This window comes from Falco biarmicus, chromosome 7 (genome assembly GCF_023638135.1).
Source record: "Falco biarmicus isolate bFalBia1 chromosome 7, bFalBia1.pri, whole genome shotgun sequence".
Classification (NCBI taxonomy): domain Eukaryota; kingdom Metazoa; phylum Chordata; class Aves; order Falconiformes; family Falconidae; genus Falco; species Falco biarmicus.
The window spans coordinates 2,034,430-2,104,328 of NC_079294.1; the positions used below are offsets into that span (position 1 = coordinate 2,034,430).

Here is a 69,899-nt window from a genome sequence, read left to right on the forward strand (position 1 = left end):
CCCCAGTAACACCAAGTTGCTTCTGACTCAACACGGCCTCCTTCCAGCACCAGAGGGCCAAGGCTGAAAGGTCCCTTTGGGAGATCTTTATGCCCTGTAGGTTACACGCTATCTACTTTGAAGGGACAGGCTGAATTATTAGCAGGGCAGGAGCTGATACAAGCCCAGCAGCAGGAGCCCAGCTCTGCTGGAACCACGCTGAGATGCAGTTACCCGGGAAGGGCATCCTCCCGTGTCCTGAGAGGGGGATGGCTGGGTTTAACAACCTTAGCACTTCCTTAACACCCCCCAATTTAATCCTCAGGTGCTAACTGGCTTTTTTCTTTAGATTGCTCCAAGTTTAATGCGACTTATCAATTAGGCAACCATTTCCAGCTTGGCAGCAGGGTCTGGTTTGACTTGCCTCAGCTGTGGTGGCAGGTAACTACTCAGCTTCAGCTTTGCTCCTCTCCTTCCCAGTTTGGGCTAGGCTGGTCCCTGGGGTCCTCTCTGGCCTCATGAGCGGCATGGGAATGCCAGAGGGGCAGGAGCGGGCAGAGGCACTAGCACCACAAGCAGTGCTGGTCCCCCCGCAGCCTGTGCTTTGATGGGACTGCTGTTCTGCCAGCCTGCCGAGGGTCCTCTGCACCCAGGGGCTGTCCTGGGCCCACGCGGGCTGTTGGAACACCTTGGCTTTCCTTTACATCGTCGCCTCTCCTGGAGCCAAGATAAATCGCTCCGTAGTGGCCCCGGGACATCAAGCATTTACAAAAAAACCCACTCGAACTTTACAGTGTGACTCCAAGACTGTTCTTCCTCCCTGTACTGGAGGATGCTGGTCAGGACCCAGCTCCCAGTCTGTGTCTGCTCTCAGAAGAGGAATCAAAGGCCTGGCCCAGCCGACACCTGGGTCTCCTGGAAGCTGCTTACTCATGCCTCTGCGGAGTCCAGCCCTGGGCTCTCCGTTCCCACCGTATAAACGTAGCATTGTACTTGCAAAGACCTATTGCACAAGAGAGCAGGGTATGTTTCAACTTATCCCTGAGACAGGTTCCCTCTGCTGCAGCCCCACGTGATCCCAGTTCCCAGGGTGACACCATGCCCTTTCCAGCTCCCGGTCTGAGCTGCTCGGCATCCAAACTCGCTGGACTTGTTCTGGAAGAGCAGGAGGAGATGTGGGTCCCATCCTCCCCCTCCATCCCCTTATCCCCAGTGCTGCCCCTGGGGCAGTGTTGTGAACTGAAATACTCTGGTTTCTGCTGCTACGGAGGAACATCAGGTGCAGGGAAATCTGGCTCGGGGACAAGTTTCACCACGAGTCACTGAGCCAGGCTTTTCTTTCCCATGAGATAATCTTGGGCAGGGCAGACAATCTCTTAAAATTAAAATACAATGAAAATACACGGGCTTCCCAGGGTTTAAGGTAAATCTCTCTTTCCTTGTTTTCTCAGAAAGCGAGCCAGGTGCTGCCGACACCTTCCCCAGGCTCACAGCGCAGGGAGCCAGCTCTGGCCACCTGGCCAGGGGAATGGTGGCCACTGTCCCCCGGCCCCAGCTGGCCTCAGAAGCCCACCCGCTGGCCCTGCCTCTGCTGGCGGCTAGGGGGGAAGTGCTCAGTCTCCCATGGAGGAACCTCCACGGTCCTGCAGAGGGGAGGATGGATGGGGGAGCGCAGGTTAGCAAGTCAAGCACGGACAGCAAGGCCCCTTCCCGCAGCAGGCTGCTAGAGCTTGCTGGTGGGGACAGCGCTGGTGGTTTCCAAGCAGCCACCCACATGTGCACGCTTGTGCTGGTGGTGCCATCACTGCTGCCAGACTCAGGGGGGGCTCAGGGCATTCAAGTCATGGGCCTGCCCTTCCTCCACCATCCCCGTGTCTCGCCCTGCCACCAAGCTTAGCCCTCTGCTCCTCCAGGTGAGCACCTGGGTATGTAGCTCAGTGGCAACAGGAACGCAGGGAGAAGCCAGGGATCTAGCTGGGATGTGCTGGCGGTGAGTGTCGACACCCCAGCCCTGCAGACTGAGGTGCTTTCTCATCCAAAGGGGAAAGTCAGCATCACGTGCTGCAGCGGGACCCATCGTGGGAGGATTCGGTTCTACCAGCAGACGCTGCATCCCTGCAGGGCTAGACAGGAGAAAGGCTGGGAAAATGCTGCCCAAGCAGTGGGAACGGGTTTCGGGCAGCATTGCAGAGCCCTAGCTGCTGTCCTGCAGCAAGCCCTTTGGAGCCTGGGGAGCGGCGTGTGCCTGGGGATGGCTGGTGCCCGCTGCTGCCGGGGCCCGCGGGATGGCCGGGATGGCTCTGCGGTGCTGAGAGGCAGGAGCGCCCGGCTACGGGCAGAGCTTCAGAAACTGCACATTCATCTTCCCTGCCAGCAAGGCAGGCAGCGCCCGGGGCGCGCTGCTGACGCACAGCACACCTGAGATCATCTTCATGGGAATAGACCCGTGAGAGACAACGAGAGGAAGAGTCAGGGAAACTCTCCCAGCGCTTCAGTCGGTGTCAGCATTCACAGGGCAGATTTCACAAGATAAACAAAAGCCTTTAATAACCGCACTGGAGGGAGGCTTTGAAAACCCTGTGAAACCTCTGCCAGGGAGGAAGAGCGCTGGCTCCTCGCACAGCACCAACGCCCCCAGCCAGCCAGCGACCCGGCGGCCGCGGAGCAAAAAACCTTGCAAAAACCAAACCATAAAGATCCAAGTGTGGGTGCCCAAGCTGTACTCCCAGCTGTGGATAGTAATGGTGCTATATATAGCGCAGATGAATATTCATCCCTCTTGCTAAGGGGTTTTAATAACATGGAGCAGATGAAAGGTGTCAGCCACCCTGGAATATTATGTGGGCAGCAGGGTATAATCCGCAGGGAGGGTAGGAGAGGATGTCTAATGTTGTGATATCTGCTGTAGGATGATCGGGTTTATTTCTTGTAAGCCAGATAGATTTGTAGGCTAACAGGAGTTATTAGTGTCTAACAGTAAAGTCCTACATGTACGAGACTCCTGCGGAAGGATGCTAAGCCTGAACTAGGGGGACTCTTTGCTAACCGATACACCACCGCCGTACACTGGGAGGACCAGGGCGTCCTGCAGCCCCTGGCTGGCTGCCTTCCGCGTGCAGTAACAGCAGCATCCTACCTCTCCATGCAGTGCATTTCTTCACTTTCTCCAAACATCTCTTTTCAGATGACAAAGGCACCGCGCTAGGTGCTGGGAGAGAGGGTAAGTAAGTATAGTTCAGTTCACCAGAAATCTGCAAGTGCCACCCCATGCTTTAACATCATTTCCCTGTGTGGTTTTGGGTGAATGACTTTTCCATTTGCAAAAAGGGAGCTCCCTCCCCTCCATGGGCTGTGATATATGTTTATTAACAGGTATTCACAGGGTGTTGCAGGAGGGGAAGGGTTTTTGCCAGGAACATCACAGCACTTCTCCTCGTGGTCCTCAAAATGGGACAAAAGCCCCGAGATGTGTCCGAACATCCGTCTCCACTATTGCCTCCTGTGAGTTTCCAGAGAGATCTGGAAATCCAAACTCTGCGATTGTAGCTCCAGCTCTGGGGTTCAGGCAATTCAGGGAGAAATTCAGTGTTCGTTTAAAGCTTACTGATGGGTGAAGAAACAGCGTCCCACCCTGAGTCTATCATTTTGTAGGATGGGGACGGGAGCAAGAGGCGTTCCAACTGTTGAGACATCTCTGCCCAGTTCAGTGGAGACGAGCCAGCCAAGAGCAGCACACGTTTCCCAGAAGCCAGCTCTGGGTAGGTGGCTGATGGCCTCCCGCTGCTGCCTGCTGCCGGGCCCTGGCATGCCTGACCATTTCCCTCTCCCTCTTCCAAAGGTGGGACCGGAGCGGGGCCGCTGAGCACCCCGGGGGCTCGCCAAGAGGGAACGGCATGCTCCGGAGCCCAGCCTTCCCCCTGCCCCGTCCAGACAAACAGTCACCCAGTAAAGGAGTAGTTTTTCTTCCGCTAAATATCCATGCCGGCCTCACTGATGCTGCCCTTCCGTGCCTTACTGGCACCCGCTGGAAATCTGTGGCCTCGTCTGTGGTCTAAATAATTCGAGCCTCCCAGCAAGGAAGGATGAGGGGGCAGCACGAGCATTTAAACCTTGCAGATGGAACTCCACAGCAAGCACTGGTTGCTCTTCCCCAAACTCCTTGCTACACATCAAGGGCCATAAAAGAGTAGGAAGAGTCCGAGTCCTTTTCCCAACCCTCCATCCTAGAGCATGGCTTTATTGGTAATTAAAAACTACATCTCAGCTTAATTTTCTTCCCACACTTGGCTGTACTCTATCTTACCCCCATCTCAAAGAGGCATGTCAGTCCTTTCATATCCTCGCTGGAGTTCACAGAGGTTTGCCAGCATTAATCAGAGGCAATTACCTCTGTCTCTTTAGGCAGGGATATCAGACCTGAGCTTAGGGTGACTCATCCCAAGATCGCTTCCCCCTGCAAGGTTCTTCCAGACATCTCCTTTGTCTGGAGGCCTCAGCTGCCTTTGGTCATTCCACGCCTGGGAAACTCTCCTGGCAAGGAGCAAGCCCCAGCTTCTGCCCAGCCCCCTGTGGTCCACATCCCCGTCTTTTCACCCTCCCTGATGGAACTGATAAAGGGTTACAGGCTGGTGCTGGCCAGGAACCAGCTAAGCAACATTTTCCCATTTGGATAGATTAGCTTTTCCCAACGGATTTCTGCCTGGAAAGGTCCTGCCCTGGTGACCACCCACTGCAAGGCAGCCAGGGCTGCTGGACCACAGACCTGCTCTTGGCATCGGGTCTGGATGAACCCTGGAGAAACCCAGCCACACTGACTGCTCTGTCGGACCTCTCCAGGGTTCCCACCTTCCTGCTGAGCAGAAACAAGTCGCACCTCCAGCCCTTGCAGCAACAATGCCCTAAGAGCCCTGGCTGGAAGGGGAACGCTTTGGAGATCCCTTGGCTCTGTGGGAAGGGAGATCCTCAGAGGCAGACAGACTGTGCTGCTGCTTCCATTTAGGAGAGAAAGGAGTCACTCTTTCCTACAGGGAAAGCTTCCTGCCCTACAGAAAACCCAGGGTTCACTGTGGGTGGCAACAAAAATCTACGTTGGAATATTTGCCAGAAATATTCCAAAATACTAGAAATATATGCCCCAGAGAAGAAATGGAGTTTCAGCAAGCCATAGTGCTTGGAAAGAAAGTGAAATCTATTGATGTTACGCACAACGTGAAGTAGGTTGTTACCTTTAATATTACTCACTAATAAATATTTTTGCTACGGCGCTCAGGCTGCCCATACAAGACTCTGTGAGAGCCGGCTGCAGGCACCCTCCCCGCCGGAGCCCGCGTCAGCCTCCACAGACCCCGACCCTGCAAAGGTGGCCCTGGCCCACCAACCTGCATGTACCTCCAGCGCTCCAAACAAGTGTTGGCAGGAGTGGAAAAGAAATGCAGTGGTTTAAAAGGGCACAAACTCCAGCGCAACCCCTCTGGCTGGTCAGGGAGCAGAGCATCTCACATCACACCTGCCACGCTACGAAATGAGGCTGGAGAAGTACGAGTGATGGGGGCCTGCTGGGATAACTCCATGAGGATCACTCCCTTTCTATTTCTTCTCCTCTCCTCCAAGTCGCCCAGCAGCTAGGAGAGATTTCTGCTGTTCTGCAGTCATTGGGATGCACTGTCTGTACGCCGGCTCTGGGGTGCTGCTGTGCAAGCACACTGGGTTGGTGTTCTGGGGCCAGGAAGGAAAAATGAGCAAGAAGGGAAGCAACTGACTGCAAATAAACCATGTCTCCGTGAAGAGATGAAAGTCACCGAGGGATAATCTAGTTTTGTGCAGAAGGGCCAGAGCCCTCGACTACCCGGGGAGCTGGAAAGGGACGTGCCCTTTGCAAGGGCTGGGAGGCTCCTGGGGGGCTTCCCCCCCACCGTGGGGTGCTGCCCACACAGTCCTGCCTCATGGCTGCTGACTGAGCAGGGTATGGATGCTTTCCACAAAGCATTTCCCTGCACAATAAATGCCAGCCTGGGCGCAGGGAAGCTGCCCGGTCATAATGTGCGTGGCTGGTTGCAAAGCTGCACAAGCAGCAGGTGGTTCTGGGGGCAGCGAGGGCAGTGGGGGGAGCGCCCAGCAGGGCTCCCAGACCTTGCCGCACGCCGGCTCACTCTCAGAGGCTGAACTGCAGCTTGGCGAGCAGAGAGGGAAAACAGGCGTGAGGCAGAAATGCAAATATCTTCTGCCTGCTCCTTAACGACATGCACAGATGTGCTCGCTGCTAGCAGCGAGGGCAAAACTAATGAGCTGTCAGTGCCATCCCAGCCCTGCCGGCGACAGGGAACCCTTCTGATAACAGGGACAGATTTCCAGTGGGGAAAACAGCCCTTGTTTTGATTGGCACTTCCCTCTTTGCTAAAACCTTTTTTTCGTCTTCTTAGCTGGCTTGTACATCCCCGGCTCCTGTTCTTACAAGGTGGGCAGCAGCCTCCTTACTGGCGGGAGTTACCTCTGTGTTATGACAAGGACAGGGACATGAAAAGCAGGCTTGTCTGATGGGGCCAGCCTTTCCACCACAGCAAAACACTGCGGTGCGTAACAGGCTGCAACACTGTGTTGGTGCCCTGGGCTCCTTTGCATAAAAGCCTTTGAACCAGAGTCAGTAATTATGGGAGCTGCACCGCGCACAGCTCCTCAGCTGCTGCTGTGTTTATCGGTGGAGCATCAATCTGACTTGCTTCCAGGAGGTTTAGATGGCATGGGGTCGTGCTTGCATCAGCTAATAAACTCCGCAGGGCTGGGATGATCTCTTCCTTTTGTGTCTGAAGCAGACAGCATCAGTGGAGTCCCCATCCCTGATTCAGATAGCTGCTCCGTTCAGCAATGCCACCCTGTAAGGCCTTAAAGCCTGGGGACTGACGAGACTTGCAAAAGTGCAGGGTGCTTCCCGGCCGCCTCAGGAGGCTGAGAAGAGGGGGGCTTTTAATATAAATGAGCAAACAGACCTTGCTGTGCTAAAACACATTTTGTCATGAAAACACAAAGGTTTGCTTTCCTCTCACTCTGCCTGAGCTGCCGCTGAGTACTGCTGGCAAACAATGACCTAGAAAAAATCACCGGCTACGGCGGGATCCCCTTTGACGTTTGGCCTTTCCTGGGAGGAACAGGGATGCCTGGGCAGCAGGGCAGTGCCTCTGATCCGTCCGAGGGTGAATCAGCAAGTCTCAGCTTCATTAGACACCCTAAGGATTTCTGAAGTCTCTCTTACTTCGTGAGATTCATTTCTAATTCTACGGAGCTAGAAGATCCAGTGCTCTAACCGTCAGGCAGGTGAATTATTGTGGTTTGGAATGAACTGCCAGGAGGGGCTGAGACACAGCTACTGGCTAGCCTCCTCACGAGAGTCTCAGCTTGCTCATGCGAGGGGTAGAAAAGGAACATTTTAAGCAAAAGAACAGTTTTTGACACAAATGAAATGGGTGCAAACTGGGCAAAATTCAAGACAGGCTGGAAAGTTAGAAGATGCTTTTTTGGCCACAGAGCCTGGAGGTTCTGGGGAGGGTTTCAGCTGGCGCAGTGTGAGAACAAATCCTTCCCCTTAAACACCGAGCATGTCTTCTCTATGAAAACTACTAGATGACAAAGTGGTCTAAAACAGAAGGTAAGTAAGTGGACATGAATCAGGAGGCCCTTTCCAGCTCTGTGTTCACAAGCAGTTTCAGAGGACTGCCATACTTCACAATTATGATCGTGCTGGGGATGGCTCCCCAGCTTTGCCCAGCTCCACAGCACTCATCCCTCTAGAAATTTGGACCATACTATCTGCAACATGTATTACTCCACTCTAATTGCAGGAAAACAAGCAGAGACTTGGTGGGGAACCAAACACGTTTTGTCTCACTGTTTTTGGTGGCCCGTTTTAAGAAGCATCCGTGCACGGGGAGCCTGGCCTCCTGGCCATCGCTTTTGTCCTGGGACAGCTGGGCAGAGCACTGGTTTCCTTACATCTGGGCTGGGACAAGGACTCTGGCCTCATCAGCACCCGGCAGGTCCAGGCTCACAACACCCACCGTGGCCAGCGGGGTGGCAGAGCAGCACCACTGTGGCGGAGGCAGCGGTCTGGTCAGGAGGAGGTGGCTAGTCAAGCTCTGAACATAGCCAGAAGGAGTTGTCTTGTCCTCTGCTCTGAGGCGACAAAAGGCACCCTGGAGAGGCTGGTTCGGGTCAGCTTTGCTGAACGTTAAGCTGGGTGAGAAGACAGCCTGGTCACTTTTACCTCCACGCACTTGCTGGAGATACCCCACAGAGAGGAGCTGGGACGTGGGTCTCAGGTGGACGCACTGGGGTGAGCACCTCCTTATCTGGAATTTTTGCAGTAGGACACTCAGCTGAAGTCATCTTTCTTGGAATCACAGGCATGTTTTTTACAGCCAAGGCACATTTTCAGTCAGGGTTCCCATGGTGCTTTCTGCAAGGTTTGCACGTGTCCCACCCAGGTTGCTACTGGAGCGCTTTGCACCGTGCCAAAAATCTCCTCAGTGGTTCAAACTGGGAAAATTTGTTGCCGCCTCCTTTCCCAACACCATGATGGCTGGTGCAGAAAGCTTACAAGGTCCCAGGAACGTGCAGAAAGGTTGGGTGCTTCTCTAACTGGAGAAAGATGCTATCTCTATCTCCTGCCTGATGCCGTGATAGTGGGATCGTGCCACGTGGGCTGGCAGTTCCAGACATCTTGCAATGCATATCAGAAGTCGGGGGGGGGGGGGGGGGGGCAAGAAAGAAGGGTGTGCTGAGAGTCAAACAAAGGTAGAGTTTATGGGAAAGTAAAGGGGAGGGGGGCAAAGAAGAGCAATAGGTTGTTAGACTTTGAACAAGTGCGGACATGCCTCAGGTACCGGTTCTACCTGCCTTCTGCCTGACCACAGCCCAGTCTGCCCAGTGACTGCAGTGGGAACCGGGGCGCGGAGCGGCAGCAGGCGAGCGGGGTTTGTTTGCCGGCGGTGTGGCTGTGGAGGGGAGGTAGCGGGGCAGGCTGCGATGGCAGCCCTTGCTGAAGACACCCGAGGTGGCTCCAGAGAGGAACCACTTCTGCGTGTGTCTCCATTGCAGGGCTTGGGAAGCAGCTGGCTGCAGGACAGTGACAGGGGAGGGCTCGGGGGTCTCTGCAGCCCACCCCAGGCTGCATCTGGTTGCTGAAAAGGGCGGTGGAGGAGGCCCTGGTGACAGCACCAGGTATACTCACAAATGGTTGCGGCTTAGCATCATCCCCTTTTTACAGAAAAGAAATGCCTTCCCCTCTCCAGAACATCTGCCTTTTTCCTACCCGATAGAGTATAAGGATCCGGCCAAGCTCTGAGCTTGGTGAGAAGAGGCAACGCTCAATTAAAACACAAACACCTGGGCACAGGAGCCCGTCTACATTTTGGAACAGAAGCAGCGTTCTCCAAAGCCAATTAAACTGCTCTGGATTTCATTAGCTACGCATCAATGAGGCTATCCCCGGAGGAAAAGTCATTAGGCACTATGGAGCAGAAAGGGCGTTAGCTGACGGGGTCAGGTAAGACGGTTGTCTCCCAGGGCAGGACAAGCACCCTGTGCTCCCTGCCACCCTCATTTTCTCAAGGTCTGGAGACCACGGCTGCGCCTTTCTGCTGTCCCTGCTGAAGAGAGCAAGCAAAGGGGGGCTTCAGTGCCCGGCCTGCAGGGTGCCCAAGATCTGCAAGGACCTCAGCCACAAAACCCTTCTGGAGGAGCTTCACTGGGGTGCAGGGAGTGGAGCAGGGATGCAGGGCTTCATCCCCTCCAGCCTAGAAACCTGCCAAGCTCTTCAGAGCTACAGGAAAAAAAACACAACCAAAACCCAAACCCATGCTACCACCACTTTTTTCACCCAGAGGGAAATGATGACTGAGTGGCCTTTTGTACCCGCTTTACATATGGTGCAATGACGGCATGGATGGAACACCAGGGCTCAGGGCATCCCTTCCTGGCTCTGGGGGAGGCTTTTCTCCTGACCTGCTGGTGGCCACGTGCACAACCCTGCCAGGCAGTCCTCAGCCTCGTGTTTCGGGTGGCTTACGCTAAATAAATGGCTGCGTTTGCCTCAGACACAGGTTCTGCTGGAGCCTGTGCTCCCCGGGCGCTGCAGCCACTGCTCCCACTGCTGAAATCCCAGCCCGGCAGAGAAGCTTCTGCAGTTCTACATGCGGGTTTCACCACCGCCATTTCCCAGCTCTTTCCTCACGGTCTCCTCAGAACGGGCTGTCAGAAGAGTTTCCAGCCCACAGCCGGTTAATTGCGCACAATTAACATAAACCTGAACGTGGTGGGGAAAAAATGAAAGCTGGGAAAGCCCCCTTTTCCCAGCAGCTGGATGAGGCAATTTACAGAGAGCCTGGAGGCATGGGGAAGTAGGAGGCTTTCATGAGGTGGGAGGTCCATGTGAAAGGGCGGAGAAGGGCAGTGGGGCAGCGCTCACCCCACACCAGGCAGGACAGCAGGAGACCCCCTGCCCCAGGCACCAGCCCCACGTCAAACACGAAGGAGAAGGCTCTCTGAAAGCTCTCTGGGAGGGCTGGGAGGTCGTGGCAACTTTACTCCCGATGCAGAGATACACCAAGCAGGGATGTGACTTGCAGGACAACAAGCAGAAGCTGGACACGCATTTCTAGAGCCTCAGTCCAGTGCTGTAGAGCCAAGGCATAGGGGGCTAGAGGGGATGTCAGGGCTGCTAGGCATGGTTTGATGTTTCTGGGGTGGCTTCCCTCAGAGATGCTTTCCAAGACATGCTCCTCTGGGTTCTCCTGCCAGCTCCGGTGCTCAGCTGATGCCCTGGGGAGGTGGTTCAAGGAACTGCGCTAGCAGAAAACAGCCCCCTGCAGAGCACATAGCTCACTGCCAGGATGTTTCAGGGGGAACAATGCTAATGTGAAGGAAACAGCTGGAGCGTGGGATTACCCCTAGTTGCAGGGCAGGCCAAGTTGTGATGCTGAGCTGCTCCTTCAGGCTCAGTTCTCACCGTCAATGCTATGGGCTGCAGCTCACCCAGGGGTCCTGCCCTGGCTTGCGCCCTTGGCCAGCGGCTTCCACCAACACAGAGGAACAGCCCAGCGGAGAGCTCAGCCAGCCAAAAATCGGGATGTCCTTCCAGCCTGTCCCACCAGGTGGACCTGCCAGGCACATGGCACCAAGAGGACCAGCGCCCAGGTGATGGAGCCCGGCTCAACTCCAGTGCATGGAGACAAACACGCTCGGCAGTCTGTGAGAAGCTGCAATGGATTGTGAAACGTCAGCTGTGAGGTACAAGCATGTGAGATCTTAGATCAGTTCCTTGCATCCAGAGCCTTGTGGAGGAAGAGGAGGCCAGTGGTGAAAAAAATACTGATGAAAACAAATAGCTGTTTTCTTGGTACTTTGGCTTCCTCCTGGACCTCATCCAGTTGCCCCAGGGCTGGCCAGTGGTGGAGTTTCCTCAGCACACAAGCTTTTAGCATTCAGATGGCAGGGTCTGGTTACACTATTTCCAAGCAGAATGGAAACTTCTCAGCTTACTCATTTTCACGATGGCCAGGTATTTGCCATGGGTTTTACAGCCTTGTGTGCTTAAGACAGTAATGCAATGGGAATGCAACAGGAAAGGAGGAAGGTAAAGCCTTGCTGGCTGAGAATTGTGTATACAAGGTGATGGGAAGAATGATACTGGGCACACACACACATTGTGCCAGCTCTTCCCTTTATCTACGGGCTTGTGCTCTGAGCAGATTCTGTCTCTGACCAGTCCCTTAGCAGCTGAAGGGGGAGATAAGTAGAAGGACTGGAAATTGCATGGCTGAGCAGCAGAGAGGTGGTGGAAGGACCACCAGAAGACATGGCAGGCAAGAGGCAATTCCTGGGCAAAGCTGTTTCCCATTTAAAAAATTAGCCCAGGCTTTGGGGTAAAGGGCAAAAGACGTCCCCCTCTCCCAAAACATTAGGATGAGAGGGAAAGGAAGATTTGTTGACAGGGTGTAATTCTACAGCATAAGCAGGGATCGTTTCTAAATATGAGAGAGAACCAGTTCAAACTGGTTTAACAGAAACTTCATGCACCAAAAAACCTCTAGCAAGGACATTAGAATAAGAGCGTTGCATCCTCAGCAGCAGCAGCAGCTCCCAACTGCTCGGCTGTGGAGCCACATGGTCCATGCAGCTCCCCACAGCCCCCTGAGCCCCTCCCCTGTCCCTAAGTCTCCCCCGTGTCACAAATGCCCCTGCATCCTCTAACAGAGATTCGCAGCCGCCCCCAAGGCAAGAGAAAAGGGTTATGTAGCGAGGCTTGGGAGACACGGCTACCAGCTTCCGAACTTGATGACACTCTACAGAAGGACTGTTTCAGCCTGCTTTGGTTCTAATGAAGGCTCTACTGCCTGAAGCCCTCTCATTACGGGGGGGGGGGGGCGGGGGGAATCTCTTCTTTCTTTCACAGCATAGTGTGTGTGTTGGGGGCGGGGGGAGTAGAAATCAGCAAAAAGATTCTGGGTAACTGACCCAAACAGATAAAAAACAAGAGGCAGAAGCACTCACATGCATTTTTTTACAGCCTTACTGGCAAGTTTTTGCTGCTGGACTGGTGCAGGAGCTGGGGCTGGCTCTGTACCACACATACAAACCCAGGGGGAAGCAGATCCCGGGCATGGAGGGCACACGGGGGGCTTGGGAGACCTGAGGCCACTTCTCTGTTCCCCTGAAAGCTGTACCAGCTCTCCCCTGCCCTGCAGCAGGCTACGAGCCTACGAGGCCGGGGGCAGTAGGGTAACAAGGACCACAGCACTACCACGGATGGGAGGGACAGCAGCTCACATCTTCTGGAGCTCATAGCGGCCCAGAGCACCCCACATCTTAGCACTGAACTCCAGCAGCGCGCCCATGTCCGTGCGGGCTTGTCAGTACAGTGTCCAAGGCAGCACCGGTGGGATGTTAAGATGTTGCTGCCCCTTCTTGTGGACACCTCAGAGGAGCTGGCCCCGCACACCGGGCACTCCTGGCTGGACACTCACCCCATGATGGACAACACACGCAGCAGTGCAGCCGCAGCCGGCAGTGGGGCAGGCAGGAGGCAGGCAGCAGAGCGTGGTGCAGGGGGATGCAGCTCCGGAGGGAGGGCTCCCACCACGACGCCTACACGAGAGGGACACTACCGTTTAATTTAAAGAAGAGTTTCTGGCTGGGGGAGTCTCAGCAGCTCAAATTCCTGGGCCAGTCAATGCTTTGCTTCAACCGGTCACAAATATGTTTTAACAATCAGGAAGCAGCCGGCTTGTGGGTCAGGTGTGTCAGGGCAGAGAACAAAGACACAGACACTTTGTCTGCACCAAGACGGGTGGGAAAATTCCCCTTTTCTTGCTGGAGCAGCTGGCTGGCTCCAGCGGGGCTCCTGGCCTCTGCAACGCCCATCAGCTGCTCGCTCTCGTTTGGTGTACCCTCTCATGTAGGCTGGCTCTGGCCAGCTCAGCACAGGCGGTGATTAAACATTGGGTCTGGCCTCTGCAAACTCTCCTAGAGCTGTCACAGGAACCAATGGTGAGCTTCAAACCCTGTGACACAGCTGGAGATGAGGACATCTTGGGGAGGCAACCGTTGACGAAGGGTCATAGAAGCTCTGTCACGCCTCAGGTGGCACCTTGCCCAGGAAAGTCTCATTTCCCTGTGACACTGGCCAGCCAAGCTTCCTCGCAGAAAGGCTCCTCCATGCCCTTCCACATGTCACAGGAGAGATCGGACCTTCTGTAATTTCTGTAGCCAACTCTTTCTTGGTGTCTAGAAGCTACCACAGCAACATGCAGTTCTGTGCTTGATGACCAAGGGAAATAGTTCCAATTTCTCTCTCCATTTCTTCAAGGAGAAAAGAAAGAGTGTCTGGAAAGTTTTCCCAAGCTATTTTTCCCACACGGGCACTACTTCAGTGAGCAGTGTTTGCTTACCACACGCCGGACTAACCGTGGCGCTTCAGATCTGCATCTGCTCTGTTTAAGAGCTCCAAGCACACTGCTGTAGGAACAAGTCTGGTCATCTCTAATGCTTGCGTGAGGGGGGGGAAGTGACATTCAGGATTTCTTACATTATGCAGAGCTTGCAGACAACCCTGTTCCTTCCCTCTGCCAGCTTTAGAGCTCTCTTTTCAACCTGAACAAACCTTTTGACCTCAAAACCAAAATAATTTCCTCCTTCAGCAATAAATTAGGCCAGAGAGCTAAAGCCACGTATCAGAAACTATCACATCACTGTGGCTTTCATGCAGGGGACAATATTCTGCCCTGCCACTGTGGAGCCATCCCCTGTGCTGGGGTGGCTGCTGTGTTTTTTTGCAGGGCCACAGGGAAGCTGGAGACACCCAGTGTTTATCTGTGAGCTAACACCTCCCACATCCAGCTCGGCAGCCACAGAGAGTCCCCTCCGTGCAGATGTGGCACTTGGGGACACGGGTTAGGGGTGGGCTGGGAGTGCTGGGGTAACAGCTGGGCTTGATGGTCTCAAAGGGCTTTTCCAACCTCAATGATTCCACGGTTCGATGACTCAAAGTACCTTTCAATGGAGACAAGGCTCACAAGAAGCAATAACGGTGACTGAATGTGATCATAAAAGAACCGATAACAGTTGCTCAAAGCATATAAAATGTTCTACCACGTGTTAGCTAGCGTGCTAGCTTGTGGATTTACCACCAAGCACCCAGCTCTGTGCAGGCATGCAATAAACAAATATCTTGACTCTGTGCATGGATCTGCTCTTGCACAACAGGTGAAGAACCCAGATTTGGGGTAACATCACGGCCCTCTGGCTTCTGGGCTGGAGGAGAGAGCCCTTTGCAAGCTGCCAACTGAAGGGGAGGGGGATGTGTGCAGGCTCCACTGGGGCCGTGGCTAACACCAGGAGACACAAAGATGTGCTTTCAGGGAAAGAGACAGTAAAACACACAGCCTTCTCTCTTTGGAGACATCAAGAGAAGCAGCCTTGGTTTCGGACTGCATTCCCACACCGTGCCAGGCCCAGTGACCCCGTCTGCTGAGCAGAGCATGGCTCAGCAGAGAGCTGCTCCTGGGGCAGCTTCTCAAGGGACCTGGGGATAACGTAGGCAAAATGGAATGTATAAATATAACACAGCTGCAAATGGAAGGACAGGCGAGAGGGGTGGTAGCAACAGAGCAAACCCCCCAGTGCAGACCAGAGCGCAGGGCAGAGCCTTCTGCTGTGGAGCAGCACCTGGAGCCCCAGCACCGCCAGGTCAGTGAGGCAGGGACAGGTTTGCCTGGTTCCCATACATATACATTGCCCATCAGCCAAATTTGCATTTCGCTAACTCTACATTGTAGTGCCTGGGCCATGGCCAGCCTGGAGACACAGCTAGAGCAACTCCAGTTTGAAGAGCAGTGTCTGCTTTGGGTTTCAGACCCAAACCCCAAACCAGTCTGACCAGCTGGAACCCAGTTTCAGGTTACACCCTGCCTTGCTCTCTGAGCGACTTAGTGGGTAATGATCTCACTTCCCAGCACACCTTACGTGGCAGTTACCTCTCCAGGTATCCATGCATATTGCATCGCCCCCCACCCGCCCACCCCCAAGCCACGGGACCCCTGCTGCTGCTGCAGCAGCAGCCCCGCGCTCCCCCGTGTCCCACCGCAGGCTGGGCAGATGAAAGGCATGAGATAGCAGGCATGGGAGCGGTACCTGCCCCTCTGCGGGTCACTGCTTCTCAGACACCACTCCCAAGTCAGATAAGACAAACAAATCCTTTTTATTATCAGAGCGAGCGCACAAAAAAATAAATCAAGATGTTACCTTTGTTGTGTAGGCCATGATAGGCTGTGGGAAAAACAAAGAGATGGAGAGAAATGATACCAGGCAGATCATGAAAAGCCATGGAGGAATCTGACCAGCCCCAAGGAGACCGGGGCAGATGCCCCTGACCAGAAGTGTGCAGTCAGATTGCCAGCAGTCTGCGGGCAGCGGCTTCTTCCCTTCCAGCCCAGTTATCAGCCCCATGAGCTGCACTGGAGAGGAGCTGAGCCATGCCCTGAGCTGGGCATGGCTTCACCAGAGCCTTCCAGAGCTGCTCTGCCCTCGGCCCTGAAAGGGTCCAAGCATTCAAACTAAAGTCTGTACATAGATTTATGCTTCTTACACATGTGCGCTCACACACATGCAAACATGCAGGCACCAACGGCCTCCCCTTTCACAGCAGTTTTCCAAGAGCAGCAGGCACTGGGAGTTTGGGGGCTGGTGCCGACCCCACAGCTGACTAAGCCTACCAGGCACTTCAGAAATAGCTTTTCTGCCCCCGACACAAGTCCTCAGCTCCCAGACGTACAAGCCTGGACAGAAGAGATGCAGCAGCACAGATCTGGGGAGCACCTTGCTGCAAACAGCCTTATGGGGGAATACACAGGACCTCACCGAAGCGGGGATGTCACACGCTGCCATGGGGCCAGGGATGAGCTCTAGCCCTCCCAGGGCTGGGCTCACCTTGCAGCGGGCCAGCAGGAGCCAGGGAGCGCAGGGACATTGCCTGGTGGCCTCCAGCTCACCCCTGTGCTCTGGGAGGCACCAGGGCTCAGGTCAGGCTGCGTGCTCGGAGGGGAGCGCAGCAAAATCCAAGCTGCGGCAAAGGTCCAGCTGCGAGCGAGCTGGGTCCTTCCACCCCCCCATCGGCAGAAGAAGTAGGGACATTTCCTTTCCTTTCATCTGAGAATAAATAGGTATTTTCTCAGTGGGTGTGGGTTCAGACTGAACACTGGAAAAGCAACCAAGGCCACTCACCGAGAGAAAATGATAGACGTGTACTGTACATAGGAGGCTGTAACACGACAGCCAGGCAGAAAAAAAAAAAATCTAGGTGTGCTTTTCTGTTAAAAAGCAAAGCCTAGTGATTAAAGCAGGTATTTCGGCTTCCTTCCTAAATAGGAGCCACCGGAGAGTGTCACAGAGCCCTTGGAACAAGTCTGGACGGTGACTCACAAATCTCACAGCCCCCGAGAGGCTCGCCACAGGTGGGAGGACTGCTGGGAGGCAGGGCCACTTTGCAGAGGACTGGTGGGAAGGGAGGAAAATGGGAGGTTTGGTGGAAGAAAGTGGCACTCCGAATAAAAGATCGCTGGCTCTGGTGAGCTGGCACCATTCGCCAGCGTGGATGCTACTCAGGTCCAGTCCCAGGGTCCTTCAGCAAGTCGAGCGGATCTGTGCTCTGGGTTTGAGTAGGAAGGCAGATGTAATTCAGACTTTCACTGGATTGTTTGAGGTTAGGAAGGGACAGACATCAGGGCCCATCAACATGCTCCCAGATCCTCACTTCCCAGAGCAGCCATTTAGCCAAGACAATCACAAACACTTACGGTGCCAAATCATGGCTAGATCTTGGCCTGATGCTACAAATGTCTTCAAAGAGAAAGAGTCCTTCAGGCACAAGCCCGTCTCTCAAAAAGGAACTCCAGAAGTTTTGGGGAGTGCCCCAGTGCTGGGCTGCAGAGGGGGGCTGTGGGTCAGACGGGTTTGGTGGCACTGCTGTAGAACAGATGCTCGGTGTCCTCTGTGGTGGAGAGGGTCGAGTTGGTAGCGGTGGTTGGCTGCCGGCGGCGGCTGTTCTTTTTCCTGTTCTTCAGGAAGAAGTAGCCGATGATTGCCAGGACCACCATGATGCAGATCCCCAGCAGCACGGCGATCACCACCTCAAAGGCACCTGCGGGCACATGACACGCTAGAGGGGCTGCGCCGTGAGCTCTGGCGCAGCAGGAGCGCGCAGGAAGGTGCAGGCACAAAAGCCGCTGCTGGCAAAGGGAGAGGTGGGCACCAGCTGGCCTGGCAGCGGGGTGGGCGCTGCACGGCGGGCAAAGAAGAAAGAAGGCAACCGCATGGCCAAGGGCATGGCTGGGGTACGGCTGCCTGTCTCCCACATTCCGCCTGTCTCCCACATTCCGCCTGTCTCCCACATTCCGCCTGTCTCCCACATTCCGCCTGTCTCCCACATTCCAGCTCCATCATCTCCCAGATGCATCACGCCCTCTAAAGGCTGTTCCCCGACTGCGGCAGCTCCGACACCCCGCGAGTAACGCCAGGTCCGGCTGCCGATGCTGCACTTGCTCCATGTCAGCAGGGAGGCACCAAGGGGGGGCACAGAACCCAGCGCCTGGTCCAGATAACAGTGTTGGAGCAAGCGACAGTGGTTAGGCTGAGTTTGGGAGGAGGTTAGGCTGAGTTTGGGAGGAGGTTAGGCTGAGTTTGGGAGGAAAGAGCTCGCAGCAGCGCTGAGCACGCTTGGGCTCCTACAGCCGGCCAGCCTCCAGCATCGCCAGTGCAGAGTCAAGCGCGATGCATCGGGGAGCTGGCGTGCAGCTGAAGACTAAATCAGTCTCTAGGGTTGAAGACCAAAAGTGCAGAGTTTCAGAGTTCTCTGCTGAAGAAAGAGGACTTACAGCTCTGTGGTGAAAGGACACCGACCTTAACATGTGATACGGTTTTAAGAACTTGAATTCAATAGCTGTGCTTTTCTTTGCAGTCGTAGAGAGGATGTATAAGGTCACCAGATTTCCCCACCGTTTAGCACGCCACATTCTTCACATACCCACTCGGGCCTTCTTCCTTGCAGAAGTTAGCGGCCCTTATGGAACTTGGCCCTTAGGAAGATTTACTTGCCATTTTTGGATGTCAGACAGCGGAGCATTCATGCAAGTTGATGGAAGGTAAATCAGGAGACTCTGATACGAGCTCCTGAGTCTCAGACAAAGGAGACACTGGACACGGGTACACAATGCACAGGAGCATCTCTTGCCACAGCTAGCATCCCACAAAGCCCACATTGCTCCCTCAGCTTCGAAACAGGGGTGGGAAAGAAGGCTATTATTTGCAAGGAAAGGGAAAACATTTTCCAGGACAGGGTAAAAGCAACGAGCAAGTTCTGTAGGAAAAGCTGTTACTCACTTAAGATAGCACTTTGGGACTCAAATGATTCCCATCTCCGGCCAATGGCATCCGCTTCTGAATTGGGAATAGAGAGGGGAAAAACAATTTACAAAGAAGGGTGGGAACAGGGGGTAAGAGGAGTTTCTGAGGAGTGTATTTGCAGTGACCGAACACATACAGCACCCCCTCGACAGCCACAGGACTGAGCTCTCGGGGCAGGCTGTGCAGCAGCGTGGCTGAGGGGGGCACTTCAGGAAAGCAGCAGCAGTTTGCCTGCTAACAGACACATCTGGCAGGATTCCTCCTGTTCCAGCTGTTGGCCTCCGCAGCAACACATCCAATGCTCTACAGTGTAAACCTTTCCCTCTCGCTTATTTAAAACTTCTGCCTAATAAGTCTCATTGAGGATTTTCTTAATTTCTCCCCTCCCACTTGCGGACAACTAGAGCCAAGCCAGAAAGTTGGATTCCCTTTAGAGCAGCCATACCGTACCTCTAGTTAGTTTTGTCATCCTCCTCTGTCCCTTTTCTAACATCAGCACCCAGAATGTTTTCCAGCTCTGGGAAACGACAGGCTGCATTGCAGCAAGGTGCTGTAGACCCACACTGCTCCCCATAAGGCGCTGGTTATGCTGAAGAACACTGTGAGGCATGGCCAGGGTTTGAAAGCAGGGCTGCTTTGACTGAAAGCCCCCAAGTCACTGCCTCTTCGGGACCACAGAGCCTAATCTGGAGTGATTTTCATCATTTGAACAGCAGAACTCCAGCCCTCACCGTGTCTACTTACTTGTGATGCCCGAGCATGATTTCATGCATTCTTCCTCTTCTTCAAAGTTGTTGTTGTTGCCCCCACAGCCCCCATAGGTGAAGGGGTCACATTTCTCAGAGAACGGGTTATAGTACCAGCGGGGGATGCTCTCGGTGCACTGTCCAGTATTGGGCAAGTCCACGCAGTGACCTGACAAAGCAAGGGAGAGGTGTTCTAGCCCGAGCAGTGTGTTCCCAGAGCAGGAGCAGCCACATTTTCTGCTCCCAGGCAAAGAGCACAAGCACCACAGCAGAGGAAATCCATGGCCAGAACTGTGGCTCTTGGGTGCCCACTGCCCAGTTGCCAGCTGCTCCAATTGGCATTGCCAAGGTGAGCTGCTTCCTGCCCATAAACCCCGGTAGCACGGAGGAGAAAGGAACATCAGAGCATGCAGTCACGTGAGACCTCGGATTCAACCCCCCACAGGAACAACCTGTCCTCCTCAGGAGGCAGAAGGGAACATGAAGAGCCTGGGCACACAGAAACCACAGTCAGGCTCGGGTCCTCTCTACAAGCAAGCTGCATCCAAGCTGACTTGGGATAGGATCTACCCTTTTAGCCCAGTCCTCGTGCCACTGCCTCCGCTAGTACAAACAAGGGAAAGGGACGGGATGGGGCACAGGCATAGGATTACTCGTATTATGACACTGTTGTGTCTCCCACACTGCTTTGGTTTGCAGGATTTCCAACAAAGTGCTGCAGGGTTTTGTATGGGCTGGGTGCTGTGCCCTACAGGCACTATGCATGAGACCTGCTTGGGTGGAAAAAAAATCAGGCTATAAACGGCTGTCCCCAAGGTTCTTGCTCGTTTTTAGTACAGGGACTAGCCAGATGCCACGCTCATTTTTGGAATTATACAGGGAAGCAGTTTTACCATGACACAACAGAGTGAAGAAGAGAACCAAAAGCTGACAGATGTCAGCCCAGGCTCTCTGGACAGTACGTACCTTGCTTGTGGGTCACATTGATTTTCTGCAGTCTATTGAACTCACGAGCATCTGCGAGAGAAACATTTCATGTTAAAACTTCTCCCACCAGTTGAATGCGAAAGAAATGCCTCTGCCCATGCGGACATGGGCAGACGGGGCTTTCCTGCACATTGCTATCACGACCAGGGAAAGGGAGATCTTATTCTGAGGTTCTCGAATATCTCAAAGCTATGAAAGGAACATGGGAAAAATAAAATGTAATAACAAGACACTATTCCCAATTTCTGTTTCACAAATACAGAGACTAAAGAAAACAAAGGCTGCTTTCTTATTACTTTTTTTTCCATCAAGAAGTATGGGGAAGCTGCTGTCACTCCAGGTTTCAAGAATTGTAAAAGAGCACTAGCAAAGGATACAAGAGAGGGCAAGAGAGATATATCGTATGCTTGCAACCTAAAAAGCAACAAAACACATACATATAGGAAAGAGATTATGGGGACACTGTTGGAAGAGGGAGGGAGTGGGGAGACAGATTGCAGACTTGGGCATCTTGCCACTGCGCATTTACATCAGTATAACGTCTGGATATTAAGGAGACTGGCACTGGGCAGACTGGGAGAAATCACGGTTTCATTTCCCATGTCCCATCTCTAAGAGAGCAGGTGAGGTCATTCAGTGAGAAAAACATTGGAAGGGAAGGAGAGGACAGGCTCTGAAGTCTTACAGACAGGTGCAGAGAAGAGAATCGAAGAGTATTTAAGAGGCAGGAAACATCCCAGAAGGAAGATCACCGCTTGCGGTCAGCAGTGATGGGGGGGATGGCAGAACCTGCAAATAGAATCCTGTGGAAAGAGATAAGGCAGGGTTAGGAGATAAGAACAGAAGGCACCAAAAAGGACCAAAAAGCACTCAGTCAGCACCTGTAACTTACATTGCACCCATCCCTGGGCAGATACGAAGTTGTCTAAGCCAGAATTTGAAGTACTTACATTGTTCACAATACATCTCGTCCGATCCATCAGCACAGTCGAGGGTTTCATCACACTCCAGATAGGCATCAATGCAGCAGCCGTCCTTGCATCTGAAGAAGGGGGACTGACAGTTCCCATTGCACACTGCATCAGAAACAGTGCAGAAGCTCGTTAAAGCTTGTTGTTTCTCCCTGCCACACAGATGCTTTAGGAAGGACTTAAAAGCTCTGATAAGGCTGGCAAACAAGAAACAAGGCAGACTGGACTCAAAAATAAAGAAAAAAATTCTTTTTATAAATGAAACACTGCTCTGGGAACTGCCATGTTGCCTCTCGAAGAAGAAGTACACAGAAGGTGGGAGCAAGAATGAGCTACTCGGGAAGCATATGGAAATTTTGCTCAAGCGTGGGGGGTTAAATTAGGAACGCCAAACCAAAACCTATACAGTGGGCTTCAAGTGCCAACGGAGAATAGCGGCTACGCCTCGTCGTTCCAGAGGTGGTCCCAAGTGCCGAATGCTGTGCCCAGTTCTGAGCTCCCAGCGGATGGAAGACACCAGCATACCGGAGTCAAGCAGCAGAAACTCAGCAAGTGGCTGGAGCACAAAACCCAGTGTGAGGTTATGGAAAAGACAGAGACTGACTCATTTTGGAGATGCACAGTAAGTAATAGGAGGGGCAGCATCAGACACGAGATCTTTTTGCAAGATCATGTTGCAACAATGGAAAATGATTCACTACAAGGGGGGGGGAAATTATAACGAGGGTCATCAAACACTGGCACAGTTTTCCCAGAGAACGTGTAAAATCTCCTTGGTCAGAGGTACCCAAAACCGGACTGGATGCAGTCCTGAGCAAGCCGTGTGACTCCAGGCTGGCCCTGCTTTGAGTAGTAGGTTGGACCAGATGACCTCCAGAGGTAATCCCCAACCCGAATTATCCTACGACATGAAAGTGAAAGGCTCAGTAAAGAAATTAGTCTCCAGTGCCTCGCTTTGCACACTGACTGAGTGTTAACCAAAAGCCCCAGAGGATTGCGCAGCGGGAACAGGAGGCTCACCTGGCTGTTGTCGCCCACCAACAGAACCTAAAGAAACAAGGGGAAAAATAAAATAAACGTTGTCAGCTCAAAATCAGCTTTACAGTACCTTCATACCTTGCCTAAGAAGTGCCTGTTTTCTGGAAGCAAGCCCTGCAGGGGTTAGGGAGGGGAAATACGGGTACGGGTGCCCACCACCCAGAGACCCCGGATGACCGTACCCACGTGCGGCAGGCCTGGAGGAGCACAGGGAACTTCCCACCCCCAGCTAGACCATTCCCAAACGGCCTTGCCTTTCCTTTCCAAGGCTCCCGCCTCCTCCCTAAGCTGTGCCTGCGGAGGCTCAGCCCGCTCGCCTGCGGCAGCGCGAGGTCACACTCAGCCTTGGCGAAGGGGTGCCAAGGACGGGGAATTTCATCCTGGGAGCACAGCACTTGTGGCTCGCCCACAGCTCGATGCTGCCCTCCGAACTGAGGTTTCAGCTGTGACACAAGGATGTTCAGGCCTTCTGCGGCCGGAGACACAGCAGGGACGCTGACCGGGAGAGTGCCCCAGGAGCGGGGCCAGATGCGCTGGCGGCGTACGGCTCGGGCTCCCAGCCGTGACTGGCCCAGCCTCCGCAGCTCTCTGGGTTCTAGTGCCAGCCAAGAACCCGCGGTACCTGCCCACAGGGTCACCCCAATCCTGTGAGAAAGAAGGGGCTGATTTTCAAAGACGACTCACCTCTAACATTCTTGCAGGCGAGTTCACACTCCTCTTCCCGTAAGTAGTTATTCTTGTTGGGCTTGCAGCCGCCGAAAATGAATTCCTCACAATGCTGAAGGCTCGGGTTGTAAAACCAACGTGGAAAAGATCCCCGACACCAACCCACCTTCTTAGGAGTCAAACAATGCTCTGTCAAGAAAGTGGCCACAAAAGGCTCTGGTTAGCTTGCTTTGCCTTCACATATACGAAGGAGAAAGTCTTCCAAAGGACTTGTCTGGAAGGTGTACAAAATCTTGGAGAAGGTGAGTAGGGAATCATGGTTTATATTTTCTTACATGAAAGGCAGGGTCACAAAATCAAATTAGAAGGTGCCACATCCATAAAGCAAAAGGAGTCGCTTCTCCACAGCACGTGGGTAAGCTGTGAAACTCCGTGCTTCAGGATGTTGCTGCTACGCAAAGATTATGTGAGGTCAAAAGGAGATTCATCTATGGCTATTAAACACAAAGACACCATCTTCTGCTTAAAAAAATCTCCTAGCTGCAAATTCCTTGGGGACTAGCCAAGCATAGTAGGGATTTGCTGGTAGCATGCCATGTTCTTGTGCTCCTTCCAAAGTATCAGCCTCTGGGCACTGCTGCACACTGTGTACTTGATTTGGGACAGGCCATTAGCATCACTTGACATGACTGTTCTTACATTTATATGGTACCTGCGGTAGGAGGAGAAATTCCCTGCTTAGCTACTAGCCAGCCATTTGTGCAAGAACTCCTTGCTCCTAATGCACTTGTAATGCTGAACATCTTAATCATTAAACAAGGCCATGAAAGTAAAAGTAAAGCATATAAATAAAGCCAGGGACATTTTGATGTCACGCAGACAGCTTCACCTATCCTGCGGATTACGGGAGTTAGGGTCTTCACAGCAAAACCATGGAGTCAACAAAACCTTTCAGGTTTTCCTGTCTTACACCCTCAGTTGTACCCTGGGCTTCAGCCACCCTGGTGTCACTCGGCAGAGGGCAATGACATGCAGAGAGGATGGGGTTACTGCAGGCCACCTCTTTGTCTGCAGGAGGATGCGAAAACCCTAAAACAGATCACTGTGAAGATGGAGACCTTCCACTACTGGTCAGGTGCAGGCTTTTACTGGGAGAAGTCAACATGCGAGTCCAGTCTCTTGGTTGTGCTCTTCCCCTACTCAGCCCTCCGAGAAGAGCACCCTCCTGATGCCAGGGCAGTACCCAGGCCAGGGGACTCCAGGCAGACACTGCGGGCTCGGGCTCACCTTCCGTCTGCTCAGAATCCAGCACCATGATGGTGATGTTGGTGAAGTCCTGCTGCTGCGCGGTGTCCGTGACAGTAAGCTGGAAGACGTAAGTCCCCGCCCGTAGGTTGGAGATTTCTACCTGATCTTCTTCGTGCTTCTGAGAACGCAAAAGGAAGGGTTACGCAGGAGAAGGTGCCTCTAACAAAGGAGGGGGAGTGAAGTCGTGCGAGGTCCCTGTTCCTGTGTCAGGAAGAAAGGAGCTTGGCTGGAACCCCCTGAGCAGGTGTCGGGCATGAAAAATGTCTCAGTGCTACACAACCCCCGCAAACCCACAGGCTGGTACCCAGCTGGAACAGCAGGGAGAGTGCCACAAGGGTTCATCAGAGAGTTCCCCTTTTGGGGCACTGTGAAGGCACGAGGGAAAATACAAAACTCTGGAGAGCACTGAAATACCTATAGTTTTTATTTTACTTTTTAAAAACTAAGACCTTTTGTGAATCATTTACTTAGTAGACTGGGAATAAGCTGAGTGTATTTAAGAAATATATACTCTTTCATTTGGAATATAAGTATATTTTGTTTTAGAGATGGAAATGAACGCCTGTTATTGCCTGCTGAGAGGTTTCTAAAAGAGGTGCGAGTTATTTTGCCCAAACAGAAGACTGTGATATCACCGAGACAAACTTTTCCCCTACATTTGCTAACAGTATCAGGCCTCTGCTGTCACGCTGCCTTTTTGGTTAGGTTTCAAGCGAGCACAGCGCTGCCATATATCTTAATGTATGTAACACAGCCTGATAGGAAGGCAGTGTTCACAGTCCCCTCAGCAGCCTAGAGCTCATCATTGCTGCTCTTCACAATCAGATGTGGGCCTGATACACTCATTTACTAATTCTTGCAAAAGGTGCCACAAGGTCTCCAAGGCTTTCCAGAGAGTTCTACAGAAGTTTAGCAGTAATCATTTGCTCTTCTGAAGCCAGGATTCACATTTAACATCTATTAGATAGGCAGCGTTCACACCCCAGAGATCTCGGGGCCAGTCAAGAGACACGACTTCTGCTCCAGCTCAGATAAAACAGCAGGAGGAACCCGTGCTCTAAAAAGGGGCAAAGTCCAGTGTCACAGCACTAGCTAAACCAGCCAGCTGCAACAAGGCCTTTACCATCCCATACCAGCTTAACTTCAATAAGGAGCTCCCATGCCTTGCCCTGGCCACCAATCCCCAACAGGGTTTCAAAGGTTCATCCACTGCCTATGCTGTTTCTCCTTCCTCTAGAGGCCAGGCCAGGCCAGGCCACACTACTACTGCTGCTGCTGCTGCTGCTGCTGCTGCTGCATCCAGCCACCTCTTCCCTCCTGCATCCAAGGCTCTCTTCTTCTTTCTACTTCCCTCACCCCTTCAAGGTGAGGGTCCTCAGAGCTATTTAACTACTTAACAGAACCAGCCACAGCTGCACCATATCCATGTCAGCCAACCCACCGCCCCTGCAGCCAGCCCACAGCTGTATGTTATCAACATTAATTAACCCAGCTTCATTCCTCTCCAATTCCTCTCCAGTCCAGGAAAAGCCCCAGGCAAACAGAAGTCACAGCCTGAGGCTGGGTTACTCAGGGCCAGAGGAGGAGCAGCACCGAAGGGGAGCAGGGCAAGGCTCCGCTGCGCTGCAGGGTGCTGGGGGCAGAAGGCAGCGCTTGCTCCGAAGCTGCTGCCCTCCCGGGTGCTCCCACCCAGGCAGATCAGGTGTTGCTCAGGAAGGGCTGAGATGGTATCCTGAGACTTGAGGAGGACACAAAATGCCACCTCCCAGTAGTGTGCAAGGGTGGGGGCAATCTCGAGGAGTGCTCCATAGCTTTTGGGAGCAGGTTTGTGGGTGGACTGGCTCAAAGAGGGAAGGGCAAGGTGACCTCTCGGCCACCGGCTGAGAGAGCACAACCCAGTGCGGACCACAGGTGACACTGAGCAAGCTGCTTCCTTCCTGCAGCTCCCTACCTTCATCTCCACAGACGGGTCACCAAGGACCTGTTTCCATTCATAGCTGACTATCCCTCGGTCATCCGTGCTCTCTGTGCCTCTCAGCATCACCGGCTCCCCGGGCTGTACCCTCATGTCCATGCCAGTGCGGGCTATTGGAGGATGGTCATCTGCAGAAGAAATGCAGGACAGGGCTAGGGTAAGAGGCTGAAGGGTCTGGTCCTTGTCTGTGTTACAGGAAGACACGGCAGGGGGATTCTTCCAGGCTGAATCAATACGGACTGAAAGGAAAACATTTTCATACGGCTGTACTTGCAGCCTGAGCAAGCAGCGGGCAATCAATACCGTTATTACTGCCCTCGCTAATTTAGTAACCCCACAACCCACTCTGGCCCTGCCTTTGAGCCGGCTGGCTCCCTGGCCACCCCTGCCCACCACAGGTGCTGCCAGAGGGTGTCCTTGTGGCAATGGCCACCGTGCTTCTGACCGCCAGGCCACATCCTCGCAGAGCAGCACCCGGCGATCTCCACCCTTCACTTAGGGAGATGACCTGATGTGGGTGTTGAAGAATGTGGAACTGACTCTCATCATTCCTACCACCATCTCTGTGCCCTCTGTTAGTGTCTTTAACCAGAGCTACACAGCGTGGGACTTCGGTGGGAAATATCCCTCCTCCGCCTCATCTTCCACCCTGCTCTCCGACACAAAAAAAAGCACACAGATGTCATTCATGAGATGTTTGGTTTTGTGCCATTCCGTGGATAGCTTACTAGCAGCCTCCACAACCCATTACACACTTTTCCAGACTCTAAGTGTAAGAGATGAAAGCTGCTGGCTGCCTGTGCCGGCAAGAAGAGCAGCACAGCACCACGGGCCGGACTCACGGCTCCTTTCGGCCCCAGCGCCTCGGAGCGCAGGCGGCCCGTGCCGCCCAGCCTGCAGAGCTCCACCTGGCAGCGCCCACACAGAGTTCAACGTTCCGTGCTGAAGTTCAGCCGGAGTCTTTCATAAAGGTATCGATCGTCATTTATAAGCTAGATATAAATCACTCTACCATTACGCTGCTATATCGGCTGTGACTCAAGAAGAGGATTAGGGCTCAAAATCCTTGGAAAACTTCTCCATCGGCTAATTATTTTCACTGTTGTAGACTCGCTCCTAGTTTCAAGTTTCTGGAGTCTTTCTGGATTCGGGTCCCAGCTGCTGCCCCTTGTGAGAGCCTACTGAAGTGACCTTTAGCATCAGGCATATATACAAACAAACCCAACATTCAAAACAAGATACTTTTTAGTTCTCTCATCACTAAATTTAGTAGGATAGAGGGCTTTGTAATGTGTTCCGGATCAGTTACCACAGATCCATGCAGAATCTTCTATTTTCTAGTGTCTTACATCAAGTGAAGACATATTCATTCTATTCTGGTCTTACGAATGCTGCTGCCACCAGCAAGCACAGGGGAAACAAACCTCCCCTTGTTTACACATTTGGTGCTCAGCCTGTTGTGGGGCAGGACTGGGGAGGGTCTCTGCACGCCAGCCCTCCGCAGCCGCCCCTGCAGCCCACCCCTCACCGCTGGGCTGGCAGGGCTGCAGTTCTGCTGCACCAGGGCTGCCACTTCCAGTGGGGGCAGCTGCAGGGCTTCTGGTCGCATTTATCACACTGGTCCCTGCCATCTCTGCGCCTGCCACCAGTTTTATCCTTGACACCATCTCTTCATGTAAGTATCGGGTGGGAACAATATGGGAACAAGCCTAGTAACGTTATTGAGCTTGATCTGATCACCAGAATAGGCAGAGGAGACCCAGCTGGAAAGAGGCTGGGAAGACGACGCAAGCTGAGATTCCCACCCTTGTGTCCTCCCACCTTTGGGTGAGGCACACCTCCCCACCACTCCTTCCTCAGAGCTGCACGCCAGAGTGGTGAAAGACACCCAGCAGGGCCGAGAGGGCCTGGCACCTCTTCGTTTTGAGGCAGTAGAACAAATAAATGGAGTTTTGCTTTATTTTCCAGTAGCCTTGCCATAAGAACATCTACAGGCAAAAGCCATGACTGGAGCTGGCAACACCTTCCAAACCAAACAGGGGCAAACAGCCCCACGAGCACCTTGTACGCGGCACTACAAGCTCTGGAAAAGGAGCACGTTCCTGCTGTTCCTGCCAGGAAAACGCCATGAGCCTGCCAGGGAGAAATGCAGCTTGCTCCCTGCCATCCTCCTCCCAGGGTGAGCCCTGCAAAAGGGTGCAATTGCACAAGGGAAAGACCAGTTCTTCAGCAACACAGAGGCTGATCATTAACCCACAACTCCAAATCGTTTTTTTCCCTTGAGACTTTTAAGCATGTACACTAAAAAAAAATAATTAAAAATTGCAGGCCAAATATTTCTCCACAGATCAATTTAGTTACTTTGGGTTGTGGATTGCACGGTGAGGTAAAAGCTTGGTTATCATCAGCAACTTCTCCAGGTCCCAAGTCTGACCAGCCAAATTTCCCAACCCTCCTCACCTCTGCAAAAATAGCCAGGGTATTTGCTTATGTATGGTGACTGCCAAGGAGGGACTCCCACTAGAAATTAAGAACGTTGTTTTCAAGTCTCTCTCCTTTCTCCTCAGGATGTCCGAAAGCTCGGTGAGTTTGGAGCATTTCTGCTCCACTGGGTATATGAAGCTCCCAGTGGCAACGTGCTTGTTCTCCACCTGAGCTTCAGAACCGAGTGGTGACCAAGCCAGGAGACCCACAGACTGCTCGCGGAAGGGACATCCTCCATTCCATTTGCTTTGCTCTGAAAGTCTGTTTGAAAAATGAAAGTTCCCTTTGCTATAATGCTCTTTTGACTATGGAAAGTTTCCGCTGTAAAACTCTGTAATTAACAGGGAGATTAAAGCTTTATGATGCTGTTCCGTGTTGTGCTCTTTACCGTGGAACAGACGCTCCTGGAGTCATGTCATCAAGTGACAACTTCTGCTCCTATTTATAAAATACATTGGAAGGTGAAATACCTTCCCTTAATGATCCTGGAGAAAAGCTTGATAGAGTAAATCCAAAATGCTTAAAACCAGATTTACATGGCTCACAGCGTATTCATGCCTCAGTCCCTGATTTTTGTTTTTTTAAAAATTTCATCTAGTTTTATGGATTATGCAGTCAGCAGTTTGTCCAGTTTCACCTCTAACAATGAATAAACTTGAACCAAAATTGATGGGGCAACAGGAATCGAAAAGATATTAAATTTCTACAAGGACTGCAAAAGTGAGCATCTAGGTGGGGGCAGACCCTGCTGGGGACCTCGCTACATGGGCATGCAGGCACCAGCAAGACCTGGCAGCAGAAAGCACCTGCAGAGCTCCCAGTCTGGGGATTTCTCTTTTGGAGCTCAGGTATCAGCTCTTGCCCTCGAGACACAAATTCACAGAAAACCAGATTTCCTCCATTCCAGTGCTCATGCAGATACACCCTGAGACTGCAAAGCAATCTCAAGGCACCCTGCGGGTGATGGGAGGTTGCCACTCGCGTGGTTCACGTGGCCAGCCCAGGCCAGCCCACCATTGCCCACCCTTGCAGGAGCAGCTTACAGACAGATGAGTGTGGCTCACACCGGGGACACTGAGGCACCTCACCGGGAACAAAAGCCATTGCTCCAAGCCACCGGGCAGACCAGTAGCAGAGACAGGAGCAGAAATGAGGCCACCCAAATTCCAGTCTCCATGAGACACACAACCCCGGTGATGTCAAGCGTTGGCAGCCAGCTGAGCCTGCCTGCTGCAAAAGCAGGCACAGAGGTGGGCAGCAGTGCGGCTCTCCCTGAAAATGCTAAAGCTCGGTCTGCTCTTGCGCTGCTTCCAGGGAAGTCGTTCAAAAGCAGGCAGCTTTCGGGGGGGTCACTGAAATCTGGCCCATCGACACTATAAAACCCTCCGCTGTGACAGGCAAAGGTAATGAAGGATTATCAGTCTAACCTGCCTGAGGAGGGGGAGAGGGAGAAGGGCACGAGGCAGTGCAACACGGTGCCTGGAGAAAGAGAAATACAGGCTCTATCCATCAGGATTCATCCTGGCTGTGCAGCAAATGTCAGGATAAAGCCACACAGTTTTCCAACAACTCATGCAGAGCCAAGCAGCTCTTAGCATTAATTTCTGGAGGTTTCTATAACGGTTTGTAGGAGGCACATGCAGCGGGTCAACTCAACCTCTCGCAAACAACACAGCACGACTGAATGGATTATATTTTCAGAATAATGCAACCTGCTGCTGCCACCAGGCTCCTTCCACCCTTCTCCGGGGTGTGGGGAACTGGTCCGATTTGCTTTAGCAAGTGGAGGGAAAGACTTTCCCATGGCTCTTTGTGCCACGTTCGTAAAGATGGGTTTGTTCCTCCAGTCTCCTTAAATAGCTCCAGAGACAAGACACGAGGCCGCTACAAGACAGAACCATGGAATCATTTTGGTTGGAAAAGACCTCTAAGATCATCGAGCCCAAACCCAGGACTGCCATGGGCCATGCGGTGCTTCCAGTAAAGTCTGTGTGGCAAACGGTGATTTCACGGCATGTGGAGGTGAAGCTGCTCATCACCCGCTCTGAGCAGGGAGCTGGACCGGCCGGCCTGCGGGTGCCCCTCCTGACCCCTGGCTGGGTACCGAGCGCGCAGCTCCCCTGCCCTGGCTGGAGCTGGGCCAGGGAGGACGAGCAGCTGGTGCTGGGCTGAACGGCATCAGCCCTGGGGAGCAGTGATCGGACCTGTCTGAGCCCAGCCGCATCCCAGCACCGCTCCGTTCAGCTGCGCTGGGCCCACGGGATGGAAACCAGCTCGGGACCAGACATTCAGAGCGAGATGAGCTTCAGACTGGGGGAGCTCTCCTTTTTGCACTACCAGAGTTTTAACCTGCAAATCTCCCTCCACAGTGAGGCAGGAGCGGACACATCCCGAATCCTGTGGTTCCCCAGCGTTCCCGTCTCCCACTCACAAGCCCCGAGTTCGGGAGGAGGAGGAGGAGGAGGAGAGCGTCACTGAGCATTTCACAACCACCACAAAAGGTTCAGTTCAAGAAACGGACAAAGGTTCAGGGAGGTTATTTTCCAGTTTCACATCCAGAACTGGTTTGCCTAGACCAGAATAAACTCAGGGTAGTTACTTAAACACTGAGCTCCATTATTAGCAATAAAGTGCATGGTGAGCCTGCCCCTCCCGAATGAGCCAGGCACAAAACTCGCACCAAAGTTCAGGCTGGGGAATCATTTAAGGGGATACTGCCTTTTAACAAACACATCGGAGGCTCTGGGCTGTATGTTAGCTGGAACAGGCAAGGGACAGAGCCAAGCTGTCGTCACCAGCTTATAAAGGGCTCAGAAGCTCTTTTTCTCCAAAACACCTGAAGTACACTCGGACGATGTGCAGCAGCCAGTTTTCAGCTGCACTCATTGCTGCCTGTACCCACAGGGTTTTCTGAAGTCATAACACCGTAAGAGTGGCCACTGTGGGTTACAGCAAGGGTGCCTCCCTCCCTGCGTGCAGTTGCCCACGGTCTCACTGTGGATGCTCGAGCAAGAGCCAGAACAGGGCAAGCATGCACAGTGTTTCCCGCACAAGGCTCTCCCAGCTTCCAGCTACTTCCATCAGGCTCTGGAAACGCTCTAGGATTTAATTTGCCAATTCAGCAGCCCCCAGCTGTGCTGTCTCTTTCAAGTGTTATCTAGTCTCCTAAACATACATAAACGTCTTAATTCAACAGGTCTGCTCCCTGTAGTAGCAGTGTGGGTCTTGCAACGCATGGCTTTTTTGTTTAATGTCACCCACTGGGACCACTAAAGATATATTTCACTATTCACTAGAAAAAACATGCTTTTAAATCCTCATTATTGCAGAGGACATCTGAAGATTGCCACATGGACATACCCTAAAGGCTCCTAGGACACCTGACAGCAGCACATAAAGGAAAGGGATGGATGATAAAGCAGCATATAAGCTTCCTGCAGACCTTTAGAACCAGCCTCAGGGGGCTGAGAATAACCTAGGCTCCAGAGCAGCCACAGAGCTTCACATTTTAACAGCGATAAAGCACAACAGCAGGAAGACAAGACAGTTTTGTCTCCAGTTCAAAACCTGGACCAAGATTTTTTGCCTATGAACATTTGGGAGGAAAACCTGACATGCTGGAAACAAGCTTCCTTAACACTATTTTCACCTGGCCTCTTCAGGCATCCCCAAAGATCTGGAAAAAAAATGCTGTAGAGCTTCCTTACGCTGCCAGGGGACAGGCTCGGTGCCCAGAGGCTCCTTCCTTTGGCTTCCTGCCCCTTGGTGCCCTTCCCCGCTCCCCTCGGTGACAGCCAGGCACCTGCCTTCCTGCCCGGACGGGCCCTTCCTCCTGCGCCGGCCCCATTCCAGCATCATGGCTCGGGGGGCTAGGGGGTTTGGTTTGGATTTTTTTACTGGGGTCTGAACCAAAATTGAGATCTGCATCCTTAAATGTCTCATCTCATCACCACCACTGTGGGGAGGAGGGTCCAGCTTGTATGGTCTGATTTAGCCCTTGTTATTATTTGCTATTCCTCCAGTAAGATAATCCCTTTTCAGCTCTGGATTAATAAATAGTAGCAGTCCTTCATATCTTTTCCTGCCAGCCCCCCGGCGTCATTCAGTGTGAGTCAGAAAGCTTTTGGGATCAGTTAAAGACTGATGCCTAAGAATTTAGGAGAGGAGGGAAAGGCATTTCCCATCGAAGCACAGCATGAACATTGCAGCCTGATCAAACACGAGCTGGCGAGCTTCCCAGTGGCTGTCACTGCAGCTGGAGACCTGCCTGGTACCCTGCACCCTCTGAGGGTTCAACCATGGGGTGCAGAAGGGACCAAGCCCTTCGTGCACCTGCAGCGTGGTGCAAAGCCCACGTGAACAAGGAGGGGCATGCCCGCCTCGGCAGGCAGAGTATCCCTAACAGCATTGCTGACATGTTTTTCACTTCTCACTGATAAGCCCTCCTGGGTCTTCCTGCTCCACTGCAGCCATCCCAGCTTCTGCAAAAGGAGCATTAGGGATGGTTTGCAAGGCAGGTCCTGCGTGTCGGTGGGTAGGATGCTCCAGCTAGGTGCCGTAGATTGGCAGACACAGCACCGCTGGTGGCACAGAGAGCTCAGGGACCCAGGGACACTTCCTAGAGACCCACACACGTTCAATGCCAGGCCCTGGGACCAGCCAAGTGAGGAGGGGGTTGCAGTCTCCTTGTATGTGGTGCTGGTCCGTAGAGGTGAGAGACCGAATTGCTCAACAGTACGTTGTATTTTAATCTAATCTTGTGAAATCAGGATGTACTGGAGATGATGCATACCCTTTTCCTCCTACAAAGCATGTAGGAGTTCAGACAGCTGCCAGCACGCCCCTCCGGCCCTGCGGATGTGGGGCTTCAGTTCCTGGCTAACTGCAGCTCCCGTGGAAAGGATTTTGAGCCTGGAAATGGAGACACAGGACAACTACTGCAACAGCGAGACAGAGATTTACCAGAAGGCCCTAAAGTGCAGTGGGAAGGAACTAGGAGGGACGGAGGACAGGAGAACTGCTCCTGCCACACTGCTCTTCAAACCCGCGACACCCAAAGGCTGGTCCAAAGGAGCTGTGCCCTGCTCTGAACCCCCCCGCACTACTTCTCCGGATGGATGAAGTGGTCAGTGTGGGGTCTGGTGCCATTTCACACCTCCAGTACCTACAAGGCTCACAGGCTGGCACATCCCAGCAGATCAAAGACCTATTCAGTTCGTGCCATCGAGCCCAAGCCCATGCACCCACCTGGGCGCATGTCATCTCCACAGATCCTTCCCTGCCATGGGTGGGCTGGTGGGGTGTGTGAGGAGGATTACCCCTACAGATACCCCCTCAACCAACAGCCCTGCCCAGGCATCAACATACCATCAACTGGTTATGGTTGCCAGAGACCCAGCCCCAGCCTCCTTAGCCTTCCTCCAAAACATGGAAGAAGGAGGCACAAGGAGGAACTGCCATGTTTTCAGCGTTTCTGAGCACACTGCACATCTCTGGAGGCGGTAAAGCGTGTGGCAGGCAGCCAGCTCCAGAGCAGTCTGTTTTCCACCTGGTTTTCTGGATCTGGGTGCAATCTTTCAGAGCAGGGAACCAGAGGCTGGGGAAGGGTAATCCACCTCCAAAAGGGGAATTTTCTAAGCAGCCTCCCCCAGCTCCCTCTCCCTCTGCCAGCAGCAAGGACCAGCCCTGATAAGCAGAGCGATACTGAGACACCTCACCGTCCAGGCTGCTGCTCACGAGATTCAGGCTGTGGCAAAATGAAAGGTAAGTGGATTGCGTCCTGCCTCCAGCCCCCGAGCAATTAAGAGATTAATGCAGCCCTTTAAATCGTGGTGATGTGTAGATTTTTAGAGGATTTCACTTTCCAACCTCAAAGGCCTGGAGGGAGGGAGAAGAAAAACAATACCTTTTTCTCTAAATTGTCAAGTATCAAAAACTCAGCCTGCGTTCGGTAAACACTCACTCCACGTGCGTCAAATAGGTTAAAGAACGATCCCCCCTCCATTTGCTAATAGCTAAACTGAGGCACAGATCTGAATTGAGTTTACCAAAGTTAGGGGAAAATCTTTGCAGCAGAGGGACATACAGAAACCCCATCTTTAACACGGCTTTCTCCCGACCATTTGGCAGCACAGCCGCAGATAGGACAGCTGGAGGAGCTGCGCTTCCAGCCCCCGTTTGCACAGCCCCATTGCGGGCACCTTACCACTAGAGCTGCGATCCTGCATTGCTCGGTAGGAATCGTACACGTCCTTCCTCAAGAAGTTGAGAAAGCCGACCTTCCTGGCAAACCTGCAGACGAAAGCCTGCTCGTAGAGGCAGTTGAGGAGAAAGCAGCCCTGGATGTGGTCTTCCTCCGCGGCCGGGACCTGCTCCACGAGAGCCAGGTTACAAGCAGGGTCCTTGCAGCAGGCTCTCATGCAGTCCCTGCTCCGACGGACCATGGGGGATGACAAGAAGGTGGCTCCGTTCTGGACGGAGGCGTCTGTATCCAGCACCAGATCTGGCTCCCCTGCTGTGAAGTCATCCAGGCACTTCTCACCGAAGGGTTTTTCCTCCTGCCCTTCGCCGAGGTCCACTGCCAGCACCACGCAGACCCAGAGCACAAACCACGGACCCGGACTCCCTTTGGTCATCTTGGCACCCGGATCCTCACTGCCCCGAGACCTTAATCCTCTCCTAAAACAAGGGAGAAAACAGGTGAAGCCAAGAGGGCCCGGGCCCGGTGCATGCCACCCTGGGGCGAGCAGGGACCCGGACTGCGGCTGAGCCTGTGCTCCAGATCCCCGCGTGCCCCGGGGGGGCCAACGTGCCCCCCAGCGCTGCGACCCCATCCCCAGGCACACGCTCAGCCCCTGACCTGGATGGTCTCCGGTGAAGCCGATGCTGGCAGCGGGGTGTCCCCCTCGTCCTCCCGCACCTTCACCCCCAGGTGTGCCTCCAGCTGCCTCCGGCGCAGACAAAGGCAGGGGAGTGCAGGAAGTGAAAAGTACCTGTGAGAGGAAAAAAAAACCACCAAGTCACTCCCCTGCATGCTGCCTTGCGTAAGAGGAAGGGGAGGAGAGCCAGGCTGATACCATCTTCCAGCGCTCTGGCAGAGGGATGCAAGGCTCCTTCCCCGTGGGAGCCCAGAGCCCTACTCTCGCTCGCGCAGCTGCAAGGGCACCCACTCCAGATGAGCATCCCACCAGCCAGGTGCTTGCTGCATCCCTGTGCTTAGAACGCTTCGAAGGAACTGAAAGCCAGGAAGCACGTGGCCTGTGTACCCCCAGCACTAGCCCTCGTGCTCCAGCATGGCCAGCTGCATGGCACGGACCACCATTAGCCCGGGTCTCAGCATGGCCAGCTGTGTGGCACGGACCACCATTAGCCCAGGTCTCGCTAACCCAACCGAGCTGACCTTGCAGCCGCACCTACAGTGCCCACCGCCACTGTGGCTGTGAGAGGTTTCATGCTCAGTGCAGGCACCCCAAAATCATCAAATCCCTGCTCTTAGGACACAATGCTCCTTTTGAGTGAAAGCAGCTGGTAGCATGCCTGGAGGCTGCCAGCGTGGCAGGAGCCCCGCCACCACCACAGTGACAACTTTTAGCTATCACCCCCCACTGATGAGCACTATTTCGCCGCTCTCCTCAACCTCGTGTAGGTCGGTCGCGGTCCGTTTGTAGTGCCCTTGCCTCGCAGGACAGTGCTGTCTGGGACCACGGGAACACGGCGGCTGCCTGGCAAAACGTCAGTGTATTTTCTCCCTTCCCATTTCTACTTGCAGATCCATGATCAAATTCCTCTGTTCAACAGGTACACCTGTGTCATCTGCCCCCTCTGCCTGTAAACAGTTCTAAAGCCCCTGGGTAAACTGTCCTTATCCTGCTGTTGTAATCCTTAGGAAAACAGAGAGGGCTTGTAATTTGCTGGGACAGTACTTGGAATGAAATATTGTGTCACTTAAAACAACAGCAGCAAGTGTGAGATGCTATTGAGTGGCAGATCTTTGAAAAAAGATGGTGAGCTGCAGCTACATGTCAAACAGCAGCTGGCTTTGCAGTTTTGGGGACCAGGCTAGTGTCCAGTGTTTCAGTTCTTGCTGCTTCTTTCTGTACCTCTGATGCAGCCTCATTACCCTCACAGGATTTATTGATGGTCCTTAGAGACACGTTTCCCCCTCCTGGCTGTCACAGACAAACGCTATGGGAATGCAATGTGGGAACACTGCTTTTCAATACCTCTCATGACATTCTATGGCCTGATGCTGACATTTGTGTGCAGTACTGACTTCTGTTTGGGAAAGGGAGTTGCTTTGATCTGCCTGTGGTAGGGTATAAAAAAAAAAAAAACAACCAGGCAAAGCCTAAAGCATGACAATAGATGGCAGGGCAGCGGGGAACATGCATGTCTGCAGAGCGGAGCGATGCTTGGTTTCCATGCTGGCTATATGGATCTTTGCCAGAAGCAGCATGGGTGTCTCCCAGTCCCCACCCAGACCCCATCTCTGTACGCCTTTGGGACCTGCTGCAAGCTGTGCAAGCAGCGAAGGGAGAGCTGACCTCGCTGTCCTGCACTTCTAAATACACGCAGGAGAAATGAAGAGACAGCAAGGTCGTCTCCTTTTATTCTGCACTGCCTGAGGGACTCTGCTGGGGGTCTCTCTTGTATTTAACCTGGAGGAGACTTTTTCCTGGAAAAACGTTTAAAGCCCTCAGTCTGGAGGCAGGTGAGACTCGGTGCAGTTCCCGGACACAGGAGCGTGCAGCTCAGGGAGCAGGTGGCCCCATCCTCCTTGCAAACCAGTGGCCACGCTTGGGTACCTGCACTAGCAGAACTGCCCCTGCACGGTCTGGGTTGGTATTTTTGTCTAACTGGCAACAACCCCATCTGTCTCAGCCGTGGTGGTGTTACAAAATCTCTGTCAAGGGCTTCCTGCAAACCTGAAGGACATGAAGTCTATCCTGCTTGCGCCAGGTACCACAACTCCTACAGACACAGAGCTGGGAGGGCTCCTTGATTGGCATCTCTAGCCCCTCCCTTTTATTTATTTATTTTTTTAATGTTTGTGAAGGGACGAGCCCCTTCATACGCTCATCCAGCCTAGCCTTTAGACTAGGGGGCTTTGCTACCTTTTACTCTCAGCAGAAGGCTGAGCTAAAGTCCTGCTGCAAGGTTTGCTGCTGCTCACCCTAAATGTATTTAGTCACTTTATATTGTTTTCCTGCTCAGTATTGTCCTTTCACTTCAAAGTCTTCTCTCCTTTTGCCTTCTTCAGCCGTATGTATTTCAGTGAAATCACATCCTTCTTCAGTTTGCTAGCACAAGCAAGCGATGACCTTTCAATCATTTCTTCTGTGGTACAGTCTCCATTTCCCCTCTGTTATCCTAGTGGCTTTTTCTGCACATTTTGTGGTTTCAGGGATTTTATTATTAAATACGTGCTGCAGAATTCTATGCCACAGCCTAAAGAATGGATCACCATTACCGAGTATTTATTCTCTCTCTCTGTGGGAAATACGTTGCTGAATACATGTTGGGATCATATTAGCATCATTCGTAGTCTCACTGCAGAGCCACCTTATGAACAGTACATGTTTTATGGATCTTAGTCTCATTCCCTCTGCCTTTTTCACCTGCTCAGCCCCCAGCTAAATTTTTTTGGTGACAATTTCCTCAGTATGTGATATTACTTTTTATATTCTCTGTATTCTTAAATTTGACCCGTTGTGGTTTTTTTTCTGCTTAGCAGATGGGTCTGTCTTGTTTATTTGACCTTTAAAAATCACGTTTTTGGTCCTTCAGCATAGGAGGGGCTGCATCCCACCTCCATGCCAGTAGCACAGTTTCTAAATAGGCTTAGTTTCTTCTGGAGAGGTTTAGTAATTAAAATTTTAATTGAGATTAGTCCCAAGATCAAGGACTTCTACTAGGAACCTCTGTGTTGCAGCAGCGTTCCTTCCAGCTCAGTAACTTACTCTCTGCCCTCCTAACCTAGAAATCCCATCGCAGCCCTCATCTGCTGCCAAACGAATCATTTCCCATGACTTCAGCTGAGCCGTGCGTTATTCATGTCAGCATGAAGGGAAAGTAGGGTGTGTGATTTTATGACTTGGGAGTGTTTTTAAGGGGTCCTGAAACACTGAGTCATCGTTAATATTTGTCTGTCTTTGAGAAGTGTCTGCCTTCTGTCTAGCAATAACTATTCAGGAGGTGACTTGGGGGCTAAACCCCAGCATAGTTTAATATTTGACTAAGATTGTAAGATCTTTTAGACACGCATGGCTTGTAGTAAGAAACTTGGTGCCAGAGACTGCGTCAGCTGCCTTCCTGTGATTGCTATCCAATCGGGCAGGTGGATGCCCACCTTCCAGAAGGAAGTGACCCCGACAGGCAGAAAAATGAGGAAGACTTGGTCCAGGTCCCCTTTGCCCCGCTGTGCAGCCCAGCTCCATGGCATCACCCTCCGCAATGACTTCCTGACAGCAGCTTGTGCCACCAGCTGCTGCAGGCAGCTCCATTCTGCTGTGCTTCACCTGGGGACCGCTCCGTGTATAATTAACGCTTGGGAGACAGGTTTGCTTGCTTGCTTGTTTTGTTGTATTTGCCTCAGGTTAAACCTCCTGGTGTGGTTTAGGGGTGAGACCAGGATGCAAGTGACGGCACAAAGATGTGGCAGAGGAAGGAGGCAGGGAGGGACCTCATCGGGCCATGACTAACCACTGGTCCTGTGCAGCGAAGCAAGGGAAAGGATGACAGGCTGCTGAGTCCTCCTGAGAGCCGTTCCCATTGTGCTCAGGGTAGCTTTGGGGAAGGGAGTTGTAATCAGGGTATATTTTTTCTTTGGGGAAGTTGTCGTCTACAGCCCTGCATGGCACTGGCTTTTATTTTAATGTTGCTGGTCAAGGTAAACCCTTAAGGGCAGGAACACTGGGAAAGGAAGAAGGGAGAATAGTGTTGAGACTAATTACACTGAGAAAGTATCTGCATTTTTGTCTTGTCTGCGCTAGGCTTTTACAGGGAGGTAGGTATGGACATGTGAAGCAAAGAAACTTCAGTTTGCAGGAACTAGAATAAACTCAGTATTTTCCATTGAAGTCCCTACACGCAACCTGAGCTGTTCTTCACAGCACCCGTGAGCGGAACAGGATCAGCTGTGGGATTCCCCAAGGTCTCTCCTGCTCCATCACTTCCTACAGTGACTGCATCCCTGGGAACCTTCTGACTTCCAACACTTTCAGGCCAGCTGCCAGTGCCTCCCGTGGAAGGCTGCTCTCCCCAGTGTTCGTAGATGGCAATTTCCCTGCAGGTGTGAGCAGCAGAGTCCCTGCCAGTGTAACTGCACCATTCCGAGAGTTGGGGTCACAATAAACTCCTTGGTGCAAGAACTATACAGGTGTCCTCTGCAAGCCTGAAACGTTAAAAGCAGGCTGGAAAACCAGGAAGATCCCCTTTGTCTATTCAGCCAGCGCCTCTCCCGTCTCCAGCCCTACCATTCAACTACTGCTGAAACCTCCGTGCCACATGGAAACACCGATAATGCTTTCAGTGCCGCAGGCCTCTTTCTGTAGGGAAACAGCAAAGCAACACAGGAGGGAGGGCAAGAAAACAACCTGGACAGGTTTTCGAAGATCCCCAAATAATCCATATGGCATCTAATTCACGTTGCCAGCTTCACCCAAGCATTCAAGGGGCAGGTGGGGAGGGTCTTCCTCCTCAGTGCAGATGCTTACTCATGTCACTGCCTACAGGGTGTCAGTGGATGGATGCAGATCAGCAGAATTAATTGCCTAAATAAGGATAGAGTCCAGGGTGCGCTACTCCTCCGGTATGCCAAAGCAGTAAGTAGAACTATTTCACATCTACCCTTCGCAGCTGCTGCTGAGCCACGAGCCTTTATGCCTCGCTGGGCTGCCAGGAGCAGAGGCAGGAGGCAGGCAGGCAGGCAGGCTAGCTCATGTGGCCTCTTATCTTTATCGCTGAGACCTTTCTATTTTCTGAGGTGGTGCCAAATAGTGCAATTTTGGGTTGATTAGTCAAAAGTCAAATACTAAGTTGAGAAATGTTTTCCTCTATCTCAGCATTCCTCCTTCTCACTGCCCTTTCATTGCCTTATGAAAGGTGAGACTGCTGGGGGAGAGGAGCAAGGCTGATCACCAATCGCCTGACTGAAGAGTGTACAGGCTCGCCTCCGCGTGCTGGTGGGAAGGTAGCAGCACTGCTCAAGTGAGAGCTGGGAACTGTGAGCTGGAAACCCCTGGCTGCTTCCTTCAGTCTCCAGGAGTCGAAGGTGAGAGCTGATTGCTCCCCCTCTCCTTGCTAGAGCTCTGGGGCAACAATGCAGCCTTTCTGGCTTCCACACTCCTGTGGAGACACTGGGGAATGATGGAAGTGGATGACGTCAAGATGCTGGGTATACTGGGGTTGCTCACATGGGGCTCTAGATTTTTTTAAATCTCCAGCCCTGGCTACATCTGATCTCCACAACTTTTTTTTTCTGTGACTGCTCCTGCTCACAGGAGGGTGCAGAACCTCTTTACCTCGCAGCATCAATGTAATATTGATACAGTCACATCTGGTGTCTTCCCTGTTTTAATTTGTGTTAACTATCATGTTTGCAACCCTAGGGAAAGTGATTATTTTCTAAAACAGGTGGAGAGTGGCTTCTGTCTGTCTTGAAGGGAAACATTCTTCCTCTCTAGGCTGGGACTCCAGGGAAAGGGGCCGACCTGGTTCTCTGGAAAGATGAGCTGGAGCCCTGCTGAATTATTGAGCATGCATGGCAGTCATCAGCTCAGAGAGAAAGGGAAGCACCAGCCTGGGTCACAGGCGTGGGACGGAGATTATTAGCTCCAAGGACAGAGGAGCGTAACCAGATCTGCCTCATGCACTTGGTTGCTCTGCTGCCTGGATCAGCATCACAACTGCTTGACACTGTGACACAGATGCTCAGCTTGGTTTTTGGCCCTCTCTGGGGCCACAGGCAGTCACAAAAGCCCATTTCCACAATATCAAAGCCCCCCCCCGCCCCCCTTTTAGAGGCAAAACCTCACCCTTGGGGCAGGCCTGGAGAAGCAGCAACCCCTGGTCACACACATGGAAACTGAGACACAGTGTTCTAGTGTAATGCTCAAACGTGTTGGCCACATTTAACCCCCCTTTATTCCCTACATAAATGATAAGCAGATTTGCAGAGGATGTGATCACCAGCAACTGCTGCAGGAGAACCATTGGAGCTTACGTGTGCGCAGCTCTTGTGAAAAAACATGTTGTCTGATGAGATGGTTTTGGTCCAGGTTGTATGCCCAAGGCTGTAAGGAGAGATAACGAGTCTGAAAATCAGATCACCTCTCCCCGCTATGCCCGTGATCCCTGAGATGCCCCTCACTGTGTGTGTCCAAACAAAATGGTGAATGTCCTTCTGTCCCTTTGGCTACGTGGATCCAAGGAAAGGACAGGACGGGGTGCAGCACTGTGCAAAGTCACGCAGCTGCTTCCTGCTTGGTGGCAGCTGGCACCTACAGCACGGCAGGTGGCTGGGGCACCCGCGGGAGGTGCTGCCTTGTTCAAAGGATCGATACAGCTTACCCTGTACGAAGCACCTAGTCCTGTCCCTGCAGGAACATGTACCACACCCTCACAGAGCGATCTGGCACACTTCTTCCTCTTGCTTCAATGATAGATCAAAATAGTTTATTACTGGGGGAGGTCTACTTTATCTGTAAACATTTATTTCTATATTGCCACCTTCTCATTACAAACAATTCATGACTAAGCTCATATAAGCCAAAGCAGTATGATGAACATCCTGCAATCTGGCTCACTTTGGTTTACAGCTTTCCTGAGGTGGCCTCAGACATCACCCTCTGAATGCTTTATGCCACTGTAGGGTGACGCTGACAGAGCAGCACTAGGGCACCAGGGTCTGCTTAGTACTTTGTCAACAAGTGTACGGGTGGTGGGGTGAGCCTGCTCATGGACCTTTTCTGATCTGGTATCTCAGTGCATTGCTCATGATCAATGAGGTTACAAATCAACAGCAGCTCAAGCTGTTTGAAGAGCCATTAGGGCACCTTATATTCCCCTTTCCCTCTTCCTCACACCTGTCCTGTGACCTGTGGATCCCGTGCTTCATAAATTCAACTATTCTGGCAGAATATTAACAGGGCAAACCCCATCTTTCATGTCGAGTTGGATCGAACTGCTCAACAAAGCACACCAGGGTCAGCACAGGGAATGGACGACGGAGGCAACTTCCCTGCCAGCCCTTCAGCCGCTGCAAATTTGTAGACTGGCTCAGGGATGCCAGGTAACTTCTCTTGTAAGTCTGGTCCTCTTTCTCAGATCTTAATGTCAGCCTGTCTGCAGTTCCTTGAGACCAAGGTTGTTCTCCCCTATTAAAAAAGGTCAGTCCATGAACACCAAAATAGAACACTTCTATTTGGAGACGAGAACCTGACACCGGGCAGTGTGTGCCCTTTGGTCCAGAGCTACCTTGAACATCTGCCTGTGTTGGGCCTGCATATTAACCTTTGAAAAGTCAAGAGTTGTAAACACATTATAGGATGTTCAGTGGGTTTTGCAAGGTTTCTAATAGTTAAGAATCTCTGAAGAATCTGCATTCACCGAGTACGCTCTGAGCCTCTCACAACACGGATTTTTCTGGGAAATTTTGGTCAAATGAGATGGGTTCAGGAGCGAGATTAGAGGGAGGATACAGCCAAGCATCAAGGAAAAATGGGTAAAGCTGCTTAAATAGCTGACAACTGTCTTCTGAATAGAAATTTTAGGCTGTCTGAAAAGCAGAGAAGATGGTAACAGTGTCAGGTATATTTTAATACTTTATCCCTCACTGACGTGGAAGTAAGTTTCAGGATCAGCATTTTGTGGAGTTTTCTGTCAGAAAAGGCTTTTATTTTTTTGCTCATATTCAGGATGAAAAGATGGACTGGCATGGCCCTGCCCATTTTTCCATCGCCCTACGTACAAGATGTTGCTGGCTGGCTGTACCACCATCCCTCTGGGCACAGGAATGTGGCTTTGGCAGGGGCAGTGGGAATGACTTCCAAAGGAGACCAGCCACCCTGCAGGATTTCCCCATGCTGCCCGGCAGCAGCTTGCACTGGGAGAAGGGCTGGTTGCTTTTCCTTTGGTTTCTCTAGCTCTTGGTCTCCAAACTGGAAGTACTTTGGCTGCCAGGAGCAGCAGAAAGACTTACTTGCTTTTTCCACATAAATCATGACACTGGCATTGCTGGATCTGCTTCATGATGGAGAGTCTCAGCTGGTTTGTCCATTGGATAGGGCAGCTCCCTGGACAGATCACTGGAGAGCTTTGGGAACAGATGAATAAAGAGGTGTGATACAGGGTCTGGAGTGAACACAGGTATCCCAGTGCCCTGGCACCCCTTAAGGCACCTGGCACACAGCCAGCCTGATTTCTGTTCCTCCGAACAGCGCTGCTCACACATGTTCTTCTAAAATGGCACAGGGGAATAACGCTGCAGACCTTTAACCTGTCTTCCAGTAAGAAATTGTAAACCAAGCAATGATATTTGATATTATATAGTACAATAGTAGTTTATGATACTTCAGCAGGTGAACCTGAACCTGTTTACCATAAATACTTTTCTGTGGGAAGAAGATAGTGCTATACCCCTTGACAGGCCTTCCCCAGCAGTGTCATCATGTCAAATACTGGTGTTTTTTTTTTTAAAAAAAAGGACCACAGATATTTTATCTCAGAAGCACCTTCCTCAAATGATCTCAAATTCAGGCCAGCGGGAATTCTACAGAAATTTTTGAGAAAGGTGGAATAAATTTGAGATTGTAGAATACTGCAAAATTGGACTACTGAGCCCAAGTCTGGCTTGCAGTGTCACTGACGTAGTATTCCCACTCTTGTAAAAGAGTGGATGTAGCCACCTGACTCCAGACCACTCCTTACCTGTGCTGGATCCGGTGCTTCAGCTGGAAAATGCTAAATATGCCATTTCAATGGGAACTAAACCCTGTAGCTGCAGGCAAAGTAGTTTACAGAGGCCCTTGGAGCTTGAATGCAGCAGGATTCAATGCATAATGTACGGCTCAGCCCTCTGGAATTGCACATGCACTTAAGCTATGCCTGTAGGAAAACAGTCATTTAAAACCTCCTTCTTCCCCACCTCTTGGAGATGACTTGCGTTAAATATTAACTAACTTGGTTCATCAATTCCTTGGTTCACTTGGCTTCTTTTAACAACAGATGTTATTACAACAACTCCTCTGCCTGCCTCCCTGCTCCTGTCAGCACGGCCAATGGTGAAACCCAAGAATCTGCTGCTGTAACTCTGCCTGCAGAGCCTGGCTGCTGCCCTGGCGTGTGGTCCCCCCACTTCTCTCCCTGGGATCACCTACACTGCCCGCCTTTGGCATCCGTGAGTAGCTACTGCTGTGAGTTGCAGAGAGGCGTTGGTGAAAGGGGACAGAGAACAGGGGTGAGGGAGCCCAGGGGCAGACGAGTTCCTGCTGTCAGGGAAAGAGGTGGTGAGCATGGCCAGCAACTCCAGCGCACTGCCCCGGGTGACTTTCCAGACACCAGAGAAACCTGGGGAGGAATCCTCACACAGGAAACTGGGCAAGTTAACCATAAAGTACAACCGCAAGGACCTGCAGCGCTGGCTAGACCTGGAGGAATGGATCAACGCCCAGCTGCAGGAGCTGTACCAATGCCGGGTGAGTAGCTGGGGCAAGTCAGCGCTTCAGTCACCAGGTGAATGGACTAGTGGCCCTGTGTGCTGGGACAGAAGTTTGCTTGTTCTGCCTGACTGGGAAGAGCTTCTCATCTTCAGCCTTCACCGGGTATCTTATTGCCACCTAGTACAGCACTCTGACTGGTGTGCCTGCAGGCAGAGAAGCTTGCAGCGATATACTCCAACTATCTTTACATTGCCTGGTCTTGCACCTGCTGGGGGTTGTGTGGCTATTGCTCAGCATGAGCAGCAGAACCTGGAGACATGTACAGGCCCAGGATGCTTCTTGTTGCTGAGCTCTATGTGGTGAGTGGCTTTGCTGCAGTGCCTAAGCTAGCTGGGTTAAGGCTATCAGTGTATCCCTGTTCCTTATAGTCACAAGGGCGTAGCTATAGCTGCTGTTTGGGTGAGACACTCCAGGCAATGCTGTACCTGTAGCTGCAGGCTGGACACACTAGTGGCAGCAGGGGAAGAAAGAAAAAAACCCACCAAAACCATCCTTACATGTAGAGATCTGATGCCTTCATCTTCACAAACCCCCAGAGCTGTCTTCCTTGCCTGAGATTTCCTTTGCACCAGAAACAGTCCCTCCTAAATTCTTCCTGCCTATCTAAGAGCTGTCCCACTAATAAAGATCCAGGAGTGCCTAGGTCCAGCTCCAGAATGGTACCAGTCTTTACTTGAGCTGATGCGACATTTTTTCCTCAGGGTGGTGTGACATTTAAATTGAATTCCAGCACTGGATGAGTACACTGAATTTTTAGCCCGGGTAGTATTGCTTCTATTCATGTTTTGTGATTAGATGGATGGCATTTAACACTGGGAGTTTTCAGAAGGGACAGTGCTTTACCCTGTTTGAGATAATTCCTTTGGAGTGTGGTACAGGAAAAGATGAAAGGATTTCCCACGTTGTACATCATAGTCTTAAACCCATTTAAATAGCTTGACTAAGGGTTTTTCTTTTATCTGTGGGGCAATGGCTAATACAGTAAGAGAACCCAACTTTCTTAACTCACAACCCCGTATATCTTCAACAGAAGACATAGATGGGTTTAACAAATTACGTAAAACAGCTTATTCATGTCCTGGATGGGATCAGACTAAATAAACCGTTAAGCTCTCTGCCATTTTCTGTAGTTGCACCCCAGCGGAGCATTAACCGCATTTTTGAGATCCAAGGAGAAAAAGAGTTGATGATCGCTCTGAGTCTTCCACTCTGAGCACCAGCAGTTTCAAATGGCAATTGACAGTGGAAGTGGACATGTTAGAACAGCCCAGGAACGGTGATTTCTGTGCTCTATGCTGTGATGGCACAGGGAAGCTTTTGCCTGCCCAGGCTGATTTTCTGGGCCTGAGAGATGTAGAACAGTGTCAGCTCCTTGGCTGAAGAGCCAAACTTCAGGAGCAGTCTCTGAGGCCATCTTTATGATTGTGGATGCTGTTGTTACTTATTATTATTACTATAATTACTATTATTGTCATTTTCTCTGTGACTGTTTCCTATTTGATATCTGTGGGAACGTATCAGGTTCTCATGCCATGTTGGGAAGGAAAAATAGTTTCTGTTTTGATTTATGCCATATGCAAAGAATATGCAGCAGAAAACAAACACGGAGAAAAAAGTCCTTCATTCTGTTGCAAATGCATGGCTCCTCTGAAAATGAGTATACTACTGCTCGTGTTGTGTTAATTAACATTCTTAGACTTCCCAAACAATTTTATAGCAGGTTTAGTAAAAGTGACAAAGGATAAAAGCTCATAATCTCTTCAAGACTTGTGAATTTCCAATTGTTTTCTATAGTTCATAAAGTGACAGTAATAAATTCTCAGCTGATAATGCATTATGAAATGTTATATAGTGTACATAGGAGCAGATGTTATCGGTAGACCTAGTCAGCCAGGCAAAATTCAGTGTGTCTGCGAAGTGCTAGAGTGGTGGTCCTGGGGAGTGAATGCTGTTCTAAAGAACAGCAGCAGTGACAGTGTCACTCGCCAGCCATGCTTGCATTGGCTTCTAAGGGCTGTCCCTGGGGCTGGCGGCTCAGTTCAGAGAGCCCTTAGCCTGACTGTTGAGATTTGCCAGAGGTAAGCAAGGAGAATGGGCTGCTGCTTTGAGTAACAGAACGTCTTGCCCTTTGGCGAATATTTGCCGTTTTAAAGAGAAGGTTTGGGTTGGTGGGTTGTTTTTTTTTTTGATAGACAAGAAGCACTTGGTACCACCAGTAACATGACCCAAGATGAGGCTCCCTGTGTGCTACTCTTACTTGCCCAAGTCTACAGATGTACACTTGCGAAAGTATCAGAAAAACCAAGTCAGGTTACATTATCGCTTCTGGTTTTCTGAGAATTAGGAGCTGTTTACTGTCATCAGAGTAGCTGCCCAAAGGGGATATTTTTTTCCCTGCTACAAAATCCCAGCAGGCACTAGTTACAAATCCAGCCATGCCCTTACAGGAACAGGTTGGCTGTGGATTGCCTTTGCTAGCATGTCTCCAGCACAACAGGTTTCCCAACTTCCTTGTGTATTTGGACCAACCTAAGAGATTTACTACCAGGAACTACATAACATGATGCTGTGCCAGGTCAGAGACTGTTAGTAGGGTACAACAGGGGGTTACATAGGATCTTTTCAAATAAATACATGTGCCACAGTAAATTACTTGTAATCACTCAGGTGTCCAGCAGGTCCTCCTGCTCTCCTCTGTGAGTTGTGGCAAGACTACTTAGCTAGCCCGGCTAGTGTGGGCTTCCTTGGATCCATAGAACTCCATTACATTGCCTCCTTGTCAGCTTCTTCCTTTGCTCCAGCTGCCCTTGGCAGTGCAATGTTCCTCAGTGTCTTCCAGAAACCTGTGTGACAGAGTCAAATAAACAGCGTTGCAGCTTCAAATGCCAGCAAGGCTAGTTCAAACATCACCCCCTGATCCAGATAATCTCAATGCTATGCTATGCTATTTACCATCATGAGGCTTTTTGCAACAAAACTAAGACTCAGACGATTTTGATTTTCAACATGATTGTCTGCACGTGGAAGCCAGAACACCATCCAATACTGGGACCAGAAAGCCACAGACAGATCCCACCCTGTCTCACCCTCCTCGCCTATTTAGCTTCTTAGACAAAGCCAGGCTGGATCAACACCTGTTGTCTAAACAGTCACATAAAAACTACTACTTTTAAGAGGAAATGCTGTGTGGCTCACAGTACAGTACATTTAACCCTAAGTCAGCTGCATAACTAAGCTGAACAAAGGCCTTCTACTTCCTCTCCAGCTTGGTATCACAGACTGCTCAGAACAAGTTTATTTTTTCCCTGTAAGTATTGCCTTTATCGTTTAATGTTTTACATACACATCCATAAATGCTACCCAGCAATCACGTACTGCGCTGTTAACGCAGTATCCTTATTCTGCTGGTTACTATCTTGAAATATCACTAGCGTTGTGCTGTCAAAGATTCACTTTGCAAACACACTGGAAACCACAGCCTGCTTGCCTTACAGTCTTGTAGAAACACATGGAGCTAAAACGTGTCTGTGAACATTTACAAATGTTTCCAGCTAACACTCCCATGCCTTACAGGATTACAACTCCAACCACTAAAGCTTGGGGTCTCTCTTACCTTAGAGACTATTTTATCCCTCTCGCGTCTGTTAGAGAAAGCTGGCAAAATATTGTTAGGCCTTTCAAAAGGGTATTTTTTTTCCTCTCCATTACTGCAAAAGTCCTTATTATAAATACCAACTATGTGAATGTATTTAGCCTAAAAGCCCCAAATCTCCTTTTATTAGCTGTGCCTCTCTTAAGATTAAGCCCACTGGGTTTCTGTTGGGTGAACGCTTGTGTTCACTCCTCACAGACGAGGGTTGTCCCATGCTGGCTTACACTGCACTGCAGCTGACAATCACAGCTGGAGATTCTTTAAAGGGTCTTCCCATATGGACAGAAATCCCTGAGCAGTGGGATGAAGTGTTGAGGTAGGAAAAGATGAAGAACGTGTACATCAGCATGCATGGCTGCAGCAGACACCACAGAAAGGCTGGAATCCATGCCCTCTTTGCAAGAACCTCATTTTGAGATGATTTCTATCCTGACCTCAACTTCACAGCACAGTGTTATTATTGCAACTACTTTCTTCTCAGCTGCTCAGTTCTTCAAAGATGGCCTCTAGAGTTTTTAGAAGTTTGAAGGTTTATTACCTGTGGGTTGTTTTTTTTTCTTCTTTTTAGCTAAGAGAAGAAACAGATGCAGCAGCTCCTGAACCACAAATTGATCTTGAAGATCTCCTGGAGGTCCCGAACGAAGAACAGAAATTAAAACTACAGGTCAGATAGAGGGACTTAGTGACTTTAAGTTAGTGACTTCCTTCACAAAGAGAAGTAATGGCGTGTGGGGTACAGAATATGTGTAAGCAGTGTTGCATGATGCTTCCCTGTGTCATTGCCTGCCAAATGTATTGAGATTATATTCCCCTTTTGTAGGGAGGAGAGAATAGGTCACCTCATAAAACACTAAAATGACTCCTCTTGGTTTTTAGGAAATCCTCCACGAGTGCTCCAGCCCGACAGAGGTGAGTGAAGCAACATCAATGTGTTACACTGTGCTATAAAAGTGTGTCTTTGTTTATGTTTGGCTGAACAGCCAAGATACTACTGTGCCTAACATGATGCTGCAGATTTGTTTAAATCCCAATGGGAAGTATTTGCCACTTTATTCTTCTGTGTTAGAAAAATACATGTAAGTCTACATGAGTAAGCTGAAGATAGAGTAGTGGAGCAAATAAGGAATTACTCTTTACAACCAGAGAAATGTGATTCCTTGTTTTGGACATCCTAAGCTGAGAAGCCCGAGTTGCTGTTTGGTTCTCAGTGTAGAAAAGCCATACAGTGATACAGCTCACATGACCATCTTGGCACACTTAACTAAATGCATTCTTAGCTTAAACCACCCTCGTGTTATGAGTGACAAGAACGTGGGATGGAACTAGATGGCATTGGGCGGATCGTTGTTGAGCAGTGGCCACATAAATCAGTTTTACATATATTTTTTTTCCCCATGAAAACTTTACAAGTACTGGTTTGGAGTTAGAGAAATCCCACAAGCTGTCGCAATGCCCAGAGAAGTGGAGCCCTGTACTTTGCAGCGTAGCGCATGCACCACACAGCACTGCATACCTGTGCAGAATGGGGTCCCCCATCAGTGCTTCGGTCATACGCACTGCATGTGAACATTGTGCTTGGACATCATTCATCAGTCTCCACATCTTGTTGAGCCTACGTAACTGCACAGTGATGAACATACAGAAAATGAGGTGGATGCAAAACTATCATTGAAATTAAACTTGGCTGTAGCAATCATTACAGATAAGTCTCCTAGCAGGGGTTCAGCAGACAAGGCTGGCAATAGCAAAATAGTTTTCAGAGTGTCTGAACTTCAGATCTTAGGCAAGAACCCCACATTCCCGAAGAGATAACTGAACAGAGTTTGCTCTACTGATTCATGGGCAACAGACAGCGTGGAACTTGCTAACTACAGATATTGCTTCCCCATTGGCCAAAGCATGTAGTTTCATCCTGGTGATCTTGAATGCAGCCCCTCTGAAAGATCACAGCAGCCTATTTTCAGAAAACATGCAGAGGAAACAAACTGATTTGCTCTGAAGGGACTGACTGAAAAGGTATGTATCCTTGGCATTTACTTCCACAGCACGCTGTGGCAGGCCACCTCTGACCATCCAAGTGAGGAAGCTGGACTTCCACACAGCACAAATGGTAACAAGCTGCAACACTTCCAGTGACCTTGCGTAATTACAAGGACATGCAGCTATGTCTTTGGGTGAAGAAAGGCTGCACACTCCTTTATGGTGATGTTACTTGTCTTGCAGAGGGTAAAGTTTGCACTAGTCACATTGACTTCTGCTTGGAATAACCAGATGGTCCAGTTTAGTTCATAGTCCTTGGCTGTGTCAGCAAAGTAGTTCGAGTTTATCTCCATTAACTGCTCACCTATCTGCTCTGCCTGTCCTCAGCCCCTGCTCCAGGTTATCATTAGTCCTACCTGTGTTTTGCTCCAACTCTTCTCTGCCAGCCACTTCCTTGTAGAATTGGCACAGCTCCGAGATGGTTTGCAATCCACAACACAGAGCTTTACAGGTTCAACAAGCAGGACAGCTTGCTTTGGCCTAGATTGGGAGGGCAGTTGAAGTGGGCAGGAGGTTATGGTGGCAACAGGAAGCAGTGGGACCTAACAGGACAAGAGCATCCTGAGGCCGTCTCAAGGTGGAAAAAGCAGGTTTCTGGGATGAAGAGGGGCAGGCTGGCTCCTGGGGAAAAAGTAAACATGGCTGCTCCAGAAGGAGACAGGGGAAGGGAAGCAGAGGGGCTTTCAGACTCTCCTCATCCATCAAAAGGTTCCTTTCCTAAGCTAAAAGACAGGTTTGCTCAATATATGTCAAAATTCTGGTTTCTGCTCAACATGGAGGCGAATGTGGGAATAACTCTTTGGGCTGGTGAGCACTGGAATTAACATGACATCCTTCTTCAACCAATTCTCATTGTAGGATTTCATTACGGAATTGCTTAATCGATTGAAAGGTCTCCGGAGAGTTACCAGTCCTCAGAAGAAATGACCTTGTCCACATGGAACACCCAGCTTTGGTCACAACAAAACATGCACCTTCCCCACAAAAACCAGGATCAGCAACATCACTTCAGGATATATTTAGGACTTACTGTTATTGAGAAACATCACCAAGTTTGTGAACTTTGTACCAGTGGTTTGAAGTCTCCACTCCTTCCAGATCTATGCACATAGCAGGGAGCTAGATTGTACATTTTCCTGATTCTTAAAAAGGGCATGTTAACTGGTAACGGGACAAGATGCCCTTCCTTTAGTTTCTTCTAGGAATTTCCATGCTGGCTGCAGAGCACTGAATACAGTTTTCAGGAGCTCATCAAGACTTCTTTCTTTCCGCTCACTACAAGAAAACAAGGCATTGGTTATCACTCACTCATCAACATGGAAAATCTGTTACTGTTAAGCTGCACCCTGTTTCAGTCTGGCTGGGACCCAGCTGTGAGCTCTTGCCTGTTACTGCTGTACCTGACTCTACAGCATTGCACATACTTTGAAAGTCCTATTAAGCCTCTGTTATTCATGAAGGTTGGACAGAAAATATACAGTAGGATGGAAGGAAAATGTTCAAGTGCACCTGGTCTACTTAAGGGGAAGTTAGTGAAACAGATGCTAAAGCTAACGGAAGAGAGATTTTTTCCTTTTTGTGGAACTTAGGACTTAATGATGTAGAAGCTTCTAAAGGAGCAAGGTCTGGGAATGACTTTTCTCGTAATTTAAAAAGATGTTTGAAAAATGCTTATTTTATATATTGAAACAGAGAAAACCAGTTGTACACTGCCTGCTTTTTCTCTCTTTTTAGACACTAAAGAAAAACTGAAGGGAAAAAATACCTGCTCCCAATTTCCCTGCAGGGAGCATCTCAGAGCGAGTCTTGCAGACAGGTAGGTCTCACAAATGAGAAGTGAAGTAGGACACATTGTCTTGCTGCAAAAACTCTTCTGGCAACAACTAACACGTGGCTGGAAAAATACAGAGGAAACTACATCCAGTCTCTCAGCAAGTCAGTAACTTGACACATGCGGCTAGGAAATAAGACAGCAAATGGAGGCTGATCGCTTAGGCAGAGTGGACTCACATTATGTCCTGCCCCTACGCTCTCATGCCTGCCACTCAAAACACAAAAGACGAGTTGCTGAGTCACATCCAGAGGGGCTCCTATGTACCAGTATGTTCGAGGCTAGCTTTTGAGTACATGTTTTGTCAGACAGGGAGAGAAGGGGCCAACTCTGAAACAAAAGGAACATGTGCAGGTTAACTAATAAACAAGAACTCTTGAGCTGGACCAGTAATACCTTAAATACATTAGTCTTTTCATCTTTATCAGTAACAGGGTGAAAATTATTACTTTTTGCTTCCCTCCTATTTTCCAGCAGAAATGTCAGTAAACAAGCTGTGGGCTGTGCACATCTCTAGAGGACAAAATCCAAGCTGTGGTAACAACTGTGATGCAAGGGCTTGCTTCCCTTCACATGCTGTTTCTGTATGCGACAGCCTCCTGGAAGTTTGCAAGCCGTGCAGCTCATACCTTGTCCTAAGGCTGCTCCAAGAAGCTCTAAGCCTCACCCACTAGGTTGGAGAAATGGTCTTTATCAGGTCCATATGTATCTATGGTAGCACTAGGGACATGCCATTTTTTGCTTAGTAAGGGGCTAACGGGATACATCTGCCCTCCTGAAATCTCAATTTATAAGTAAGTAAAATAACAACAACAGAACTAAAACCAGAGCTGCACTGGCTGTAGATCTGGCATTGCTCATGGGTTGGTACCTGCTAACACTCCTGTATCACATCCCTTGAGAAGGGAGAGCAGCACACTGACAAAGAGCTCTGAGCACCGTTAAAAACACAGCCGAGGTTCAAACAGAAGTGCGGGTGGAAGATGTAGGTGGACAGGCCATGAGCTGAGTGTCCTAAACTAGAGCTGTAATAAGCTGCAGCACAGTAGTGTGCAGCAGTCCAGATTAATTACATACCCTACCAGGAGGCTTTGTCTTTGTTTTATTCTGCTGAGCTATGACAGCACAAAGACCTGAAATGCCTCTCCTCTGGCCTGAGACAGATTTTCTCCACCCTGGGCATTGGTCTGTATTCCCTCAATCTGGGGCGATGCAAAGAGAATTTTTGTCCGTGCAGACATTGTTAGAACCCAGGAAAAAGCAGGTTCTTGAAACTCTGCTTGACAGAAGTTGTCTTTGTGCTTATTCTGCAAGTAGCAGAATAAGAGAAAGCTGCAGCCCCCGTCATGTGCAGTTGGTTCTGATACATACAGACATCACTACCACGAGACCACTTCAGATGAGTGGTGTGATTATGGGCAACAAAGCAAGATGCAGCCAGTGCTAGATTGATTTCTTGGCTCACTGGTACAAAAGAAAAAGCAACTTAACGCAATCAGAGCAACTTCTTTTTGTTTAGTTTTTAGAAGTAGCAAATAATAACTTCTGTTTATTTTTTGGCTGTTCTCAGCCTAGACCACAAAGCTAGACTGATTTATTTTTTTTTTAAATACAAACAGCTTCCAGTTAACTTTGCTGTTCCTCAGCACCATCACTGCATAAGGCTATAATGTTTGGTACACAGACACCATGTAAGACTGTGTCTTTAAAGGAACTTTGCTATCTTAATCATACCAAGGTAACTCAGAATGTATGAAAGTTCATGTGCTTTTCTAATTGAAGGTTTATGAAGGTGTGTAAAATAAGCTTTAATGCAATCTTCCCTTAGTTATGATCAACACTTACATTGCCTTAAAAAATAAATCTGGCTGCTACATTTGGACACATGACCATGTCACAGCACTTGAGACAATGTGCATGCTCATGAACCACAGCAAATGCAACTTAATGCATTTTAACTACGCTGAGACCTCTCTTTGTAAGGTAATCACAGTTCAAACTTGTGTTATTATTTTGAATACTTGTTGGGGTGGAGCCTACATTTGATAGTTTACACAGAAAAACATTTTGAGAGGGAAAGAAAATCTTCCTCTGCCTCATGGCATGCTACAAAGACAAAAGCAAAGATGATTCTCTCTCTTGAAGATACCAAGCTCTCTTCAGTCCTTCAATGGCTATGCCTGAAGCTGATCTGGCCTGTCAGGGACTGATCGTTTACCAGTATCACCAGCATCTTTTCAAAGACAGGGAGTAGGCAACACAGCTAGAAGTGCACTGCCCACTTAAAGGTCACGCAGCATTCCTCTTTCACAACAGATTCAGCTAGGTTTGCTTCCTGCAGACAGCTGATCTAGATACCCCTTCTACACGCAGGTCACTGAGGCAACAGCTACAGTGGGAATGGCGTTTCAGGGGAAAGTGATTGGGCTGCCACTGAAATGGCCAATTACATGCAGAAAGCTCAGCAGCCACAAAAATGTCCATTAGTGGTACAGAGAAAGCATCATCAGCATGTGCGTGTATGACTGAAGAGACTCTTCCATGCATGACTAAGTTCTATTTCAGGTATTGGGTTGGGTGCATTTCTGGATTCTTTGGGATGGCCCCACAGAAACCAATCTGGGAAACTAAATAAACTGCTTCCGGCTGTAACCTGCTCCTTCACTACTGACGTGAACAGGGCAGGGCTTACAAGACACAGGCTGCCTAACTGCACAAGAGCTCAGAGTTTGGTTGTGGATGATGAAGCATTCAAAATGTTGCAAGTGGCACACCAGCTCATCCTAAGATATTTTAAAAAAAATAAAGCAGCTGTAAAGCAGGAATTAAAATGTCTACTAAGAGCTTGGAAGTGAATCAGTCTTAGAAGAGACATAAAAACAGGTATTTGCATCTTCTCCTGTACATGAAAACACAAAGGAATTAACCGAAGACAGAATTGGGTTGTCTTGCTATCAGACTTACTATCCAGGTCAAATAGCAGTGAAAAAGTGTTGTTCCTACAATAACACAAAGCCAGAACAGCATTTTGTTTTCATTTTTAAGACTGCAAGCTCCTCAGGGCAGTAACTCTCTAGCTAAATTTTGTGTAACAGAGAGCTCACTGTGAGCTCTGACATGAGAACAACTGAAGCAGTTTCCCTATCTACCCGTCCCAAAGAGATAGGCACTGGTGAAGCAAGGGCTGAAAGAAGATCCTCCACTAGAGCGAGGTTTCGCCACTGCTTCCCAACAAAGGGGTTTGATGGCACTGCTGGATACACTTGCTATTTCACTGCAGTTGTTAACCTGCAGTATTACGATTCTGCATCGTCTGATACAGGTTTCTGTTGAAGGGGCTGACCCAGTCCAGCACGTTTAGCACAAACCCATCTTCAGCAGTAGTTTATTTGCTGTGCTCTGACCAGGGGTGGCCGAGGTGCAGGCAAATACTGTTTCATCAACTCAACCTACAGAGGCAGTGACCTTAGGCACAGGGCAGGGCAGACAGCTGGGAGCGGCAGTGTCAAACCAGACAGACAGGATTCGTTGGAAACTGTCAAAGGCAAACCCTTGATTTTTTTTTGCCATTGGAATCTGTCAGTCTTAGAGAGCTCTCTTGAAAGTCACATCATAGCCCTGTTCATCCTGAGGGGATATTAGAGCCAATTTAGGGCAAGTTTGGTTGGGTATTTGAAGCAATTCTGGGTGCTTTGGTCACTGGCAAGTGCCACTTGCATCTGGACTCCCTCGAGGGAGGGAAATGAACATACTGAACTGAGCTTCTCTCACAGCCAGATAAAGAGCATTATACAGGCAACACCTTTACCCTACCAGGGGTAAACCCTGCTTTCAGACTAACACACAACTCTTCCAGACTAACATGCTACCCTTACAGACCACATGGAACCTTGGCACAGCCACTGCGGATCACAACGCTGTGCATCAGTAGCAGATTTTTACAAATCATCCTTCAAGTATGTGAGCAATACTGCCCATCAAGGTAGAGTAGCCCCTGCAACTTTTCCAGCCACGCCAACGCAACGTTTTTGATGACTTCATGATCCTTCATTTCTCTCCCTAAGCCACTTGACACTAGGACTAAGGTACCATTATGAGATGGCAACACTTTGTAAAGGGCTATCAGGCATTCCCAGGAGAGACTTAAACCACAGGGCTCCATACAATAGTTTTTATTATGCTTTGGAAGTTCTCATCACACAGGTGATCATGACATAGACAGTTTTCTTAGTGCAAAGTGCTTTGCTGCCTGTTGAACCAGTGTGTAAGCTGTTAGCAAAAGCAGGAAGTTACTTATCAGCCAGTCAGTACTGCCTTAAACACACATCTTTACTGCTACCCGCATTGCCTTACCATCTGTATTTATAGACTCGTATCCGCCTCCTCATACCAAGTCCTCATTTATCCCCAAGCACGCACAGCAAACCCTGTACTCCTCTGGTTGTACTTGGGAGGACAGCATTGCACACCCTCCAAGCCTCTCTCAGATTACAGCACATCTTTAACTGTCCAAAACATCACCCGTTTTGGCTGCAAATCCACTTGACTCTTCCCATCTGGACAACTCCTCTCTTTTCCTGTTCTCCATCTCCTTTTCTGCCCATGAAGACTGTGATCGCTTCTACTTGCACGGAAGATGATAGCAGGAGGTGTGGTGGTCCTTCAAGTCAAACTCATCATGGCCTTCCCTGAGAATCAAACACAAAGCGCAGTCAGAAGTAAATACCCAGGCAGGGAACTCACCGCTAACCACTGCACAAGACGTCTCCCAGAAGCCCTTAACTAGAAACCCATCCCAAGAGTTAGCTGTGAGGATCCAACTGGCAGCCATGTGGACTGACTACTTGGACATATTTGCTCGTAACAGAAACCTCTGAGGTGCTCTGTGGAAAGGTCTGTTCACCCTTGCCTGCTGGAATGGGAAGTGACAGTAGGCCTCTCTGTTTCTTTCCCTCTTTGGGAGATTCATGTAACTGGTGGCTCATTTTCAGCACCGTGTTTGTGATTCCCACGCACATTAGCAACTCCGACGACAACAGTCAAAATGAGTCTGCTCACACAACTCAAAAATAACTGTTGTGGCTAAAATACAGGCAGCTGTCTTAACCACGCTCAGAAGCGGGCACTGTGGAGTAAGACACAAGCTTTATCTACAGCACGCAACTAATACACTCAGTCACCTGTCAGACTGCTGATTCTGCTTTTAATGATGTTTGCCATCTGATACTGTTGCTTTAGTTTTTATTATCTTACATCTAACAATCATATGTTTTCTCACCATTTTCATATATTCTCCCCTACTCAATTGTCATCTCTCTACAAAAACATTTGCAGAAAATGAGAGAATATACACAAAAGCATCTCTCGCTATCCCAACCAGATTCTTAGCACCCTGCTAAATGTCATCCAGCACTAATCTAAGAACCCAGCCAACTACCCAATAGTTTTGAGACATGAAAAAAAGAAACCACACAAGTTGTGAGGAATAGCTTTGTATTCATAAGAATTAACCGTCCACATCTGAGATGTGCAACCTTTTTTTTGTCAAAAATAAGCTACAGATGTTTAAGAACCAAGACTACAGCTGCTGCAAGGCCTAACTGAGGAAAAAAAGGTTTGCCTATAAAATCAACGAAGATTTTTTTTTTTTTTTACATAGTTTAAGACTGCAGAGTTTCAACTAAGAAAAGCCTCAGTAATTTATACTATCTGATCTCTCCTCTTATGGCAATCCAGCCCAGATCATCCATCAATAACAAGCCACAGGAGTCACAGAACAATGGTCTTGTTTATCCCATCCCACGCAGTGCAGCACATCAGCTGCTCCAGAGAACACTCAGACAATGTGCCCAAACATGCACTGGAGCAGACAGACATTTCTGCCTAGGACCAGTTTAGTCCTCGAACCCTGGGATAACTACTGACTGCACAAACTATTTCCATAAAAACTAGCACTCAGCTCACATCTGGGTTCCTCAGATCTTACCTCCTAATGCCTGGGTTTCTGCCCAAGGGGAAGAACAAACAAGAGCAGCCAAGTTTACCTGTCACTGGCCTCTCAGATCAGGAGGAACTGACAGACTTACCGAAAACAGCGTTGGCAGTAGAGGTCCCCATCGCAGCCATGACAGCGCAAAGTGGCATCTTCGTTGCAGATACAGCACCAGGGTAACTCATCCTCATCACTGTCATCTGTGCTGGCAAGAGCTGTGGCGGTTGGAGTCTGGCTCTAATTCACAAAGAGAAGAGACACAGCATTCAAATCCCAGCACAGACAATACAGGAGTTCCATTGTAATGCATGATGGCCACGACGACATGTCACATGGTCCACAGTCCACTCTCTGTTGATCCTAACTCTGTGAGATGAACTTGCCCACAGCCCAAGGACAGGCTCTGTATGTATCTAGATCATATAATAAAAACCCAAGGTACTCCCTATAATTTCCTCATGAATCTATGCTGCTCAGAGGGTGTTCATCCTCATTTAGCATCTACAGCAATATACACCAACATTGTCCATGTTGAGGGCATGAAGCCCAGATCTTCTGGCAGGCACCACAGCAATACCAAGCTGTGGTGGGTGACCTTGGCTGGATGCCAGGCGCCCACCAAGCCGTTTGATCACTCCCCTCCTCAGAAGGATAGAGGAGAAGAAAGTAAGATGAGAAAAACTTCATAGGTCAAGATAATGGCAGTTTAATAAAGCAAAATCAAAGTTTGCACACGGAAGCAAAGGAAAACAGAAGACATTAGTCTCTACTTCCCATCAGCAGATGTCTGGCCTCTTCCTAGGAAGGCTTCAGTATGCATAGTCGTTGCTCCAGAAGGTAAATATCACCAATAACAAATGCCACCCACCCCAGCCTTCCTCCTCCTTTCTCCAAGTTTTGTATCTGAGCAGACGTCACACAGTATGGAATATCCCTTCGGTCAGCCAGGACAGCTGACCCAAACTATGTCTCCTCCCAAGACCTTGCCCATCCCCAGCCTACTGGTTAAGGTGGGGGAAATGTTTGAGACAGCCTTGATGCTGCGGGAGCACTGCTCGGCAGTAGCCACAACACTGGTGTGTTATCACCACCTTTCTAGCTACCAGTCCGAGCTCAGCACTGAGGGAAGCTACAGGGAGAATTGACTCAATCTCAACCAGACCCAATACACAACCGACAGACAATCCCTGCTGCAAAACCAAGTGATCAAGCAGTTTTGCTGAAAGCACTTATGGGGGAACAGAAAGCAGTGGGGAGGTGGTGGTGAAGGAGTGTGTTTTCTCCCTGCTATAGAAAGAAAACTGTGGGACAAATGAAGTGATTTGCTTAAAGACACCTACTATTGATTTGTATTGAGGCTGGGCCAAAAAGATCTTCTGAAATCATAATCTAAAATTTATCCATAAGGCCATCTATTGTCTCCGCCTGCTTTACAGACAACTCTTGTGGAACTGAACAGCCACACACACATTGGGACACAGTGCCCAGACACTGGCAAAGGCTGCTTCAAAACACAACAGCAATAAGATGGCACTATCTTTTATATCACTAAACCCAGAAGCGCAAGGTGGCATACCTACAAGATGGATGTTTTCAATAATGCTTACAATTAAATAATTTCTTCCAGTGGGGACAGGCCTGTCAGGTGTCTGTGAGTCACAGGTCCATTTAGTTCTTGTAATATACATTAGAGAAGGTGTATATATTTCCATAATAGGCTGGACTCCATTCTGAGCATAGGATATCTTATTACTAATTCCTTCCTCTGACGTTATATGAGAATGCAGTCAATTACTATCTAGAGGTTCCATTCTGTACATGCTGAAAGCACTGGCAAACCTCCCACTTACCCTGGTACAGGCTACATGGTACTAGACTGTGGCCAATTGGTCTAATTACATCAATCAAGTTAAAAGTCTCTTCTCTAATATCCATCTTGCGAGGTCTGTGCTAACTTCTCTGGGTTTAGAGGACACCATCCCATTCAGCAGAAAGTCACCCTGAAAGAAATTGTGTCCCAGGGAGCTATTCCTTTTAAAACAAGGATGACTCACAGCTGTGCTCAGGCCTGGTCAGCCTTGCAGAAGCCACTCAGCTTGCCTGCTCTGGAGAAGCTGGTTGTTTTTTTTTCCTTTGCATCAAGCTCAGGATACAGCAAACTTTTGCTGTATAACTGTACTCTCCTGAGGCCCTGGAACATGTCATTTCAAGAGATCCTAACCAGCTCACTGACCTTTTGCTTTGCCTTCTTATGCAGGTTCTGTTGGGAGGGTGTTTGTTGGGTGGTCTGATCTGGAGGAATGTTGAATCCACTTGCTTCATCCAGGGCTGCTTCCTCTGCGAGCTGGTAACAACAGAAAGTAAGAAGCCTGTTGTTTCAAGTACAGTTGGGAGCCTCACTCTAGGCTCTAAACTCCTGCCCTTCTCCTTGCTCTCATGCAGTAACAGGAGATAACAAGTCTGAATACATCTGGTGTTATCTAGGCAGATGTGAGCTTGTTCTGGTCTGCACTCCCAACACTGTGCGTACGTTGTGAACAGTTAGTGTAGCAGCAGGGGCCTTCAGTTAAACACACTCTGCAGTGCAGCTATCAGCAGACCCTCAACATCATGCTAATCATGCATGTGTTGTCTGTAATTAGGCAGAAACTTAAGCACAGAAAGCTCTTGTCTTGCAGGCAGACACTTCATAGACATTTAGACAGAAATGTAGGCATAAGCTGTGCTAAACAGCACACACCTCATCATCCATGTTCTAGCTGAGTGGGAGAAAAGATTAAATGAGAAGTTAAGGAAGTACCTGCAAAGTGGAGTTGGAGAGGACACCACAAGAGACACAAAGCATGAATGAGAAAGACAATGTGACAGACTAGAAGTAATGTTGCCAATCACCTGTAGCTGATGGCCCAGGGGAGCTGGTGTTGGAAAAGCACTAGGAGAGAAAGGAATGAAATTCTGCCCAGGAACAGAAACACATGCTTTGCATGCTCACAGGTAACATATATACTGGGAATAATTGAGAGGAAGCTGCCACTTCTGACCTGTTTCAGCACTCTGCGAATGGCTTCCTCCTCAGTCACTTCCTCATCACTGTCAGGGAGTTTATAGGTTTCCAGTGTAACTGCAAGAGTAAGAGATAGGAGACTGTAACCCACACCTGCCTCAAACCTCGAGCCCACTTATGTGCCAGAGACAATCCTTTGTGGTGTGAGCTGGTTTTGGCATTCTGGCTCTGGCACAGACAGACCCTTTACAGGTCAGGACTCTCAAAAATGGCATTACTGTTTGTTTTTAATACTGGAAGAGGGAAGGGAAAAAACCCCATCAAAACCAGAGGTTTGCTTTTAAAAGGTTTGTTAACCTCACCAGAGCATGCTAGAATTATCCCAAAGAAGGGTGCAAGACAAAGTTGTCTGACATTACAGCTCCAGCCTTTACCCTCAACTAAAATCTTTCATACTGATTTCATGAGGAACCAACCTGTACAATGTTACAGGCAGAACGAAATCTGTCTATTTCTTGCAGAATGGAGGAATTACATGGATAAATGCCTCTCAAAAGAAATTACTCTGTCACAGGAACTTGGTTCCTCTCTTGGCACTGTGCTTTTGTCTGCTACTCACCTTTCTCTGGGTCCTCGCCTCTGAGTGCTGCAAGTCTCTTGGCAACTTGTAGGATCTTTTCCTGTCTAGTGTTCTCTTCCCACAGCTCAGCAGCAGCTTCTGCCAGAAGTTTATTCTTCTCTTCCTCTAGCTGTTTTGGGTCCAGATTTGCAGGGCAAACACAATCTTCACTTTCCCGATTGAGATCATTCAAATTCTGGCTACTAACAGCTGCAAACAGACCGAACACGCTGGTGACTCAGCAGCAATGTTCCTTGGGTGCAGACAACGAGACTAAAGCAATGGTATGAGTGTAGCTTGCTGCTCCTCCATTAATTTGGGAAGTAACAGGAGAAGGCATGCCACAGTAGGATCTGCATTGTACATGAAAAGAAGAAAGTGAGCTAATCTGTATTTTACAGTGAGATTACACAGAAAACACCGCAGCTAGGAAGATAATTGTATCCCAGATTCCAATGTTTTGTAACAGCGCACAGGTGTGTTGAGTAGCAAGAGCTCCTCCCCAGGGAAGGGTCACAGAGAAACAGAGGAGCAATCTGAATAATACAGCCCTGAGAAGAAGAAACCGTCTCCAAGCAAAGACAATGAGACCCAGTATAGATCCGGATGGCTGGTCTTGGTCAATTTGGGAGCCATTAAGGGGAAGATTAGGTCAAATTGGACACCCAGCTCACATGTAGGCTGGACAGGGAGGCACATAATCCCTTCTCACTACAACACATATATTATTACACAGAAACAGGTCAGTGGAAGCCAAAGTAGATACCTTGAGGCTGGATTCTTGGTCTGTAATGCTCATCAATGGTAACTTCCTCTGACAGCTGAGTTAACAGGTCATCAGTCTGCTGGACCAGACTTCTGGTATCAGGAGGTCGGTGTACCTAAGAAACAAGGAGGGTATGGGAAAAGGCAAATGAAAGTGGTGTACTCAATCAAATGAAAAGTTTGGTAACCAAGATCACCCTAGGTGGAAACAGCATAAAAAGATGCATCCACTGCTCAACTTATGGTTATCTGGTGTAAGACTTAGGGCTTCATTCTCTGAGGTGCTGAGTGCACACAACTCGAAAAGCAGTCACCCAAACAAGGCACAGTAGTGCTGAACATATAGGAGTACACGCTGCTGGGTCCCACCCCAGCTCTGCCCCTACCCCCAATGTAAAAAGAGTGCTGTTCTCAGCAGTGCCAGCCAAAGCCCCACTGGGGCCTATGGTAACAGCTGGGTGTGAAGCACTGCTGAAAAATGAACATGAGCATCTTGGGGACAAGATCATTCATATAGGCTTTGAAGGTATATGTACAACTCATTCCTCTGCAATCTCAGACTAACCATTTCTGGAATAATTAACAGGATTTTTCCCAGCTGGGCTGCAGTAACAACTACAGGATACAATTAGAAGGCAGGGCTGATAAGCCCCAAACACAAACAAACAGCTCTGAAAAAAAAATCAGACCACTTGGGTATACAAATGGGTTGAGAGGAAAAATATTAGCATCCGTAACTAAAAATAAACACATGAACTACATTTGACATAAAGAAACATATTGCATTCAAATTGAAGCAGTGAACTGTTAAAGGCTGGCCATTTGCTTCTGGAGCAATGACACAAACAGGAGGGGATTTCTGAAGGGTGCCACTTGGACACAAAAAAGCTGAAGAAAGAAGAACGGTTAACATGCTGGGACACCAGCTACTGTGTCAGCTCAGAATACACTGCTGGCTAAAGAGCTGAAGGAGCTTACAGGTCTGGGAGCCTGGGAAGGAGGATCTCTCCCCTGCAGGACAGCCAACCGGTCCTCCATTTCCTGTGTGGATGGAACAGGTCCTCGACAGTCCTCCTTCAGCGCAGCCAGCCTAGCTTCGATCTCAGCCTGAGTAGGGATGGATTCTGCAATTCAGAATAACCCAAGAGAAGTGATTATTGTGTTATTGAAAACAAAAGGTTTCACATTTTTTTTTCTCAAAATTGTATTTCTTTCTGGAATCAGATTCTGAACACCTGAGCAAAAACCTCCCTCAGACACTGACACGAACAAGCAGTCATACTGCAGTGACTTGGAGGCTCCCCTAAATGGTAACTGCTATCCTTTTCTTCCGAGTCCTTGCCTCCTTCACAGTTTATCTCCTAACCATAAGGTATTAGGATAATGTCATTTGGCAATCAGCTGACTCAGGACACTAGGGACAGGCAGTGAAATGTGTTATTTAGGCAGTACAGTCCATTGCTACCACATCTCTTAATGTAATCCTAGGCATATTGAAACCCTCCCCCACCACATAACAGGATGAAAGGAAACTGCCTCAAGTTGTGCTAGGGGAGGTCTAGATTGGATATTAGGAAAAATTTCTTCATCAAAAGGGTTATCAAGCATTGGAAAAGGCTACTGAGGGAGGTGGCTGAGTCACCATCCTTGCAGGCATTTAAAGATGTGTGGGTGTGGCACTTGGGGACACGGCTTAGTGGTGGACCTGACAGTGCTAGGTTTATGGTTATAGTTGATGATCTTAAGGGCTTTTTCAACCTAAATGATTCTAGATTCTATGATCCTATGATAATCAGGGTGTTCTTTCCCTTTTAGAGATCACAGATAATTTTTAAAATAGTTTATTCTCTCACAAGTTCCACAAGGCTGTCCCAGAATCTGACAGCTGTGGACTGCGATGAGAATCCTTTTCTTCCTCTGTGAGGCAAGGCTGGCCAGAACATAATCCCACAGAGACTGGCACTGCTGTTGCCCAGGACAATGACCTACAGGAAAACTTCTGCAAAACAGTATGGCCAAAGACCCTCTTTTCATTCTGCTCCTAAGGGGCTTGACACAGGCTTTTATCCCAAACAATGGAAAATGAGAAAGTGATTTTACAGGTAAGACACTGTCCCAAAACTAGAGAAGCAGTTTCAAGGGAAACCCCAAGAAGCAAAAAGAAACTGGAACAACAACCTAAAATCACTGTAGAATATGACCATTGTGGCAGCAGGACATGGATGCTCTGTCTTATTTTAACCCTTCAATTCCCTAAAAAGGGAGGCTCTGAAAGCCCAGCACTACTTCCTCCCTCCAGGTTCCATGTTTCCCCAAGTGGCAATGTTCCCACCCAAGGTACCCCTGGTATCTTCCAAAACTCACTCGGCTTCCTTTCCTGCCTGAGCCTCTCCAGTCTCTCTGCAATAGCTCTATCCTCTTTTGAGAGCCCTGGGTATCTGGAGCCTACTGGACGTAGGGGCTCCCCAGCTGCCTTCTGTTGTTTTTTCAGCTGGTTTTGCTTAGCCTCAAAAGCTGCTACACGCCTGTGACAAGAATGAAAAAAAAAGAAACCATTGAGAACAGGGGTTTAAACCCTAAGATAAAAAACCATCCTCTGTGAACCCAACAGGCTATTTGAGGGATGTCAGTGTAGAACAAAACAGAAACCACTCCCTCCTGTACCAGGTTTTCCTGTATCAGCACAACGAGGAACACCCAAGGGTAAGGAAAACCTTAGCTCACAGAAGAAGCACACCTGGCACCAATTCCAAGGAGACAAGGAACAATTCACCACCAGGTTCTTGTTTCCAAGCCAAGTCCAATCAGTCACAGATAAACATAGGCAGGAGGCTCTTCAGGAGTATATTTGAAAAGAATAGACAACCCTCCCACCTCCACCCCCCCAAACAAACAAAAAGACTCAGACAACAAAACAAAACCTGCATCCTTTATCCAAATCTGAACAAGCAAATACCCACATCATAATCCCCACTTTTGCTGGTTTCTATAGGGAACGAGGAGCGAGGGCCTGAAAGGCTACTCTGCAGCACAAACAAACCATCTGGCAGGCAAGTGCAACTCACTTTTTGTAGTTTTCTGGTGGCGACCATTTTGCTGAACTGCTTTGAGATGCCTCTCTGGAAGACAAAACCAACAATTTCTCTGAACTCAAGATGCTATCAATGCTTCAGTCATCTAGTCTCTCAACTCCAGAGGAATCAGCATATGTTTCTCAATCTCCTGGTATGGTCCCTTTCATAACCTCATTAATATGGAAAGCAATCAGCTTATGGAAGGAATTAAGATAATATAGCTGTCTGCGACAGCAAGGGACTTAATTTCTAGTCCTTTGGTCCAGTTGTTTTGCATCTGGACAAAACATGATTTAACGCGGTCACCAGTAATCCAAAGGAGGCAGGGATGAAATAACCTTGCCTCCCACAGCCTGCACCTCCCAGTTCAGAGAGCAGATAGAGAGTAGTTAGGTAAGACTCACAGTGTAATTAGCTTCCATACAGCGGAATACTCTGAAAGGAGCAGTGGCATGCAACAAACACAGAATTATATAATGCACAAGCTAAACAAAATGTTACAAAAGTTATTACGTAACAACCAGTATCACAACATCTTCTAGCACACTTGAACACTGCACACCACAAACACATCTTGTGTAACTATCTTCTACTTTGCTGTATTCAGGTTGAGCTACTACACTACACACCTGTGTAGGGTAGTTAGCATATTTTATTCATTCTTAGAAGTTACAGCTACAAACACCTCTGTGCTGTGCTAAGGCCTGTATAGCAATGAATGAATGCAACATCACTGGACCGCTTTCCAGTTCCAAGGCTTCAGAACTGAAAGCTACGTGCATGAAGAACAATACACACAGCTTACAGAGCTGCAGCCTACCTGTATTATCTACCTGCTATCCAGTCAGGGACAATTTTTTTCTGCTGTAACTCTACAGTGCTGATACTAAACAGATGAGGAAAAAAACCTCAAAAGAAACATGGAGAAAGGCTGCCCTGTTTTCTTAATGGCTTTGGAGATGTAACAGGGAATCAGAAAATTTCAAACCTGAAAGACTGAATACTGTACTTTCAGCATCAATAGCTCACACTGGTTTCATGAGCCAGTGCTTCTGAAATGAAGGCCTCTGCTAATGACAGACTCTTCTCCTTTAGACACCTGCAGAGCCAAAAAATTCCCTACTCACTGGTGAAAATTACTTGCTAGAAGAGAGGTAAAAGAAATGCAAAAGACGACACAGAAGAACTGGCCGAGCGAGGGGTTCTGGTGTACACTTGTGCTCTTGCATTACTCGTTCATGTGTATAACCCATGCTCCTACTGAATTAAGGGTTTCTGTTTTTAACAGGCAGGTTATGTTTGCAAATCTTTTTTTTTTTTTCTTTTAAAAGAAAACCAATTTTAGGCTACAAAATTTTAAGTCTTGAGGCTATACATAGCAGAGACCCCTTAACAAGAAGGATCTGTGTCACTGTTTGCCCACAGAGGTAACACTTCAAACATCTTAGTCAGACCATTCAACTACTATGCATCTCAAAAGTCTGCCAGTGCTTTCAAAGGGGTGTAGATTTTTGGGCAAATACATGGTGCAGCTTAATCTGCTCTTGTCTAGCGAAGATATCCACAGGCATTAGATGTCCACCCATGAAGATTTGAACCTAGTTCTTTCAGACTACTATGTCACCCTAGAGAACAGCCTCACAAATCCTGATACCCATCTTTGGACTGCACAGCTCATGTAACAGCAGTTCAGTTAACGACCTGGCTTGAAACTCCAGGGTACAGGCAGCATGCACACACAAGCGCAAGGCACAGCTCTCACGGAGAGATCCGCAACACAACTTTGGGGTGCAAAACGAAGAAACAAAGCAAGATACTGCCTTTGGGTGAAAAAACACTCTGTCTTACCCAGTTAGCTTTCCGTGACACTGCTTGCACACCTTCTGCTGAGTGTTTCCACAGCGGGGAACGACAGCACTGAAGCTAAGGCAGCCTGAGCAGAACGACCGGCCGCAGTTCTTGCATCCACACTGCGGAGACACAAGAGAGGGGCAGGACAGGGCTTCAGCACCCAGTCACCATCCACACCCCATTGCTCTGGCCAGCCATATGCAGGAACAGCACCTATGCCAAGCTGCACTAAAAATAACACTGGGGTTACACTGATTTTTTTTTTTTAAACTGTATCATTAGCTACTGCTGAAGATATGGAGACTCTCAAGAGCCTTCGAGCACCAGCACATAACTCCTGCTGGGGGCTGAGACACCATTTCATCCCATAGTATAATGAAGCGTGGGGGGGAATTCTCTGAGACAGTGACTGAATGTTGGATTAGAGGGATGACATTCAACGGCTTTTTTTTTCTTTTTTTTTTTTTTTTTTTTTTTTCCATAATCACCCATATTCGCAGACGTACTGCAGCCAGGCCCCGCCGAGCTCAGTAGCAGGGACAACAACGCGGCGGCGCTGTCAGGGGCCGCTCAAGACTCCCCGGCTTCCCTAAGGCCGCGGCGCCGCGGGCCCGGCCGGCCCTGCCCCCCTCAGCCGGACTTGCCTCTTTCTTGAAGACCGAGAACTTGGACGCACACCCATAGCACCGCCTGTCCATGTTGCTACCGGAGCCGCGCCCCCACTACGCCAGGCCCGACTGTTGTCCCCGCAGCGCCTGTCACTGCCGCACACCCAAAGGGCGGCAGCGAACCGGGGCTGCCGGTAACCGGGAGGCCGAGACGACACCTTCCCGCCCCTCACACAGTGGGCCGGCGCCGCACGACGCCCCGCTGCGGCGCAGGGCCCGCCGGGAGGTGTAGTACCGGGAGGTGTAGTCTCTCGAGCTGCGCTGCCCAGGGCCCCCCCGCCCGCCGGGCCCGGGCCCGGCCCCCCCGCGCGGTGCATTGTGGTACCTGCCGGCCGGTGCCGCCGGCGAGGCGCGCGGCGCTGGGTGCGCGGGAAAACTCTCTTTCCCAGCAGGCAGCGCGCCGCGGAGCCCCGCCGCGGCGCTGAGGGAACGGGCAGCTGCGCCGGTTGGCGGCGGGTGAGGCGGTCCCGTACCCCCTGTGGTGGGTCGGGGAGGAGCGGCGGCTTGGCAGCGCCTCTCCCCTGCGCTCCTCCTCCCCCGGCGGCCGGCCCGACGCCAAGGAGCGGGAGACGCCTCAGCCTCCCGC

General features: G+C 49.9%; 3 protein-coding genes across 3 annotated transcripts; 1 reads left to right on the plus strand and 2 right to left on the minus strand.

Annotated features, from left to right (window-relative positions):
* Nucleotides 1–15,724: 15,724 nt before the first annotated feature.
* Nucleotides 15,725–36,104, minus strand: SPINT1 (serine peptidase inhibitor, Kunitz type 1). The gene is made up of 11 exons (XM_056347613.1): nt 35,959–36,104; nt 35,305–35,777; nt 26,592–26,743; nt 24,620–24,758; nt 23,351–23,521; nt 22,649–22,675; nt 21,608–21,733; nt 20,637–20,687; nt 19,669–19,839; nt 18,901–18,957; nt 15,725–17,662 (listed from the first exon to the last, which is right to left on the minus strand). The coding sequence occupies exons 2-11, from the start codon at nt 35,732–35,734 to the stop codon at nt 17,466–17,468; spliced, it is 1,521 nt and encodes a 506-aa protein (XP_056203588.1). The 5' UTR covers nt 35,735–35,777; nt 35,959–36,104; the 3' UTR covers nt 15,725–17,465.
* Nucleotides 36,105–45,211: 9,107 nt separating this feature from the next.
* Nucleotides 45,212–52,571, plus strand: PPP1R14D (protein phosphatase 1 regulatory inhibitor subunit 14D). Its single transcript, XM_056346883.1, has 4 exons — nt 45,212–45,793; nt 50,038–50,133; nt 50,346–50,378; nt 52,368–52,571. The coding sequence occupies exons 1-4, from the start codon at nt 45,611–45,613 to the stop codon at nt 52,434–52,436; spliced, it is 381 nt and encodes a 126-aa protein (XP_056202858.1). The 5' UTR covers nt 45,212–45,610; the 3' UTR covers nt 52,437–52,571.
* Nucleotides 52,572–57,497: 4,926 nt separating this feature from the next.
* Nucleotides 57,498–69,530, minus strand: ZFYVE19 (zinc finger FYVE-type containing 19). Its single transcript, XM_056346882.1, has 11 exons — nt 69,290–69,530; nt 68,643–68,764; nt 66,786–66,839; nt 66,085–66,245; nt 64,699–64,844; nt 63,722–63,836; nt 62,956–63,165; nt 62,374–62,453; nt 61,566–61,676; nt 59,427–59,569; nt 57,498–58,028 (listed from the first exon to the last, which is right to left on the minus strand). Exons 1-11 carry the CDS (start codon nt 69,341–69,343, stop codon nt 57,962–57,964), a joined length of 1,263 nt encoding a protein of 420 aa, XP_056202857.1. The 5' UTR covers nt 69,344–69,530; the 3' UTR covers nt 57,498–57,961.
* Nucleotides 69,531–69,899: the final 369 nt, after the last annotated feature.

Coding starts and splice junctions, on each gene's coding strand:
- SPINT1 (XM_056347613.1), bottom strand. CDS start 35,734: ATGACCAAAGGGAGTCCGGGTCCGTGGTTTGTGCTCTGGGTCTGCGTG. Junction 26,744..35,304: donor GCAGGATCGCAGCTCTAGTG/GTAAGGTGCCCG, acceptor TTTCTTCTGCAG/ATGACCATCCTCCAATAGCC. Junction 19,840..20,636: donor CAATGTGACCCACAAGCAAG/GTACGTACTGTC, acceptor TTGCTTTGTCAG/GTCACTGCGTGGACTTGCCC.
- PPP1R14D (XM_056346883.1), top strand. CDS start 45,611: ATGGCCAGCAACTCCAGCGCACTGCCCCGGGTGACTTTCCAGACACCA. Junction 50,134..50,345: donor AACAGAAATTAAAACTACAG/GTCAGATAGAGG, acceptor CTTGGTTTTTAG/GAAATCCTCCACGAGTGCTC. Junction 50,379..52,367: donor AGTGCTCCAGCCCGACAGAG/GTGAGTGAAGCA, acceptor TTCTCATTGTAG/GATTTCATTACGGAATTGCT.
- ZFYVE19 (XM_056346882.1), bottom strand. CDS start 69,343: ATGGACAGGCGGTGCTATGGGTGTGCGTCCAAGTTCTCGGTCTTCAAG. Junction 63,837..64,698: donor CTTCCCAGGCTCCCAGACCT/GTAAGCTCCTTC, acceptor CTTGTTTCTTAG/GTACACCGACCTCCTGATAC. Junction 61,677..62,373: donor TTCGCAGAGTGCTGAAACAG/GTCAGAAGTGGC, acceptor TGTTGTTACCAG/CTCGCAGAGGAAGCAGCCCT.